This window comes from Ranitomeya variabilis, chromosome 3, assembly GCF_051348905.1.
Source record: "Ranitomeya variabilis isolate aRanVar5 chromosome 3, aRanVar5.hap1, whole genome shotgun sequence".
Lineage (NCBI taxonomy): Eukaryota > Metazoa > Chordata > Amphibia > Anura > Dendrobatidae > Ranitomeya > Ranitomeya variabilis.
Window position 1 is genome coordinate 125,994,302 of NC_135234.1, and position 72,089 is coordinate 126,066,390.

Genomic DNA, 72,089 nt, shown 5'->3' on the forward strand with positions numbered 1-72,089 from the left:
GAGCGCCATTTGGAATGCAGACTTAGATGGAATGGTCTGCAGGCGTCACATTGCGTTTGCAGAGCCCCTAATGTACCTAAACAGTAGAAACCCCCCACAAGTGACCACATATTGGAAACTAGGGACTTATCTAGATGTGTTGTGAGAACTTTGAACCCCCAAGTGTTTCACTACAGTTTATAACGCAGAGCCGTGAAAATAAAAAAAAATTTCCACAAAAATTATTTTTTAGCCCCCAGTTTTGTATTTTCCCAAGGGTAACAGGAGAAATTGGACCCCAAAAGTTGTTGTCCAATTTGTCCTGAGTACGCTGATACCCAATATGTGGGCGGGAACCACCGTTTGGGCGCATGGCAGAGCTCGGAAGGGAAGGAGCGCCATTTGGAATGCAGACTTAGATGGAATGGTCTGCAGGCGTCACGTTGCATTTGCAGAGCCCCTCATGTAACTAAACAGTAGAAACCCCCCACAAGTGACCCCATATTGGAAATTAGACCCCCTAAGGAACTTATCTAGATGTGTTGTGAGAACTTTGAACACCCAAGTGTTTCACTACAGTTTATAACCCAGAGCTGTGAAAATAAAATATCTTTTTTTTCCACAAAAATTATTTTTAGCCCCCCAAATTTTTATTTTCCAAGGATAACAAGGGAACTTGGAACCCAAAAGTTGTTGTCCAATTTGTCCCAAGTACGCTGATGCCCCATATGTTGGGGTAAACCCCTGTTTGGGCACACGGGAGAGCTCGGAAGGGAAGGAGCACTGTTTTACTTTTTCAACGCAGAATTGTCTGGAATTGAGATCGGACGCCATGTCGCGTTTGGAGAGCCCCTGATGTGCCTGAACAGTGGAAACTCCCCAATTCTACCTGAAACTCTAATCCAAACAGACCCCTAATCCTAATCCCATCTGTAACCCTAACCACACCCCTAACCCTGACATACCCCTAATTCTAATCCCAACCCTAATCCCAACCGTAAATGTAATCCAAACCCTAACCCTAACTTTAGCCCCAACCCTAACCCTAACTTTAGCCCCAACCCTAACCCTAACTTTAGCCCCAACCCTAACTTTAACTTTAGCCCCAACCCTATCCCTAACTTTAGCCCCAACCCTAACTTTAGCTCCAACCCTAACCCTAGCCATAACCCTAGCCCTAACCCTAACCCTAGCCCTAACCCTAGCCCTAATGGGAAAATGGAAATAAATACATTTTTTTAATTTTATTATTTTTCCCTAACCAAGGCTTTTTATAGCAAAAAAGTTTTTGGCGTCTCCACATTTTGAGACCTATAATTTTTCCGTATTTTGGTCCACAGAGTCATGTGAGGTCTTGTTTTTTGCGGGACGAGTTGATGTTTTTATTGGTAACATTTTCGGACATGTGACAGTTTTTGATAACTTTTTATTCCGATTTTTGTGAGGCAGAATGACCAAAAACTAGCTATTCGTGAATTTCTTTTGGGGGAGGCGTTTATACCGTTCCACATTTGGTAAAATTGATAAAGCAGTTTTATTCGTCGGGTCAGTATGATTACAGTGATATCTCATTTATATCATTTTTTTATGTTTTGGCGCTTTTATACGATAAAAGCTATTTTATAGAAAAAATAATTATTTTGGCATCACTTTATTCTGAGGACTATAACTTTTTTATCTTTTTGCTTATGATGCTGTATCGTAGCTCATTTTTTGCAGGACAAGATGACGTTTTCAGCGGTACCATGGTTATTTATATCCGTTTTTTTGATCGCGTGTTATTCCACTTTTTGTTCGGCGGTATGCTAATAAAGCGTTGTTTTTTTGGCTCGTTTTTTTTTTTTTTCTTACGGTGTTCACTGAAGGGGTTAACTAGTGGGACAGTTTTATAGATTGGATCGTTACGAACGCGGTGATACTAAATATGTGCACTTTTATTGTTTTGTTTGTTTTTTTAGATAAAGAAATGTAGTTACGGGAATTTTATTTTTTTTTTTTATTATTTATTTAGGAATTTTTTATTTTTTTTTACACATGTGACATTTTTTTTTTTTACTTTTTTACTTTGTCCCAGGGGGGGACATCACAGATCGCCGATCTGATAGTTTGCATAGCACTCTATCAGATCGGCTATCATACTTTCATCGCTCTGCAGCCTGCTCCAACCCGGAAATACTCCCTGCAGGACCCGGATGCAGCCCCGCGGCCATTTTGGATCTGGGGCCTGCAGGGAGAAGACGCTCGGTACAAGGTGAGTACATCGCCTTGTACCGATCGTCTCAGGGAAGCACGCAGGGAGCCCCCTCCCTGCGCGATGCTTCCCTGTACCGCCGGTATACCGTGATCATGTTTGATCGCGGTGTGCCGGGGGTTAATGTGCCGGGGGCGGTCCGTGACCACTCCTGGCACATAGTGCCGGATGTCAGCTGCGATAGGCAGCTGACACCCAGCCGCGATCGGCCGCGCTCCCCCGTGAGCGCGGCCGATCGGCTATGACGTACTATCCTGTCACTGGGAATTAAGTCCCAGGTCACCTTGACGGGATAGTACGCCATATGGGATTAAGGGGTTAAAGTAAGCAGTTGGAGCATTTTTCAGGAGATTTCTGCGTGCACTTGGTTTGCGTGTTTTTCCTTATACACTCCCATTTGGTTTGTGTCTCCTATTTCTCCCGTTTCCAACTCTGTTGTTTTGTGAGTGTATTTTTACCCCTCTGTCAGGTTAGAGTTTTGCAATTCACTATGAGACACTGGCTTCTCCAGCATCTGGGGTAATCCGGGGGACAGGGATAACACAGGGTGCCCCTAGTTCGAGGGATCGGGTAGGTGCCCACAGTCCATTGTCACTATGTGACATGGTTATTCCAAGAGTGAAAGGGTATCTTTCATCTCATGTACTGGGGATAGCTTTCTGATTACTGGGAACCAAACCACTGAGACTGCCTTCAATACAGAGATCTTGGCTCAAAATCCTGGGAACTCGTCTTGACTGGAGCACAGTTGCGCATGATTGATCTCCACTCTATTCATTGTCTATAGGACTGCCAGAGAAAGCTAAGTACAGCACTCAGCTGTTTCCCATGTATGGGAAATATTTTATCCTAGAGCGATGCTTCTAAGGGAGAATCCTTACATTTTATGCACTGGCTGACATAGATAGAAAAGGGCCCTGTGCAAGAACAGTATGTTGGGCCCTTTGCAGCTAAACAGCTCATCATAATGCATAGCTCCACTTGCTTTGGAGAAATGAATGGGTCATCTTACTTCTTGAGCTCCTGTGTGGCTGGAGCGCCCCCAGACGCAAGGCCGCGGGGTACTCGGTACTGGGTTTCTCTGTCTCGGTTCTGGGGATGTCACGGTGGCCCGACCCGGTCCGTAGCCCTGCTAAGGGACGTCCAATTAAAGGTGTAGGTAGAAGTTTGTCAAGTGTTCGTGACACCACCTGTGGTATTCGGTCAGAGTGACCGACGCTGCTAGGGGTCCGCTGGGGTGATGGAATGGCAGCTAGATGGTATACCTTCCCACAGGTGAAGTATGTCCTCAGGGCTTCCCTTGAGGTGTAGATGGTAATGGTGTAGGTCGCAGTAAATAACGAGGACACAGGGTTGCAGTCTCTTTACCTTTTACTGTAGACTTCGGCATCCACATTCCAGAGCACTGCTAACAGGGCTGGCTGAGACCGGCCGGTCCGAAGGCACATCCAGAGTTCCCTTTGCAGGTGGAAATCAGTAGCCTTCCTACTAGTGCCTGGGTGTTGTAGTACTTCCCTGCTGAGCACCACGGGATAGTCCTCACAACTCTTGGATCTGTTTCTGATGTTCTCTCTCCGTCCCCCAGATGGTATGGCTAGCACGCACCCGTATGACGGGGTAGGCCTGGAGTTATTTTATAGGGACCCTAGAGACGCCCCTCTCTCACAATTGCCTCTGTTGTCTGCTTAGGTGGAAAGGTGAGACAGCCAACCTAGAGTTAATTGCCCTGCCGTGGTTCAGAGTAATGCGTAGAGCCTATTACTCCCTCGGTGTTCCGGTCACCGGCTACGCGCCTCAGAAGGATGTTGCCACGATCTTGGGGCACGACTCCTCCCGGTATTATCCCCTTAGTGCTGTGATCTCGTTTCTCACTTCTCCACAATATCCTTCGCTTCTTGTCCTTTCTTAGGATGCCGCCGCAATGAAGTGCAGGCGCGGCTCCATAACAATCTGTCTCTTGCTAGGCCACTGTCAGGATCCCACCCCTGACAGGGACCCCCCTAGGTCTTCCCAAGCAACACTCTCCTCTCACTAGATGTCACCTGGGCGAAACCCAGTCAGCTTCTCCCTAACTTCCTATCCAACCCCCAGTTTTACCAAAGTGTGAGGAGTGGCCTAATACATAGAACCCTTTGCTCCCCCTGGTGGCCGGAGTGTGAAGTGTAATGTGTGACTGTGATACCTGGTCAGGTGAACTCCTTTTAGTGCAATCAGACGTACCATCACTCCCCTTAGTGGCAGAGCGGCATTACTGCAACAACCAGGACTCTGGGGCGCTGCACGGCCACATAGGTTGCACCAATGATATGTCCACCCCAGGTTTTATGTCAGCTGATGGAGGATGTCTTTCTTTTCCAAACTGAATTTTCTAACATACACAGTAACTTTCAGTGCGATTCTATGGATGATTGATTGCTGATCCACAGAAAACAGCTGTAAGACATCTGTGTTCATTAGGCAGGGGTATAACTGTAGTTTTTAAGGGGGTTGCAGTCACTTAGGGGCTCTTTTACCCATATGAGACTTTTTACCTAGTCATTAATAGTAACATACTGTGCAGTAGAACAGGGTGCAGTAACAAAGGGTTATCTCAAAATATTATGTCATCATTACTAACTGCTGGGGGTCCGACCTCTGTGACTCCCAATGGTCCTAAGAGCAGAGCTTTGGAACCCATGAACCTTAGGCTTCCAGAGCCTTGTCTTGTCTATCAGATTTCTGGAAATAGCTAAGTTCTGTGTTCAGTTTTCTGTATTTTTGTATTATCTGTTTTTAAATAATTTATTATTTTATTTATAGCTTGTTAATGCTTCTTCACACCCAAACATTTATATATTTTTTTTATTTTTTGATATCTAGACCTGATTTATCAGCTTTTGCTTTATAATGAATGTATTGATAAATTGTTTCCGTTGTGGTTTTTGTCATCTTTATTCCTGGGATTCTCATATTCACAGCAAAGCAGCAGCAGCTTTTATGGAGCAGTTTTGGAACAATTTTTAATATCACAGACGACAGACACAAAAAACCGTTCGTGTGAATACAGCCTAAAGCTTTTCAGTGGTTCAATCATTAAATGACAATAATATATCCAATGTTTTGATGACCCTCAATAACATGTTAAGAAGGACGGGATTAGTGCTTAATGAGGGACAGATTAGGTTAATCTCGCTTCCATGCAGTACTTTTCACCACAAAGATCCCAGAGGGTGAGAGCAATGCATTTCCACAGAGGAACTTCGCTATTCTTCTTTTTGTTTTGGCTGGAAGGTAAGGAATATTCCTGCTGAAAGTGCACAGTAATTCATGAATCTTTATAGCTAATACTATGAACACCAAAGCTACCGTAATTAGCCATGTAAGAAATAGCTTGGTAACTTCCTTTTAGATTCTGCATAGAATGCTGTGACATGTAGAGGTCGATTCATTAAAACTGGCATTGACCGCAATATTCCTAATGAAGGGCTGTGGTGGAGTACGATAACTTCAAGCATTCAGGATATGTGCACACGTTCAGGAATTTTCGCATTTTTTGTGCATTTTTTCGCTATAATAACGCTATAAAAATGCATAAAAAACGCATACATATGAATCCTATCATTTAGAATGCATTGCACATTTTTTGTGTACATGATGCGCTTTTTTCTGCAAAAAAACACATTGCGAGAAAAGAAGCATCATGTTCATTATTTTTGCTGATTTTATGCGGATTTCCCATTATATTATGGCATTTGGAGTGTCCGGAAAAAAACGCTAAAAATCCACAAAAAAACGCACAAAATCTGCACAAAAAACGCGAAAAATACGCATGCAGAATTCCTGCGGAAAATCTCAGGTTTATCTCAGGAAAATTCTGCATGCATTCCGGATGTGTGCACATACCCTCAAAGATGCCACTTAGTGAATTCATTGCATCTCCATAGCGGCGTGCACCTCCATGCCCCATGTCAGAATTGCTACTGCACTCAGCGGATAGGTGAAACAATTCTGGCATAAATTATGCCACCAAAGTGGTGACACTTGTGATGAATTAGGCAGGTGGGCATCGCTTTGCTGGCCAGGATTGGTGTAAAAACACCAAAGTTGCAAAATGTTTGTGTAACTTTGCTTTGCACAATAATTTTTTGACTTTTCAAACTCTTTTACGCCATAAAACACTTTGATGAATCGACCCCATAGTCTGTTTCCTCCTATTTTCTGCATAACCACCAGTATTTTTTTTCAGTATATTCATATGTATCTCAAGGACTATAATAATTAGCAATAAACAAGAATACCATACAGTGTTTGTGTATTTAACGGCATTGTGTTAGTCTTTAATAGTCCCTCGACTCCATTCTACAAGATGACACAAAGTATACATAGTCAGTGACTACTTTGAGAAACTCCGTTTTCTGAACAAACTGTATTTGCATTTGAATTAAAGCAACAAATTAAAAGTTGAATTTCCATGCAGTTATAATAGTAATATTGTAATAGTTGGGCATTAGGTTCATTATTAAAATAGATTCCAGTCGTCTCTTTCTCTCGTTTTTGCAAAAGTCTGAAGCCAGAGGACCTTTATTCACCTGCTACTTCTTCTATTTGTTTACATTCATACTCAATGGGGATGGACAGCCAGGAAAGCTTAAACAGTATCTACACTTCTACTTTTTCCCCCACATAAATCAATAGTCCAAGTAGAGATAAGAAACTTTGCAATATATCTTATTGAAGTAAATGCTTCTTTCCCCACTGTGAGATATGGGAAAATGATATCTAATTGTTATCATTGTGATATCTGATGGAATTCCCTATCAGATACAGTTTGGCCCAAAATACTTGCTCCCAAACTCAGACCCCACCTTTGGCACTCCCCCAGGCCAAAAGGGACATCGAATACACATCAAACAGTGGAACCAGATCATCCAGTGAAGGCACTTCCTTGGACAGGGCAGACCAATGGCTTTTTTAAGTAGCAAAAAGACCCTTGAAACTCTCCCCAGAGGGGTCCGAAAGGCATAGACCCTGTGTCCCCCAGCACCAAGGCCACCAATTGTCAGAGGGGTGTGAACCCTTGTGCACTTACCCTTGTGCTTCCTTTGTTGGACTCAGGCTGACACACTGGCACCACAGATTCCAGGCTCAACAGCATAAGGCTCTGAGATATTGAATCTAGAAAATGACCTATAATAAAAGAATGCAATATCTCTGAACCTAGCTGAGCACATAATTGGAATCTGCATTCCTTTCCCCACAAGCCCATACCATGCAACCACCTCTAGAACTCTGCATTATTGAGTTATAAAGTATAGCTACCAGAAATTAAATATGGTAGCCATATTTGGTCTCCCTGCACAGAAAAAAATCCAGCAGAAACCAGTGGTGCCGCCACCGTCCCATTTAGAGCTCCGGGCAGAAAGTTATGGGCATTCACAGTCTCAGATATGGGAGGAGAGAGACTGCACAGCACAGAGGTTGGTGCAGCATGTGGGAGCGAGCAGCCTAGGGGATAATAGGCAGCTCCTCATTTTGTACTCAGCTTTTCTGCTGGCAGGAGGCCGGTTAGCTAATGCGGCCAGAGAATCACGTAACAAAGATTTGGACCTGTGATTCATCAGTGCCTCCCTGTGGTCACATGCTGCAAAACATGGTAAATTAAATCTATCTGTATCCTACCCTTGTACTACACTCCTGACTGTATACTTGTATATTATTCTTGTACATATATACCTGGATCTTTCTAGTATGCCTTTCTGCAATTAAAAACAAAATTAATCTTAGGCTGCTCTTTTATCTCGATTCCCGAATCCCCACGTCTGCATGCTCGGTTGGTTATTATACGCTACCCGCGGTTGGTTTCTGACTCAATATAAGCCTGTTGTCAGACCGGGCTTATATCTAACGAGGAACTGGTGGCAGCATACTGTACTGTGTTAGTGAATAACTCTGACAGTGACGGCCGGGAGGTTTATATATATATATCCCCATCTTGGACTGGTGATATATATTCCCCCTCGCTGGGAACTCCTCAATAACTTGTACCTATAAGGAAAGCCTCTCCGGTGGCTATTTGCCCTCAGTGCAGTTCCCTGACTGACATGAGGTAAGTGGTGGTGCCAGAGAGTTGATCCCTGCTTGGTAATTCTCTCCTCTTCCCAGAGTGAAGTCGACCCACCCCTTCCCCTGTGGGATCCGTCACACCCACTCATAAGTTACGTTTTTCCCCTTGAGTCATAATTCACTTTCAAAATCTGCTCAAATTTGTCTACAGATCTATCTTGAGTGAGTATAAAAATAAACACCAGTTACTCATAAAAGTCTAAGCCGAGTGGAGGGAGCTGTGGAGAAACAGAAGAGGAAAGGTAAAAAAAATAGAAAGAAAATGTTGCGGCTCCTAATGAAAATGGAAAATACTGGTGACAATGCCAGGTACAAGTCATGTAAATTCCACAATATACACACAGGAATACAAAAAAAAAGAAAATCAGGGATACAAGGGCGGTATTGTTATTGTAGGCAGCATGTAAAATTAAGTGATTACTTGGTGCACTATACAACCCAGCATAGTAATGTGAAAACTGCGGAGACTGCTGCCGGCTCCTATGTGCATCACCTGCTGGGTCGGCAGACAGGTAAATGGAAGTCCACTTGCGCTTATTCAAACTATTTTTATTGCTGATGTGCAGAAACCAGGATAAAATTGGGATAAATTACAAAAACAATACAAAATAAAACATTTTAATATAAGTTAGATTAATGCATTTTCGGTCCAGTCCTAAAATCTTCATCAGTTCCAAAATTACACCTTTACAAAATTATGGAAAAACAGCTTTGTTTCAATAATGCAATGCTTGTTCAAACTCACCTGTGGCATGTAACTAGCGTAGGCAATATGAAAATCACACCTTAAACCAGTTAAAAAGGGGAGAAGTTGACTCAATATTTGCTTTGTGTGTCTGTGTGTTCCACACCAAGCATGGAGAACAGAAAGAGAAGAGAATTCTCTGAGGACTTGAGAACCAAAATTGTTGAAAAGTATCTACAATCTCATGGTTACAAGATCATCTCCAGAGATCTTGATGTTCCTTTGTCCATGATGAGCAACATAATCAAGAAGTTGTAACCTATGGCACTGTAGCTAATCTCTCCCACTGCTGAGACAGAGACAAAAAAATAGACTGCAGTCTGCCAAAATGTACATAAGCCAAAAGCCTTCTGGGAAAACATCTTGAGGACAGATGAGACTTTGGTAAAGCACATAATTCTATTGTTTACCAAAGCCTGCAAAGAAAAGAATACAGTACCTACAGTCAAATATGGTGGAGGTTCAAAGATGTTTGATGCTTGTTTTGGTGCCTCTGGCACTGAGTGCCATGACTGTGTGCAAGGCATCCTTAAATCTGAAGATTACCAAAGGATTTTGGGTCTCAATGTAGTGCCCAGTGTCAGAAAGCTGGGTTTATGTCCTAGGTCATGGGTCTTCCAGTAGGATAATGACCCAAAACATACTTCACGAAGCACCCAGAAATGGATGGGATCCAAGTGCTGGAGAGTTCTGAAGTGGCCAACAATGAGTCCAGATCCAAATCCCATTGGACACCTATGGCGAGATCTTAAAATTGCTGTTGGGAGAAGGCAAAATGCAAATATGAGAGACCTGGAGCAGTTAGCAAAAGGCGAGTGGTCCAAAATTCCAGTTGAGAGGTGTAAGAAGCTTGTTTATGATTATAGGAAACAATTGATTGCAGTTATTTCTTCCAAAGGGTGTGCAACCAAATTTTACGTTAAGGGTGCCAACAATTTTGCCTTGCCCATTTTTGGAGTTTTATGTGAAATTATTTGACCTTTTTTTCACTTTTTTTGTGTTGATCCAATACACACAAAGGAAAAAAAACAAGTGTATAATGAAATATGTGCAATTGCAATAATCATCTGGGAGAAATACTTCTTTTTCTGGAACAATTTCAAGGGAGCCAACATTTTCGGCCATGACTGTTTAAATCATCCTCAGACTGGGCAAGAGTTAAAAGAGACAATCTTCTTAAAGTATAAGGAAGCACAGTAGTAAACTAATGAACAGCGGACTGAAACAACCTTATTAACAGGTGGGATCGAGCTCAGGATTTCAGAAACTGACAGACCATAAGATCAATCATAATAATTTGGCCCGTCCTGTTTAGAATTAACTGAGATTTATCTGTTGTTTCCTTATGAATCATTTTAGCAATGTCATCAAAAACCTCACAGGAAAGATTCGTCAGTCATTATGAAAATTTAGGTGATGCTACTTCTCCATACAAACCCTGAGAATATTGCATTCTACCAGTGTCGGACTGGGGTGGAAGGGGCCCACCAGTAAACAACTCCATGGTCCAACTATTCAGCTACATGCAAATGCGACATTATCCTCTATCACAAATTTATATAGCAATAAACTGGTAGATTGTTATATGAATAAGATGCTGCCTTTGCACATAGTGATTCAAGTATATAGTGCCAAGTACTGCTCATATAAGAGGGTGGTGGCCTATTCCTGCACAGCGGCCCACCAGAGGATTCTCCTGTTCTCCTGGGCCAGTCCAAGCCTACAATGGAATCTAAAGGTAGAAAACTCACAATTATAGGCTTAGAGCGTGCATGTTTTTGTGGTTGTCATCTGAACAGTCCTGTTGATTAACATTCTTTAGTGTCCTGTCCATGTTGGGTCAATTTTTTTTCATAGACAGCACTTGGACTGAAAATACAGTCATGTGAACAAATCCTTATGCGATGCTAAATTTTTGTATCAGTGACCTACTGCATGCTATAGAGTCATGTAATATTATTGTGGCCATCATGACATTGCAAATAAGTACTGACCTGAACTTCAATTCAGGGCAAATATGGAAATTATCCACTCCCATTCTCTTGTGAATTGTCCGTGGCCTTTTCATAGGTCTTATTTTCCGGTTCTAATAATGATACACAGCTTGGATCCATATTGCTTCTCATTTATCTTTCCGAACATTATTTTAATGGCAATTTGAGCTGCCAAGATATGCAAAATTATTATCATCAAACCAACTTGTCTAAGGTGACTACCTCTGTGGAGAGATGATTAGCGTAGTCTATAGAAAATGCCGACTGTCCACTGTATGATGAATAAGCTTCATTATATGGCTGCTGGAGAGGACATTACCCTGTATGTAATGAACAATAATGCTAGGGTATGTCAGACGCTTCATCAAAGATTCATGTTGTGCTGAGCTCCACGAGGCTGCAGATCTCCGCATGACGTCCTATCAGCATGTCTGCAGCTCTACCTTGAACCCCTGGACATTTTATTGCTGACGCTATAATGTTAGAGAGTTCAACAAGTACTAATAGATGAGTTTGTCTAATTACGCCCAGGCCGTAGACATCATATAGAGCACATGTATAACTGGAAGCTGTAGAAATCTCTTTCTGTTTTTATTACTTAACGTCGTACGTGTAATATATGAGTTAACGATTTCCTTCATCCTGCAGTTGCCCAAGGAACTAAATCTTGGCACGATGATTTACAAGCTGATGGTGAGAATGACACATCAACAAAAGGTCTGGTCTGGTGTTATCATGGGTGCTTTACTATATCCATTTTTATGCAGGAACAGTCAAATAATTGCTTTCCAAATTAAAGTGAACCTGTCACGTTATAAATGCAAACCAATCCATGGACAGCAGGGTATAGAAAAGGAGAAGCAGAGCAGAATGGTATATGGCTTTGTTGGAAAATATTCAGCATAATTAGCATTTTTATTTGTATGCATGTGAGTCCAGTGGGTGGTAGTACTGAGTGACTGACAGCTATCTCTATATGCACAGTCATACAGGGAAGACTGTCAATCACTGCATAGGACTGCCCACTGGTCTCATATACATACAAACACCAGAGATTTCAAAGAGTAAAATGCAAATTACTTTGACACTTTTTCTACAAAAATGTATATCAATCAGACCATAGAAATTATAAAGACTCGTAGCAGACATCTTATAATGGCCCCCATATAGCCCTCCAAATAGTATACTGGCCTCCACATAGCTCTTCAAACAGTGTAATGACCAGCACAAAACCCTCCGAACAGTATAGTGGCCCCCACATAGTCCTGCAAACACTATAATGACCCCATATAGCCCTCCAAACAGTATAAAGACACCCACATAGCAATCCAAACTGTATAATGACTCCCATTATAGCCTTCCAAACAGTATAATGGCCCCCACATAGTCCTGCAAACACTATAATGACCCCCATATAGCCCTCCAAACAGTATAATGACACACACATAGCAATCTAATCTGTATAATGGCTCTCATGTAGCCTTCCAGACAGTATAATTGTCCCCACACAGCCCTCCAAACAGTATAATGGCCACCACACAGTATGATCAAGCTAAGAGTACAATGTACTCATCATTTGAAAAAAAAAAAAAAAAAACTACTCACCTCTCCTTGTTCTCCTGCTGCTTCAGTCTCTGCAGTGTGTTTTCTGAAGCTCTGCACAGCTGTGTGCGGACACGTCAGAGCTCAGAAGCACAGTGAGAAAAACGAGGAGGGAGCTCATGGCTTCATATTCCATCATTACCTTTTATCTGCACTAAGAATACAGGACTGACAGGCTCCATAGTAGCCGTGTGGTCTGCTGCTATTAGTGGTACGCCACTGAATCAGTTTAGCCCCTTCTGCTCTACAACATCCTACCTGCATATCAGATACCATTTTCAACATGACAGGTACCTGTTAAATGCTTGCTCTTAAACAGCGCCTTCAGCCTGTTTAACCCTCTCAATCAATAGGCAAAATGTTTCAAATACACTTTCTGGATATCCTTAATTGTGGGAGTAAGTGTATTTTCATGACTCCCGTATGTGAGGCTAAGGGCTGTAACGTTTTATATTATGTACATCCCTAATACAGAGCTGCAAAGGCTGGAGAGAAAGTAGCGCATATAGGGTCTCATCCGACAAACAATTAAAATTATTTTCAGATTATGCTAATTTAATGCATATAATTATACTTTTTGAAACGTTGTTCAGCTGCTGCCTATCCATGGGTTGTCAAACCAATGAAATAAAGATTTGGGGAATTTGTGGCTTCTTTCTGAGCTGCCGATTATTGAAGATATCAATAACCAAGAATTATTAAACATGCAATTTTTTTTTGCCGTGTTTCGAACTGCCACACACTTCTTCAGTTTACAACCATATAGTTCGTATGTGGTTGTTTCCTGAAGAAGTGTGTGGCACTTCGAAACGCAATGAATAAAACCACGTTTAATAATTCTTGGTAATTGATGTCTTCAATTATCGGCAGTGCGGAAAGGCTCCACAAATTCTCCATACCTTTCTTCCATAACAACTAACACTTGTTTAGTGTTGTGACCTCTCAGTTTTCCTTATGGTGGTCCACTGACCTAGTGAACTGCAGAAGGCTCCATTCACTTGCAGTTTCTCCTGTAGCCGGTGGCTGGAACCACTACTGTGCAGAGAAACCAGAGCTGAACCCTCTTTATTTGTAAGACAAGCCAGGGTCTCAGGAGTCAGGATTGCATCAATTAGAAAGTAAGAGCATATCCTAGCGAAACGCTAACACTAATGTGCTGCTAAGAACACTTTAAAGGAAATCCATAGAAAACACTGTTGTCTAACCTTCACTTTTATTAACAAAAATCACATCGGTTGTTCAATACAAGAGCATTTATAAGAAAATTGACCTCCTCTTTACAGTAAATTGATACTTTTTAGACCATTTTTTTTGTTCCGAGATTGAAATGATCTTCGTAGTGGTCAAGTCCACCTTGTTAGTTTTTTTTTATTGAGAACTCCTCTATCAGATTAGTAGTAATGAGTCAGAAACAGAGTGCACTGTCAGGGTGTGTTGCAGGAGGTGTGAGTATTTATTTCAATCAATAAGAACATTGTGGGGGCCATTATACTGTTTAGAGTGCTGTGGGGGTGTATTATATTATATGGAAGGCTATGTGGGGCTCATTATACTGTATGAAGGACTATATGGAGCCCATTATACTGTATGGAGCACTCTGTGTGACTCACTGTACTATATGGAAGACAATGTGGGGCCAATTTTACTGTATGAAAGGCTATGTGGGGCCATTACTCTGTATGGAAGGCAATGTGGCACCCTTTATACTATATGGAGTGCTATGTAGGTTCCATTATACTGTATGGGGGAATATATGGGAGCCATTATACTGTATGGAAGGCAATGCGGGGCCCATTATACTATATGGAAGGCTGTGTGGTGCCCATTCTACTATATGGAAGGCAATGTGGGCCCATTATACTATATGGAAGCAATGTGAGGTCCATTATACTATAGTGAAGGCAATGTGCCGCTCATTATACTATATGGAGGGCTACGTGGGTCCCACTATACTGTATGGAAGGCAATGTCAGGCCCATTATACTGTATGCATTGCAATGTGGGGTCCATTATACTATGTTGAAGGCTGTGTGGTGCCCATTCTACTATATGGAAGGCAATGTGGGCCCATTATACTATATGGGAGCAATGTGAGGCCCATTATACTATAGTGAAGGTAATGTGGGGTCCATTATACTATATGGAACGCAATATGGGGACCATTATACTCAGGGCCGGCATCAGCACCTGGGCAAGTGCCGGGGCCCTGAGCAGGCAGGGGGCCCAGTTGCCGTCGGGGACCCTGGTGTGCTATAGTGCCAGCCCCCGCTAGTGGACCCCCCGCCTGCTCCGGGCCCCGGCACTTGCGATACTTACCTCTCCCGATTCCAGCGCTGCAGCGTATTCTATCCTCTGACTGTGACGTTCAGGTCAGAGGGTGCGATGACGTCACCAGTGCGCGCCCTCTGCCTGAGCAGTCGCAGGCGCACAGAGAGCAGGAAGACGCCGACGGTGAGGAGTCCAGAGCAGAGCAGCGTCAAGCAACGAGATTTGAGTATTTAATTTTTTTATTTTTTTTTAATATTTGGAGCAATATATGGGGACCATCAGAAGGGGCCCATATATGGAGCATTATATGGGACTAATACTATATGGATTATCTTATGGGGCTAATAATATAGGGAGTATCTTATGAAGCCAATTCTATAGGGAGCATTATATGGGGCCAATTTAATATGGAGCCAATTTAATATGGAGCATCCTTTGGGGACAATTCAATATGGAGCAGTATATGGGGCCAATTACATATGGAGCAGTATATGGGGCCAATAATATATGAAGCATCTCATGGGACTAATTATATATGGAGCATTTTATATGGCCAATTATATATGGAGCATTATATGGGGCCCATTATACATGGAGCATCTTATGGGGCCAATTATTTTTGGAGCATTATATGGGGCCCATTCTGTAAGGAGTATTATATGGGGCCCATTCTGTATGGAGCATCATATGGGGCCCAATCTGTATGGAGCAATATATGGGACTCAGTATACTGTATGGGGCCGATCATATACTGTATGGAGCATTATATGAGGCCCATTATATATGGAGCAATAGATGGGGCCCATCATATACTGTATGGAGAATTGTATATCTCCTCTCTCATCTCTGTCTATCGCCCTACACGTGCCCTCTGTTCTACAAATGACCTAAGATTAACATCTCCCGTAATCCAAACCTCGCACCTCCGTCTCCAAGACTTCTCTCGTGCTGCGCCAGCTCTCTGGAATGCACTTCCCCAGACGATCAGACTGATACCTAGCCCCGACCTATTCAAGCGCGCTTTGAAAACCCATCTCTTCAAACAAGCCTACCACATCAACTACTCAGTAAACTAACTTTGTCCTGTTCCCCCCTTCCAAATATTATTCTAAATCTGAATCTGCACCCTACTATCTGTCCCCACACCCTCCATGCACATGATAACTGCACTTGATACTTGACTATTGCACATAAACACACGGGCTGATGACCGGATCATGCAGCTTTGTATGAAAATCCTTATTTATTATAATTGCCAGACCTGAAATAACAAGCACTTTTCACCTATTGTGTCCCCCCATTTCCTTGTAGATTGTAAGCTTGCGAGCAGAGACCTCACCGCTAATGTCACTGTCTAAATTGTCTTAACTTGTACTGAATTTATTGTCTGTACATGTCCCCGCTTAATTGCAAAGTGCTGTGGAATATGTTGGCGCTATATAAATAAAAATTATTATTATATTATATGTGGCTCACTATACTGTATGGAGCATTATATGGGGTCAATTCCGTATGGAGCACTCTGTGGTGCCCATTATACTGTATGGAGCATTATATGAGGCTCATTATTCTGTATGGAGCATAATATTGGGCTCATTATTCTGTTTGGAGCAATATATGGGGCTCATTATTCTGTATAGAGGACTATGTGGTGCCAATTATACTGTATGGAGCACTATATGGGGCCATTATACTGTATGGGGCAATATATGGGGCTCATTATTATGTTTGGAGCAATATATGGGGCTCATTATTCTGTATAGAGGACTATACTGTCCGGTTTCTGAGCTAATGTAGAATGTACAATAGATATCACTCATGTAATCTAAGAAGTAAGTGAAAACTTTGGCATTGTTCTATACCTATATTTCTCTGCCGTATCGGTGCATTATGAATTGTGGTGTTGTGAATTTACCTTTTGGCTCCCTCTAGTGGTTACTAGTGATTTGACTCTGGGAATGTCTGCCATCCCTTGTATGCTCACCTGGGTCGTTAGGTCAGGGGTGTTGCTATATAAGCTCCCTGGACCTTCAGTTCAATGCCTGGCAACGTTGTAATCAGAGCTAATCTGTTGTGCTCTTGTCTACTGATCCTGGTTCCTGCTAGATTAAGCTAAGTCTGCTTTCTTGCTTTTTGCTATTTGTTTTTGTTTGCATTTTTGTCCAGCTTGTACATAATCTGTATCCTATCCTTGCTGGAAGCTCTAGGGAGGCTGGAGTTCTCCCCCCGGGCCGTTAGACGGTTCGGGGGTTCTTGAATTTCCAGTGTGGATTTTTGATAGGGTTTTTGTTGACCATATAAGTTATCTTACTACATTCTGCTATTAGTAAGTGGGCCTCTCTTTGCTAAACCTAGTTCATCTCTGTGTTTGTCATTTCCTCTTACCTCACCGTTATTATTTGTGGGGGGCTTGTATCCAACTTTTGGGGTCTATTCTCTGGAGGCAAGAGAGGTCTTTGTTTTCCTCTTCTAGGGGTAGTTAGTCCTCCGGCTGGCGCGAGACATCTAGCGACCAACGTAGGCATGTTCCCCGGCTACTTCTAGTGTTGGCGTTAGGATTAGATATATGGTCAACCCAGTTACCACTGCCCTATGAGCTGGATTTTTGTACTTCGCAGACTTACTTGTTCCTCTGAGACCCTCGCCATTGGGGTCATAACATTGTGGTATGTGCTAAAGGGGCCCACCGGGACTCTTTAGCCCAGGGCCCATGAAAACCTGGAGCCGACCCTGATTATACTATATGGAGGGCTATGTGGTTGGCTATTATATTATATTGAAGTAAATATGAGGCCCATTATACTATACGAAGGGTTATGTGGGGCCATTTATACTATATGGAGAGCTCTTTTTTCATGTTAAATAATATTCTAAATAAACTTTGATACTTTTTTATTATTTGGCACTATTTGTGCTCTATTTTTTTTATTGTGTTTTCATTAATTATGGGAGTGCCCCATGCTATTGTAGCCCCCTTGACCACTAGGTATAGGGTTTGACGGACTATGACTATGATTTATGTTCTAAAGGTTTTGCTTATATGAATGGCTATGTAAGGTCCATTATACCATATGAAAGGCGATGTGGGGCCCATTATATTACTTGGAGGGCTATGTGTGGGCCATTATACTATTTGGGTATTTATATGGGGCCATTATGCTATATGGAATGCTACGTGAGATTTATTATACTATTTGGTGGGATATGTGGGGGTCATTATAATGTATGAAGGGTTGTGTGGGGTTTATTATACTTTTTGCATGGCTATGTGTAGGGGCCAATGAACTGTATAAGAGCAATTATAGACTGTGAAGGTTTGTGTATGGTCCATCATATTGTGTGCAGGGCTGTATGGGGGGAATTATTCTGTTTGGAGGGCTATGTGGGGCCCATTATACTGTTTGGAGGGCTAGTGGGGGTCATTATACAGTATGGAGAGTTGTGTTGGGGACAGCATACTGTGTGGAGGGTTATGTGGGACAATATACTGTATTTAGGGCTGTGTGCGGCATCATACTGTGTTGGGGTCATCATACTTTGACAGAGGGGTTGAGGGGGGAGTGTACAGTAGGGTCATCATACTGTGCTTGATGAGGATACTGTGGAGGAATTCACTGTGGGGTTATTGTACTGTGTTTGGAGGAGCACTTTTGCATCATACTTTATGGGGGAAATTAAAGGGGAATCAGGGCATTCAAAAGGAGGAACATCATTTTATAAGGGCTGCAAAGTTGTGAGATATGCTCTTCTGTGACCCTGCCTAATATTAATCTTTTTTGGGGGGAGGGGTGGAGCCCAATTAGAACTTTTGTTATGGGGCCCCATAATTTCTCTATACACCCCTGACCTGGCGTGCAAAGACCAGCGCCGCCCCTGCAAGTGATACTTGTGTCACCTGGCCACTAATAATGCTTCATTTGGGCATTTCAGCGTGAATTGGTATTCTCAAACAAAGCATTATCAAAAAGAAAGTTGCAAAAAAAAAGGAAAACAGTTAGATAGTGTAGTTAAGGAAGGATAGCGATTTTTTTTATTAAAGTACATTATTATTATATTATTTGTTTAAATTATTGCTGAAGATTTTGAACAGGAAAACTGTATGTAGCAGAAATGCTGACTTTCTATGAGTGCCAACCACCGGGTGGCGCTCATAGCAATCCGGCAGTGACAACCATAGAGGTCTGCTGGAGACCTCTGGTTGTCGTGCCAACCCATCGGTGACCCGCGATCATGTGATACGGGCGCCGATTGGCGGGTTTTCTGGCGCACTAGCTGGAAACGCGTGTTAAATGTCGCTATTAGAGTTTGACAGCGGCATTTATCAGGTTAACATTTGGGGGAGGATTGCGATCCTCCCGCGACTGTTAGCGGCACATGTCATCTGTTCAAAACAGCTGACATGTGCCAGAAAAGATGTGGGCTTACCGCCCCACATCAAAGGGAGGGTGTCCGATATACTATTACGCCCGATGCTGGAAAGAGGTTAAATATTATTACCAATTACTTTGTTCTAGATCAGGTTCTCATAAAATATTTTAAATATAATATACTATATTTTATAATATATTATAATATATCTTATAACGGCTATGTTTTAATATAATAAGTGTTTTTATAATAACCTTTTTTCATTTTTTATGTCTTCAGCCTCAGTTAATATAGTTAATAATGAGGTAAGAGATGCTTTCTAATTTATACTGTTCTGTTTCTTTTTCTATTAAAAGCCTAGACATGCATGCGCATGTAATGTATAATATATTATGTTAATAAGGCTGATTGTATATGGCATTAGCAACATGACTATTAATGTGAATCCGTCACGGAGATTTTGCTACCTCATCTGAGAGCACCATGTTGTAGGGACAGAGACCATGATTCCACCAATGTGTCACTTATTGGACTTCTTGCTGTAGTTTTGATAAAATCACAGTTTTCTCTGCTGCAGATGTGGCAGTTCTCTTGAATGCTGAGCTCTGTATGACCCCGCCCCCACCACTGATTGGCAGCTTTCTGAGTACACTATAGGCAAAAAGCTTCCAATCAGTGGTGGAGTTATACAGAGCTCATGAATATGGAGGACTCCCTGGAAGCAGGTCTACTAGTTCTCTAGTGATAATCTCCTGCTGATAAAATAGGCTTCTGCACCTACTTTATATTGCTCTCAGGTTAGGCAACAAAACCTGGTTACAGATTCACTTTAATCATTTCCTTTTCTGGGGGAAATTGAATGAGCAAAAATTCTAAATAGACTGAAAATATCCCGAGCCCTGATGACTGTTTCGGATTACATAGGGCACGCATTACTTGCCCCCTCCATGCTGTTGGATTATACAGATTTAAATATTAAGATGATAAAATGTGACTTATGGTCACATGATAGCAGAACGCTAAGAACAATGTTGAGCAAATAACTGATATTAGTGTCTGACTAGCAAACCAGAATCATTGAAAATGGGATAAAATGTACAACTTGGCCCTAAAAAGGTCGTGTTTAGGCTAAATGCACAATACTTTCACTGAGAGTGTGGTCTGGAGCTTTTCCTGACATTTACATAGCATAACGTTTCCTTAGGCCATCATTGACCAGACTGAAGTGTGCACAGCAGCTCAGTGGTCAGCGCTGTTATTTGCAACTCTGGGTCCTGGGTTCGAATCTCCACTGAAGACATCTGCAAGGAGTTTGTATATTGTGTTTGTGTGGGTTTTCCCTGGCACTATGGTTTCCTTGCACACGCCAAAAAAACATACTTCTTAACTTCAATAAGGATGGAATTGTTAAAGGGAACATGTCATGTGAAAAAATGCTATAAACCTCAGGTTAATAGTGCTCTGAAACGGCCTGGCGCAGACACTTAGAGCCCCGCTGTCAGGAGGCAATTAACTTTATTCCTTCCGGCAGACTTGACTTTCTGTCATAGGGGTGGGCCGCTGTGGCTTCAAGTCAGTGCATAGTGGGCAGCGGCTGTATGTGTTAGCAGCGGGTTAATCAGCGTGATGTCCACAACGAGCAACAGAGAATGTTCATTAAGGCCATGTTCACACAGTGCGTTTTTTACCGCGGAACCGCAGCGGTTTTGCCGCTGCTGTTCCGCAGCTTTTTTCCATGCAGGGTACAGTACAAAGTACCCTATGGAAAACAGGAACCACTGTGCACATGATCCTGAATTTAAAAAAAAAAGCCGCGCTGAATAGCTGCGGGAAAAAAGAAGGAGCATGTCACTTCTTTGTCCGAAACAGCAGCGGTTCTGCCCCCATAGACCTCCATTGTGAGGTCAAACCCGCAGTAAAACCCGCAGATCAAAAATATATCTGCGGGTTTTATTGCGGTTTGTGGTGCAGAACCGCTGCAGCAGGAAGTGCGGGGAAGCGACCGGAAGTGCATGGGTGGAAGTGCTTGGGCGGAGAGACATGGAGGCATACAGTCGCATGGGGATCGTGTCGGCCGTTTGATTGATTTGGTATGTGTGTGTGTGTGTGTGTGTGTGTGTCCCCATGCGACGCTAGTGCCACCATTGTGCTAAGTCGCCGTATGGGACTACTACTCCCATCCGGTATTAGGATGGGAGAGTTGTCCCTGTGTCCGGCGACTTAGCACAGTTGTAAAGTTACACAAAACACACACAATACACATACATGACACACAGTACATACAACATATAACACAGAGTATATACTCACCGCAGCACACTGGTAGGCGAAGCCCTCGATCCCCTAGAAAAAAATCCCAAAATAAAAAATCAAATTCATACTCCCTGTCCGCAGAATCCATAAAACGAGTGTCCCACGCCGATCCCCTGCTCTCCGGCGATACACTGCCAGGAGCGAAGCTCCTAGCAGTGTATCGCGTACTGTTCCGGAGTTCAATGGCTCCGGCTTCTCGGTTAACGGCAGTACAGCTGCGTTGAACTTTCCCACGCAGCACTGCCGTTAAGCGAGAGTGCCGGGGTCAATGACCGCCGGTAAACTCGCTCGAGCATGCGCAGTGACACACCGACAGGAACTATGGCTCCTGTCAGTGTGTTATACGTTATACGTTATATATATGTGTGATACGTGGCACTGAAATACGTGATACGTGGCACTTAAATACGTGATACGTGGCACTTAAATACGTGGCACTTAAATACGTGATACGTGGCACTGAAATACGTGATACGTGGCACTTAAATACGTGATACGTGGCACTGAAATACGTGATACGTGGCACTTAAATACGTGATACGTGGCACTTAAATACGTGATACGTGGCACTTAAATACGTGGCACTTAAATACGTGGCACTTAAATACGTGGCACTTAAATACGTGATACGTGGCACTTAAATACGTGGCACTTAAATACGTGGCACTTAAATACGTGGCACTTAAATACGTGGCACTGAAATACGTGGCACTGCAATACGTGATACGTGGCACTTAAATACGTGGCACTTAAATACGTGGCACTGAAATACGTGGCACTGAAATACGTGGCACTGAAATACGTGATACGTGGCACTTAAATACGTGGCACTTAAATACGTGATACGTGGCACTGAAATACGTGATACGTGGCACTTAAATACGTGATACGTGGCACTTAAATACGTGATACGTGGCACTTAAATACGTGGCACTTAAATACGTGGCACTTAAATACGTGATACGTGGCACTTAAATACGTGGCACTTAAATACGTGGCACTTAAATACGTGGCACTTAAATACGTGGCACTGAAATACGTGGCACTGAAATACGTGATACGTGGCACTTAAATACGTGGCACTTAAATACGTGATACGTGGCACTGAAATACGTGGCAGTTACATACGTGGCACTTAAATACGTGGCACTGAAATACGTGGCACTGAAATACGTGATACGTGGCACTTAAATACGTGGCAGTTAAATACGTGATACGTGGCACTTAAATACGTGGCACTTAAATACGTGGCAGTTAAATACGTGATACGTGGCACTTAAATACGTGGCACTGAAATACGTGGCACTTAGGCTATGTTCACATTTGCGTTGTGCGCCGCAGCGTCGGCGCCGCAACACACAACGCAAACAAAAACTCAGCAAAACGCATGCACAACGCTGCGTTTTGCGCCGCATGCGTCCTTTTTTTGATTGATTTTGGACGCAGCAAAAATGCAACTTGCTGCGTCCTCTGCGCCCGGATGCGTGCGCTGCAGTGACGCATGTGGCGCAAAACGCAAGTGCGACGCATGTCCATGCGCCCCCATGTTAAATATAGGGGCGCATGACGCATGCGGCGACGCTGCGGCGCCCGACGCTGCGGCGCAGACCGCAAATGTGAACGTAGACTTAAATAGCTGGATAGAGCTGGATCCGCGGGCTGTGATCTGGCCTACGCTCAGCACTCTGCGGAGCACTGTCATTCAAAACACGTCCACTCATTTTGGTGTTTAGTCCCAAAATGGAGGATGGAAGAAGAAAAGGGTTGGACAAGGAAAGGACATCATTTCTTTTTTTTTTTTTCCCCCACTGCAGTTAAAGCTTTATTTGTGTCAAACACAGACAATCTGCAGAGAAAACTGCATAAAAAACCGCACTAAAAACCGCATCAAAAAACGCACCAAAAACCGCACCAAAAACGCACCAAAAACCGCACCTGCGTTTTCTGCCAAGAGCTGCGGTTTTTAGTCCTGAAAAAAAGGAGGGAAATCAGGAACGTGTGAACATACCCTTATTAAGAACTAAGAACATTCAGCATACAACATGAGAACAGGATCAATCTGGTTTCTGAGAGAGAGATATGCTGTTACTTTCAGTTTCAATTCCACACACAAGAAATGTGCTCACAGGGAAGGAGGAGGAACATCCTGTCTGTACGTGAGGACTCCTTTTTTTTTTTCTTTTAAACTTTGTTAACAGATGAACAATATGCATGCAGACATAAAAATCACATCATATTAAACAAACAATAGTTGTTGCAATACATACAGATCAATATGCATTAGGCCAACAGTATGACTGAATGCCGAGGCTGCCAGAAGGAATAAAGTTCACTTCCCACAAGCAGCGGGGCTCTCAGTGCGGGCTCCAGGCAGCTTCAGAATGTTGTTAACCTGCAGATTACCCCCATAGCTAGAGGATAATAGGATTTTTTTACATGACAAGTTCCTTTTAACATTATGGTCCCCATTAACGCTTACAAGTATGTTTTTTCGTAGCGTGGGTGGAAAACTGTAGTACCCGGAGGAAACCCATGCTAACACGGAGAGAACATACAAACCCATTACAGATGTTGTCCTTGGCGGAGATTTGAACCCAGGAACTCAGCGCTGTTAAGGCAAACGTTCAAGATTTATTAGGTCTCTTCATAAGACATGGTATTAACTGATTATTTTTAGAAACACATAGTCATGGCCCAAAAAGTTGGCAACCTTGAAGTTGTTCCAGAAAATGCAATGTTTTGTTATACACATGTTTATTTCCTTTGTGTGTATTGGAACAACACAAAAAACTGAAAAAAAAGGCAAATTGGACATTGGCTTCACACAAAACTCTAAAAATGGTCTGGAAAAAATTATTGGCACCTATGGGTGAACAGTTTTATTTCAACCATGTGATGCTCATTCAAACTCACCTGTGGCAAGTAACAGGTGCGGGCAATATGATTGTCACATCTGAAACCAGATAAAAAGGAGAGAAGTTGACTCAATATTTGCATTGTGTGTCTGTGTGTGCCAGACTAAGCATGAAGAACAGAAAGGGAAGAAGAGAACTGACTGAGGACTTGAGAACCAAAATTGTTGAAATATATCAACAATCTCAAGGTTACAAGTCCATCTCCAGAGATCTTGATGTTCCTTTGTCCATGGTGCGCAACATAATTAAGAAGGTGACAACCGTTTGCACTGTAGCTAATCTCTCTGGACGTGGACAGAAGGGAAAAATTGAGCAAAGGTTGCAACGCAGGATAGTATGGATCGTGGATAAGTAGCTCCAATTAAGTTCCAAAGAAATTCAAGCTGTCCTGCAGGCTCAGGGTCCATCATTGTAAGCACAAACAATCCATAGACATTTGAATTAAATTCAACGCTACAGCAGGAGAATCAGGAGGACTCCATTGCTGACACAGACATAAAAAAGTTTGCCAAAATGTATGTGAGTAAGCCAAAATCCTTCTGGGAAAGTGTCTTGTGGGCAGATGAGACCAAGATAGAGATTTTTGGTAAAATACATCATTCCACTCTTTTTTCCAAAAATGGAATGATACCTACAAAGAAAGGAACAAAGTACCTAAAGTCAAATATGCAAATATGCTGCCTCTTTTGCTGCCTCTTGCACTGGGTGCCATGACTGTGTGCAAGGCATCCTGAAATCTGAAGACGGCCAACAGATCTTGGGTCGCAATGTAGTGCCCAGTGTCAGAAAGCTGGGTTTGCTGGTTGTTCCAGCAGGACAATGACCACAACCATACTTCAAGAAGCACCCAGAAATGGATGGAAACAAAGTTCTGGAGGGTTCTGAAGTGGCCAGCAATAAATCCCATTGAAAACCTGTGATCTTAAAATTGCTGTTGGGAGAAGGCACAATGCAAATATGAGAGTCCTGGAGCAGTTTGCAAAAGACAAGTAGTCCAAAATTCTAATTGAGAGGTGAAAGAAGCTTGTTGATGGTTATAGGAAGCGATTGATTGCAGTTTTTTATTCCAAAGGGTATGCAACCAAATATTAAGATGAGGGTGCCAATCCATTTTAGAGGTTTTGTGTGAAATTATGTCCAATTTGCCTTTTTTTTAATCTTTTTTTTTGTGTTTTTCCAAAACACACAAAGGAAATAAACATGTGTCACAAAAGATGTGTAATTGCAATAATTTTCTGGGAGAAATACCTAATTTTCTGGAACAATTTCAAGGGTGCCAACACTTTTGGCAATGACAGTATATATAGAAAAAGAGCTGAGACTTGGTGTAAAAAATTACATTAAAAAACCTACGTTTCATTGTCCCAAAATTAATGTTTTTGATTTTTTTTAAATGTCCTTTAATTATTCCATATCTCTGCACTTTTGTGTGTACGTGGGTGTGTGTGTATGTATATATATATATCTACTATATAATTGTCTAAGGGTACTTCCGTCTGTCCTTCTGTCTGTCACCGTTATTCGTTCGCAGTTTGGTCTCGGCAGCTGCCTGTCATGGCTGCCGCGACCAATCAGCGACGCGCACTATATACACAGTGCAGACCAAAAGTTTGGACACACCTTCTCATTTGCAAATGAGTGTGCAAAGCAGTCATCAAAGCAAAAGGTGGCTACTTTGGAAAACCTAGAATATAAGACATATTTTCAGTTGTTTCACACTTTTTTGCTAAGTATATAATTCCACATGTGTTAATTCATATTTTTGATGCCTTCAGAGTGAATGTACAACTTTCATAGTCATGAAAATACAGAAAAACCTTTAAATGAGAAGGTGTCTCCAAACTTTTGGTCTGTACTGTACATGTATATATATTATATACAGTGTATATATATATATATATATATATATATATATATATATATATATATATATACAGGTCCTTCTCAAAAAATTAGCATATAGTGTTAAATTTCATTATTTACCATAATGTAATGATTACAATTAAACTTTCATATATTATAGATTCATTATCCACCAACTGAAATTTGTCAGGTCTTTTATTGTTTTAATACTGATGATTTTGGCATACAACTCCTGATAACCCAAAAAACCTGTCTCAATAAATTAGCATATCAAGAAAAGGTTCTCTAAACGACCTATTACCCTAATCTTCTGAATCAACTAATTAACTCTAAACACATGCAAAAGATACCTGAGGCTTTTAAAAACTCCCTGCCTGGTTCATTACTCAAAACCCCCATCATGGGTAAGACTAGCGACCTGACAGATGTCAAGAAGGCCATCATTGACACCCTCAAGCAAGAGGGTAAGACCCAGAAAGAAATTTCTCAACAAATAGGCTGTTCCCAGAGTGCTGTATCAAGGCACCTCAATGGTAAGTCTGTTGGAAGGAAACAATGTGGCAGAAAACGCTGTACAACGAGAAGAGGTGACCGGACCCTGAGGAAGATTGTGGAGAAGGACCGATTCCAGACCTTGGGGAACCTGAGGAAGCAGTGGACTGAGTCTGGTGTGGAGGAAATGGGCTACAGGTGCCGCATTCCCCAGGTAAAGCCACTTTTGAACCATAAACAGCGGCAGAAGCGCCTGACCTGGGCTACAGAGAAGCAGCACTGGACTGTTGCTAAGTGGTCCCAAGTACTTTTTTCTGATGAAAGCAAATTTTGCATGTCATTCGGAAATCAAGGTGCCAGAGTCTGTAGGAAGACTGGGGAGAAGGAAATGCCAAAATGCCTGAAGTCCAGTGTCAAGTACCCACAGTCAGTGATGGTGTGGGGTGCCATGTCAGCTGCTGGTGTTGGTCCACTGTGTTTCATCAAGGGCAGGGTCAATGCAGCTAGCTATCAGGAGATTTTGGAGCACTTCATGCTTCCATCGGCAGAAAAGCTTTATGGAGATGAAGATTTCATTTTTCAGCACGACCTGGCACCTGCTCACAGTGCCAAAACCACTGGTAAATGGTTTACTGACCATGGTATTACTGTGCTCAATTGGCCTGCCAACTCTCCTGACCTGAACCCCATAGAGAATCTGTGGGATATTGTGAAGAGAAAGTTGAGAGATGCAAGACCCAACACTCTGGATGAGCTTAAGGCCGCTATTGAAGCATCCTGGGCCTCCATAACATCTCAGCAGTGTCACAGGCTGATTGCCTCCATGCCACGCCGCATTGAAGCAGTCATTTCTGCCAAAGGATTCCCGACCAAGTATTGAGTGCATAACTGAACATTATTATTTGATGGTTTTTTTGTTTGTTATTAAAAAACACTTTTATTTGATTGGACGGGTGAAATATGCTAATTTATTGAGACAGGTTTTTTGGGTTATCAGGAGTTGTATGCCAAAATCATCAGTATTAAAACAATAAAAGACCTGACAAATTTCAGTTGGTGGATAATGAATCTATAATATATGAAAGTTTAATTGTAATCATTACATTATGGTAAATAATGAAATTTAACACTATATGCTAATTTTTTGAGAAGGACCTGTATATATATATATCTTCAGATATTCAGTTATACCATGACTGATGAAGAGGCCTAAGTAGCTTCAAGTTTCTCTTACTGAGGCAAAATCACCTTTTTTCAACTGGCTAATATGGTACCTTTTTTCTTTTGGCAAAATAACTTGACACTACTTAAATATTCATCTGCATACTTTTTGTTTAACAATAAAGGAAAGTACATCCCACTGCAGGGATTCAGTAAAAAATGTATATACCATGCGATGTATGCTTTTATTAGAAAAAATGGCTACAATGTGAAGTGGTTAGACATGGGGTATTAACTGATACTTTGGCGAAAATATGCACGCTTCAGAAAATCTTGGTTGGCTTAAAGTATAATTATATTATTATAATTATAAAAATAATATACCGCATACTTGTATAATGATATGACAGTGAAACAGTTATATTATCATGTGTGAGAAGTGGAGAATTTCTTCAAAAAATGTAATAATTCAAATACGTTGATTGAGAGTTAATTTTATACTTTATTGTAATCATAGTATTAAAGGGAATCTGTCACCAGGTTATGCTAACTCATCTGAGAGAAGCATGATGTAGGCAAAAAGACCCTGAATCCAATGATGTATCAATTAGTTTACTGGGTGCAGGGGTTCTGACACAATAAGAGTTCTTAGATTTAGCCATACAGCAAAGCTGAGAAAGCTAACCCTGCCCACACCAGTCTATAGACAATAGGCTGCTTATCAAAGAAGGGGGCGGAGATTGAATAGCATGCACGCGTTGCTGTAGCTGTTGTAGCCTGGACAATGATAGTCTCCAGGTGATAAAACCTTCAGAATAAGTAAACAACAGCACAAGGACTGACATGTGACACATCCTTGAATTCATTGTTTTAATAGCTACCTCATGCTGTCCTGAAATTACATAGCAAAAACCTTCTGATAGATTTCCTTTAAGAATTATATAAATAAGTAATATATACAACCATGAAGAATCATTTAATCTATATTTGATTTCCACAGTCGGTTTCTAGAGCCTGTAAGTGTGACTGCCAGGGAGGAAGTGGATCAACATTATCCTCCAGAATTGCTGCAATGGATTGTATGCCAGGTAATAATTATGGGCTGTCAACTGCTCGGAAATGAAGTCCTGTCCTGAGCTGGCAGCTCTGTGATGGGTTGTCAGTGGACAGTGCAACCATTAAAGGGGTTTTGTAGCTTATAAAGCAAAGTGTGCAGTCACTCTATATGACTGCGATGTGTACACTTCTCGATTCCCTTGTATGACCCTTGCGAGTGGGTAGGCTAGCTGTGGATTCCCCATCTGTGTGCCAGGGGTGCTGGTACCAATCGCCCTGACATTTGCATTCTGATATAATGCCATTGGCCTAATACAGTTATATCCAGTGTTGCCTTCTGCGTACTCAATGTATATTCTTCATGTGTCTTTTTTTCAGAATGTCCTTATCATAAGCCTATGGGATTTGAATCAGGAGCTGTCACAATCGATCAAATCAGTTGCTCCAACCATGATCAATACACAGGATGGTATTCATCCTGGACTGCAAACAAGGCACGGCTTAATGGCCAAGGATTTGGGTAAGCAAGTCACGTTCTGAAGTATGATATGCACCGAACCATAAGAGACCCTAGGAGGATCATCTCTGGATGTTGGCGGAATAGTGTAGCAATGCATTTCAGTACCCGGTTTAGACCTTTTGAAGAGGTGTGATTGCTATAAAACTGGTACCGTAGTAAGAAAATTTGGATTTAGTATATGTGAGAGCTGATTCAGATGTCACTTAGTTTTCCCGTACGCAAAAAAACGAGTTTCATCAGATTTTTTGTCCAATTTTTATCAGAGTTTGTTCAACTTGTAAGTTTTTGCCATCTGTTGTTCATTAGTTTTTCTGGAATGCAAAGCGAAAACAGAAGGAACTCCCATCAAAGCTTTTATCCTCTTAATATTTCCAGTCATCACATTATACAGCACTGTGTACTTACAATTGCTCATTTTGCATTTCTACCCAGCAAATTCTTCTCTTTTCCCTAGTCTATGAAGACACAGGAAGTCTCCTGTCCCTGCATTTATCATTCCCCTCTTCAACTCCTGACCCAGCTGCTCACTACTCACCCTGCCAGGGACTCTTGCAGGGACTCATGACTCGTACACTAAAAATAAACTTCCTGTTTGTACATAGAGCTCAGAAGGATTCAGCTAGTCCGTTTTTAATCATGTTATGTTATAGACCTAATGGAAAAGAGAAGAATTTACTGGGTAGAAAGGCGCAAAATGAGTAATTGGAAGTACACAGTGCTGTATACGCTAAAATGATTGCAATATATTAAGAGGATACAAATTTTGCACTTAAAGAGTGTTTCTTTAAATGTCTGCTATCAGTCAGTGAAAAATGGACAGCACATGAAGCAGAGCGATGCCTGAATTTTTCACGGACTCATAGACTTCCATTGGCGAGTTTGATCCATGACGCAAATCAAAATTTGACATGTCGTTGTTTTTTGTGCGGACTACTCGGTACTATAATAGGTACGAGTTCAAGGTACGACAGATAAAACTTGTAGGTGCAAAACTGACATCTGAATGAGACCTTATTGCTCTTTTTTGTGCTAAACATAAAAATAATGGGTCAAAATATCAACATTGTGTTAAGGTTTTTTTAAAAACCATGCACCTCTAAAAGTATTTGGAATATTATACTCCAACTTACTTTGGCTTAAGACTGATGTCAGAAAAGTCGGTGCTAATAAATCTCCCTGTTTATGTTTTAGCTATTTTCCATTACGATTTTGTTGTGAATAAATGGTTGCCATCCGGTGGATAAACCGTGCACAGATCTAATACTTGTCATAGATGAGATTTAGAGCTGCCATGTGATGTAATGTGCACTCAGTGATTCCAGAGAGTAACTCTCTATTGGAGAAAGCTCACTGTATATGCTGTGAATAGATGGCGCTCCCCATTCTGTGCAGGCAAGCAGTGGTACTACGCTCTCTTCTCTTTCCTTACATAAAGGTGTGCATGGTTATCCAAATTCCAAGATAATGGACAGTGGCTTCAGATTGATCTGAAAGAATTAAGAGTTGTTTCTGGGATTATGACACAAGGAAGATGTGATACAGATGAATGGATGACGAAATACAGTGTCCAGTACAAAATTGATGATAGCTTGAATTGGGTATACTACAAAGATCAAACTGGAAACAACCGAGTGAGTTCTCGCTACCGTTAATAGGTGTACTATTGCTGTTTAATCTTATATATAATGGTGGATGCGTCCTTCTGTGCCAAACTGCAGTGGACGATGACTGCGCAGTGTGGTGCCGGAGTCAGCCAGTGCTTATAGCGTCTGAGTCAGCGCATGCGCATATTGCAATACGGCGCCATTTTATTGAAGACACTATGTGTGCAAATTCGAAGACCCAGTGTCTTCAACAAAATAGCACCGGATATTGCGGAATGTGCATGTGTTGACTCCAGCACCATTTTATTGAAGAATTGTACTATAACGTCAACATAGCAATGCACACGCTCCGTCCGTCGTCATTATACCTGTGGCCAGTGCGTGTGCACTGCTATGTTGACTGCGCAGTGTGGCGCCAAAGTCAGCGTGTGCGCATAACGTGCTACGGAGCCATTCTATTGAAGACACTGTGTTTATGAATTCGCAGACAGTGTCTTCAACAAAATGAAGCCGGATATTGCGGGATGCGCATCCATTGACTTCCGAACCATTTTTTGAAGAATTCTACTACAACGTCAACCTAGCAGTCCGTATGGCTGGCGCATGCGCACAGCTATGTGGATGTTGTAGTACATTATTTCAATAACATGGTGCCGGAGTCAGCGCGTGCATGTACTGTGATCTACAGCACCATTTTTTTTAAGACACTGTATAAATATACCAATAAAAATGCTCATCACCCGGGGCGTAGAACAGGTTCAATAGCTAGTAGAAATATACAATAGTGGTACAGGCAAATGTATTGAGGAAAAAATAGACAAAAAGTCTGATGCTGCAGGACTCTAACATTAGAACCCTTGCCCCTCTCAACCTATAAACTATGCCAAGAGAGCTCACTGCATCCGCTCACATTGTGCTGCACAATTGACCAATTAAGTGCATAATTGGTGGCAGAGTACAGGGTGGGCCATTTATATGGATACACCTAAATAAAATGGAAATGGTTGGTGATATCATCTTCCTGTTTGTGGCACATTATTATATGGGTGGAGGAAAACTTTTCAAGATGGGTGGTGACCATGGTGGCCATTTTGAAGTCGGCCATTTTGGATCCAACTTCATTTTTTTCAATCGGAAGAGGGTCATGTGACACATCAAACTTATTGATAACCCGCTTCTCCAAGTAACCAACTCTTACTTGTTAAATCACCTGCCATGCCAGTGTGCCGCTCTGGTGCTCTCCACCAATCATGAAGGCCCAGCATCACATGTCTACCTTACCGAACTGGAAGGGAACACCCGAACAGCAGTAAAAGATTTAATGGGGAAGTACTGTTTATTTTTTGTTAAGTTTATTTTATTCTTCTTCTTTCTCTTTGGCAACTTTAAAAAAAAAAAACCCGGGCAGCCCTTTATATATTTTAGATGTATTTTTTTAGGTGCATTTTTTTAATGCTCAACTTGAAACAGAAAGTGATTTTGATGTTTGACTTTTTTTGTGTAAACATAGCTACAGTATATAGAATCTAATTCTCTTTTTTGCCAGGTTTTTTATGGAAACTCAGATCGAACCTCTACAGTACAGAATTTCTTGAGGCCACCAATCATATCGCGTTATATCAGGATCATCCCGTTGGGTTGGCATGTCCGCATAGCTATACGAATGGAGCTGCTGGAGTGCATGAGCAAATGCGGCTAAACTGACGATGCCGTCCTATATAAATCATATCACAAATCAGATTACTGAAATGTAGATAATGTCGGAGCAACTCGTTGCATTTTAGTTACAACTACAGCACTTGGAACAGTTCAGTATGAAGAAAGGTTAACGGAAACATGGAAATGTGAAAAACATGGATGGAGCTAATTTGATCTTGTCTTGCATTTTTAGTGGAATATTAGAATAAAGGTGAACCCTGTCAGTAAATCCCTGCACTGCAATATGGTAATTTTTCTCATGTTTCATGATCTTTCCAGCAGAGCAGGATTGGGAAGGAAACAACTAGACATCAGTGGGGAACATATCCATACTATCAAGTCCACCCATACTGTATACATATCACTCTCCGATAATAAATTACTTGCCATCTACACAGCAGAAGATATATCTTTATGTGCACATCGCCTTACTATATATTTAATGATTTATATACCGTACCTAATTTATCACATTTTCCATATAAATGGCATTCTTGCACCCTTTACTTGCCGGGCCGGGAAGTGTCACAATAGTGCCATACAGCACTCACAAATTTTTTATATGCAAAAATAATAGTGTCATATAGTATTCTAATAAGTCAGCAAAAGTCCAGTTATTATGGTAAAACCACCGCTGTTGGAAGGTAAGAATGGCACAAGGTAAGAAGTGTCAGTTCTCCTGATATGTCTGTTTTAGTAAGTTCTAGAGTTGAGCAAAGAGATTCACCCTGCCCTGGTCTGGCATGCAATTTGGTTTTCTGTGGTAACTGTACCAGGGCAATCTTCACATCTGTGCATGCCTGTTGTGAACTCTGTTTCCGGGCTCCCTCCTGTGGTCGTGAGTGGTACTGTGTGAGTTCTCTCTTTGGGCTCCCCCTGGTGGCTCTTTTTGTTATTTTGCAGGTTTCTGGCAGGATCAGCTGTCTCGTCATCTGCTAGTTAGGTTTCCTATTTAATCCACCTGGTCCTTCATTCCTTGCCTGTTGTCGTTGTATTCAGTGCTATTCTGATTGCTCCTGTCTACATCCGTTATCAGTCTCTCCAAGAGAAGCTAAGTTTGGTTTGCTTATTTTTGCTCATCTGTGTTCAAGATGTTTCCTAGTATATGATGAGTTTTGTCCAGCTTGCTAATATGTGATTTCCCTGCTTGCTGGTGCTCTGGGGTGCTGAGTTGCTCCCCCCACATCGTTAGTTGGTGTGGGGGTTCTCGCATTCTCTGCGTGGATATTTTTGCATAGGGTTTTTTACTGACCGCACAGATCCCTTGCTATTTTCTGCTATCTAGCGTTAGCGGGCCTCATTTGCTTAACCTGTTTCATCTCTGTGTTTGTCTTTTCCTCTTAACTCACCGTTATTATTTGTGGGGGGCTTCTATATCTCTGGGGTTATTTCTCTGAGGCAAGTGAGGTATTTACCTTCTCTTTAGGGGTAGTCAGTTTCTCAGGCCGTGAAGAGACGTCTAGGATTTCAGGAAACGTTCCACGGCTGCCTATAGTGTGTGCGGTTAGGATCAGGTTTGCGGTTAGTCCAGTTACCACATCCCCAGAGCTCGTCCTATTATCTTCTACTTAGCTGGTTAGATTTGTGATCCTAAGCCACTAGGATCATAACACATGCCACCCTTGGCCCAGCATCCTTAGTTCCTCTAGTGTCATGAAATCGAGTCAGGCCTAATCATTAGGTTTCAAATGTGTCTCACCGGATGCCGAAGTGAAGATTGCAGAAGTGAAGACGTCATGGCTGCGATGGAGGACCAGACTGAATACCGGCTCAGGGCAGCGCAAATCCTATTTCTCAATTGGGAGTCAATTTAGACTGCAGGGTTATCATGAAACATGGGTACTTCTGAACACTTGTCCATGATAATCTTGCAGTGTAAATGCATCTTTATCTGCATAGAAATTATGAGTAGATTGACAACCAGATGTTACTATTTGCCTTGCAAAATGGGCAAATTACAACAAACTCTGACACTGAGGATTACAGTATAGATGGCCAAAGGGAAATTCAGATAAATAATTAGGTAGAGCAGCAAACGCTATTTTCAATGCGCAGATATTGGTATTTCAGTGTCAAACACTGGCAACTCTGCTGGTATTGAAACCCTCTATCAAGCCTGAAATGCTACGAGCTGGGAGCAGGGACCAGGGTCCTCAATGATTGGGCAGTGTTACAGTGTGTAGGAACAAGTCCTTGGAAAAATGGTCCATTGTAATTCGAGAGTGGTACCAGTGCTTCTATATACAGTATACATCATACCTAGACAGAAGAAAAGTACTGCAGTACACATCGGAGCTGGATTATTGTTATTATTATTATTGCTTAGGTGGGCGACGCCATGGTCTGTTGTCCATGGGGGGGTTGCAGCAGTGGTGTGGCGATGACAGAGGTGCAGCATGGCGTGCGCAGGGTCCCTTCCACCGGTGAGGTGACGCAGCGGCCCGGAATGCAATGTGAGCAGCAGCGCCGGGTTGAATATCGGTGGAGGCGGCCATCTTCCCGAGGCCGCGCATGCGCAGATGGAGTGCTCTGCTTCACGGGGCTTCAGGAAAATGGCCGCGGGAGGCCGCGTGTGCGCAGATGGAGATCGCGGCGGCCATTTTCCTGAAGCCGAGATCTAAATCTGGAAAATCGGCTTCAGGAAAATGGCCACCGCGATCTCCATCTGCGCATGTGCGGCCTCCCGCGGCCATTTTCCTGAAGCCCTGTGAAGCAGAGCACTCCATCTGCGCACGCGCGGCCTCGGGAAGATGGCTGCCGCCACCGATATTCAACCTGGCTCTGCTGCTCACATTGTACAGGGCCGATGCGTATCAGCTCAGGGCCTTCACTCCAGCGGTGCCGGGGGCGGCTGTCAGTAGTGACAGCTAGCTGGCGGGCCGTTTAAAATCATCAGGCGGGCCGGATGCGACCCGCGGGCCGCATCTTGCCCAGGTCTGGATTACACTGTTCGGCAGGGCCGGTTTTAGACAAAGTGGGGCCCTAGGCAAAAATTTAAACTGGGGCCCCAAATGCTAACATTGTGAAATCACACAAACATTTAGGTTACATTACATGAGCAGGATGCGGATACAGTTGGTGGAGGGGCCTGGAGCCAGTGCTCACACTGTGGCCCCCATATTTAGGGGCCTTATATCGGCCAACAGGTCTGCCACTATTAGCTGTATGCAGGGGCGTTGCTACGGTCAGAAAAGAGTGGGGGCCCAAGCCCCAAGACAAAGAGTTGCCCCAACCCCCTCTTAATTTTTTTTTAACACCACAGATAATACAGTGATAACTCTCTGAGTACAGATAATTTAGTAGATGTCACCTGCAGTCCCATGTAACACCACAGACAGACATAGCGTTTCAGAGTAAGACTGTGTTCACATGCAGCATTTTTTTAGTAGCCAAAACCTTTTCTATTAGCAGTAAAAATGTTGCGTTCAAAACACCTGTTTTTCAGCTTGTTTTGTGGTGTTCTTCACACTTTTTTCAGCTTTTTTGGAGTTTGCTTTGTCTACAGTATGTTTAAGACCACATTCATACGATCAGTATTTGGTCAGTATTGTACATCAGTATGTGTAAGCCAAAACCAGGAGGGTGAGAAATACAGAAGTGGTGACGTGTTTCTCAGGCTATGTGCACACGCTGCGGATTTTGCTGTGGATCTGCAGCAGTTTTCCATGCGTTGTACAGTACCATGTAAACGTATGGAAAACAAAATCAACCATACACATGCAGACGTCTAGGATTTCAGGAAACGTTCCACGGCTGCCTATAGTGTGTGCGGTTAGGATCAGGTTTGCGGTTAGTCCAGTTACCACATCCCCAGAGCTCGTCCTATTATCTTCTACTTAGCTGGTTAGATTTGTGGTCCTAAGCCACTAGGATCATAACACATGCCACCCTTGGCCCAGCATCCTTAGTTCCTCTAGTGTCATGAAATCGAGTCAGGCCTAATCATTAGGTTTCAAATGTGTCTCACCGGATGCCGAAGTGAAGATTGCAGAAGTGAAGACGTCATGGCTGCGATGGAGGACCAGACTGAATACCGGCTCAGGGCAGCGCAAATCCTATTTCTCAATTGGGAGTCAATTTAGACTGCAGGGTTATCATGAAACATGGGTACTTCTGAACACTTGTCCATGATAATCTTGCAGTGTAAATGCATCTTTATCTGCATGGAAATTATGAGTAGATTGACAACCAGATGTTACTATTTGCCTTGCAAAATGGGCAAATTACAACAAACTCTGACACTGAGGATTACAGTATAGATGGCCAAAGGGAAATTCAGATAAATAATTAGGTAGAGCAGCAAACGCTATTTTCAATGCGCAGATATTGGTATTTCAGTGTCAAACACTGGCAACTCTGCTGGTATTGAAACCCTCTATCAAGCCTGAAATGCTACGAGCTGGGAGCAGGGACCAGGGTCCTCAATGATTGGGCAGTGTTACAGTGTGTAGGAACAAGTCCTTGGAAAAATGGTCCATTGTAATTCGAGAGTGGTACCAGTGCTTCTATATACAGTATACATCATACCTAGACAGAAGAAAAGTACTGCAGTACACATCGGAGCTGGATTATTGTTATTATTATTATTGCTTAAGTGGGCGACGCCATGGTCTGTTGTCCATGGGGGGGTTGCAGCAGTGGTGTGGCGATGACAGAGGTGCAGCATGGCGTGCGCAGGGTCCCTTCCATCGGTGAGGTGACGCAGCGGCCCGGAATGCAATGTGAGCAGCAGCGCCGGGTTGAATATCGGTGGAGGCGGCCATCTTCCCGAGGCCGCGCATGCGCAGATGGAGTGCTCTGCTTCACGGGGCTTCAGGAAAATGGCCGCGGGAGGCCGCGTGTGCGCAGATGGAGATCGCGGCGGCCATTTTCCTGAAGCCGAGATCTAAATCTGGAAAATCGGCTTCAGGAAAATGGCCACCGCGATCTCCATCTGCGCATGTGCGGCCTCCCGCGGCCATTTTCCTGAAGCCCTGTGAAGCAGAGCACTCCATCTGCGCACGCGCGGCCTCGGGAAGATGGCTGCCGCCACCGATATTCAACCTGGCTCTGCTGCTCACATTGTACAGGGCCGATGCGTATCAGCTCAGGGCCTTCACTCCAGCGGTGCCGGGGGCAGCTGTCAGTAGTGACAGCTAGCTGGCGGGCCGTTTAAAATCATCAGGCGGGCCGGATGCGACCCGCGGGCCGCATCTTGCCCAGGTCTGGATTACACTGTTCGGCAGGGCCGGTTTTAGACAAAGTGGGGCCCTAGGCAAAAATTTAAACTGGGGCCCCAAATGCTAACATTGTGAAATCACACAAACATTTAGGTTACATTACATGAGCAGGATGCGGATACAGTTGGTGGAGGGGCCTGGAGCCAGTGCTCACACTGTGGCCCCCATATTTAGGGGCCTTATATCGGCCAACAGGTCTGCCACTATTAGCTGTATGCTGGGGCATTGCTACGGTCAGAAAAGAGTGGGGGCCCAAGCCCCAAGACAAAGAGTTGCCCCAACCCCCTCTTAATTTTTTTTTAACACCACAGATAATACAGTGATAACTCTCTGAGTACAGATAATTTAGTAGATGTCACCTGCAGTCCCATGTAACACCACAGACAGACATAGCGTTTCAGAGTAAGACTGTGTTCACATGCAGCATTTTTTTAGTAGCCAAAACCTTTTCTATTAGCAGTAAAAATGTTGCGTTCAAAACACCTGTTTTTCAGCTTGTTTTGTGGTGTTCTTCACACTTTTTTCAGCTTTTTTGGAGTTTGCTTTGTCTACAGTATGTTTAAGACCACATTCATACGATCAGTATTTGGTCAGTATTGTACATCAGTATGTGTAAGCCAAAACCAGGAGGGTGAGAAATACAGAAGTGGTGACGTGTTTCTCAGGCTATGTGCACACGCTGCGGATTTTGCTGTGGATCTGCAGCAGTTTTCCATGCGTTGTACAGTACCATGTAAACGTATGGAAAACAAAATCAACCATACACATGCTGCGGAAAATACCATGCAGAAACGCTGAGCTGTATTTGCAGCGCCCCAGAGTCCTGATCGTTGCAGTACTGTGGCTCCGCCACTATGGGGAGCTATGGTACGTCTGATTGCACTAAAGGAGTTTCTCTGACCAGGTAACACCTCACTACACTTCACACTCCGGCCACCAGGGGGGGTGGTCCTATCTAGTAGGCCACTCCTCACACTCTGGTAAAACTGGGGGTTGGACAGGAAGACAGAGAGAAGTAGCTGGGAAGAGCTAGTGAGAGGACCTGTCAGGGATGGGATCCTGGCAGACTCTTAGAAACAGAACTAACCAGTGCACAACGGGAATACAGTAAAGTGGAATTAGGACCAGAAGGAGTCGTGCTGTTAGACCGAGGCAACATCCTTCTGAGGCGCAAACAGTCGGTGGCCGGAACGCCGAGCAAGTAAGAGACTTTAAGTACTACTGCAAACCACGGCAGGACAGCCAATTATAGGTTGGCTGTCTCACTTAACACCTAAGCAGACAACGGAGGCAGCTGTGGGAGAGGGGCGACTCTAGGGTCCCGGAAGAACTCCAGGCCTACCCCGTCATACGGGTGCATCCTACCATATCATCAGGGGGATGGAGAGAACGAACATCAGAGACAGACAGAAACAGTTGTGAGGACTATCCCGGGAGCTCAGCAGGGAAGAACTACAACACCCAGCGCTAGAAGGTAGACACTGATTCCCACCTGTAAAGAGAACTCCTGATGTGCCTTTGGACCGGCCGGTCTCAGACAGCCCTGTTGACAGCGCTCTGGACTGAGGACTCTAAAACCTTCAGTAAAGAGGTAAAGAGACTGCAACCTGGTGTCCTCGTTATTTACTGCACTGCACCACTATGGCACCATCATCCATCCACACATCGTATCTGGCATTTACTGTGCGCCCCACGGCAGGGTCACGGACCGGGGCCTAGCCACCGTGACAACCCCAGAGCAGAGACTCACAGGCCCGGTACCGGGTACCCCTCGGCCCTGCGGCGGTGGGGGCGCTACAAATTTGGCATCACGAACAGGATCTACTTAAGCCTGAAGAATCAGGTCATGTGTGCCTTGGAACTGTGATTTATTGTGCTTGGACTGTGTATTGCCATTCACCACCAAGATTCGCCATTGCCGCGCTCGGAGGGAGGAGCCTTCGCTTCGTGGGCGGAACCAGCCAAAAGAAGCGCGGAACGGAAAGCGCGGTAAGGCGCCAATCCCGGAAGAGGAACTCCGACCTCCAGCAGGTTAGTGGGAGGAAGGGACAGCCATGTCTGAGTCGGGAGGAGAGGAGGTGGCGGCCGCAGCCACAGACGCAGGGGCAGCTCCGGTCCCCGCAGCGAGCGAAGCCGCGGCCCTAATACCACCACCGGTTGCCGCAGAACCCGCTGTTCCCCTCAGCCAGTCGGACACTGCCGCTAACACAAAAGCCATAATGCCCTTCTCTATGCCGTACCTGCCCGGAGCGGCCTGGCTCCCACGATACTCTGGGGAGTCGCATACATTCACTGACTTTAAGGAAGGGCTCTGCAGCCTGCTCGAGTTCTATCCCCTGACAGAGCCTCAGAAGGTTCATATGATAACCGGCTAACTCTTTGGGGCGGCTCTGAGAGAATTGAAGTCCTGGCCCGCCGAGGATAAGGGAACTGCACAACAGATTTTTGCAAAGCTTAAAGCCACCTTCGATACTCGCACTGCTACAGAAATTAAACTGACTTTCTATGGATGCAAACAGAGACCACAGGATAGCTTACGGGACTATGCCCTTAATCTCCAGGAGGCGATGCGGGCCATTAAGCAGAGTGACCCCGGCAGCATGCAGGATGAGGATAAACTTCTGAAGGAGCGGTTCATTGAGGGGCTCCTGTGCAGTCACCAGCGGGGCCAATTGCACTTCCTGGCCATGCAAAATCCAGACTTGACTTTTGCGCAATTCAAAGATAAAGCTATCCAGGCATTGCAGGAGCGACAGCCCAGCCGCGCAATACCACCCAGGCGCCCCGCTCTCACGTACCACCAGGAGGTGGCATCGGATACCCCAGTTGCCGCGGAGGCCGACGCCCAGAGCTTCGAGGACGACTCCCCTGCAGGACTCCGTCTTCAGATGCAGGAGCTGACTAAGAGCGTTGCTGCCCTAGCCCGGACGGTGCAGTCCCTACAGGAGGCCCCCAAAGAAAAGATCCAGCTAGCCTCCAGACCAGAAGATGTCCCCTGGACGCGACAGAAGAGGACCCCACCGACCAGAGGCCGGGACAGCGATCGCTTCCATCAGGACGGACGACCCATCTGCCGCCGCTGTCACCAGGTGGGCCACCTTGCAAGGTACTGTCCTTTAAACGAGCAACCCCTGGGGCAAAGGGCCAACCCCCAGGAGTAGGACGGTCAGGCCCACAGCATTGGAGAACCAAGTATATTGGAGGACGACCAGTTCTTCCTGTAGTGATTGATGGAATCCCCTTGAACGCTTTGCTGGACACCGGTTCTCAGGTGACGACTATACCTTACGTGCTTTATAAACGGTATTGGGAGGACACTGATATTACTCGTGGCCCTGACGATGATTTCACCATAATAGCCAGTAATGGTCAGCCGTTGCCACAAGTGGGGTATAAGGAGGTCACCATCAAGGTGGGGCGGGTGGAATTGAAAGCCCAAGGGATTGTGATTGTTGATATTGATCGTCGAGAATGTAATCCCATGATGACTCTTGGTACTAATGTTATAGAAAATTGTCTTGCAGAAGTTATTGTTTTGTTGCAACAGGTGGCAGAAACCGCTGGCCACAGTGAGCAACGTGCCCTGCAGAAGGAAATCAGAGCTCTGATGCAGAGACAGCAGGTACAGCTGACTGGTGGTGAGATTGGTCGTGTCACTGTGAGTGATTCAAACCCCATCGCGATACCCCCCAGGAGTGAAATGTTAATATGGTGTCGGGCAGCCATAGGCCTCAGGGGTAAGGACTACCAGGCCTTGGTAGAACCCGTATATTCAGACAATAGGCCTACTGTTCTGACAGCCCGGGGGGTGGTCGACGTCCGCCAGGGGAGAGTGCCCGTACGTGTCCTCAATTGTGGGGAGGAAGAGGTCCACCTCACCAAGTATACCACGCTCGCCAAACTGTTCACTGTCAATAATAGTGTGATACAGACACCTGAACCCTTGGTCCCGTCAAACGTGGCGGAGAACAAAGGTTCTGCAGAGCACTCGAAAGACTGGTGTCGGGAATTGCATGTGGGCACTGACTCTACCCCATCCCATCGAAAACAGGGGGCTTACAGGGTGGTACACGAGTACGAGCAGGTATTCAGCAAACACCCCTTAGATTTTGGGCAGGTGAAAGGGATCCAACATCACATCCCCACGGGAGATCACCGACCCATAAAAGAGAGATATCGCCCTGTACCCCCAGCTCATTACCAGTGTGCCAAGGACATGTTGCGGGAAATGAAGGAGGCTGGGGTGGTGAGAGACAGCTGTAGCCCCTGGGCAGCTCCGTTAGTCCTTGTTAAAAAGAAAGATGGTACAATGAGGATGTGTGTTGATTACAGGCAGTTGAATCGCATTACACATAAGGACGCATACCCACTGCCCAGGATAGAGGAGTCTCTGGCTGCCTTAAAATCTGCTAACTACTTCTCTACCTTAAATCTCACCAGTGGGTACTGGCAGGTTCCTGTAGCGGAGGCGGACAAAGAGAAGACGGCCTTCACGACACCAATGGGTCTCTGCGAGTTCAACTACATGCCCTTCGGATTGTGCAATGCTCCCGGGACGTTCCAGAGGATGATGGAGTGCTGCCTGGGACACATGAACTTTGAAACTGTACTGCTGTATTTGGATGATGTCATTGTCTTCTCTAAGACCTACGAAGACCATCTGAAGCACCTGGCCGAGGTGTTTGAAGCCTTGTCCAACTTCGGCTTAAAGGTGAAACCGTCCAAGTGTCACCTGCTGAAACCTAAAGTGCAGTACCTGGGCCATGTGGTGAGCGCTGAAGGAGTGGCCCCAGACCCCGACAAGGTCACAGTGATCAAGGACTGGCCAAAGCCCAGTGACCTCCACGAAGTCCGGCAGTTCCTCGGGCTGGTAGGCTATTACCGGAGGTTCGTTAAGGACTTCACCAAGAAGGCCGCACCCTTGCAAAACCTGTTGGTGGGCCAACCAAAGAAGACCAAGGGGAGGAACACCCCCTTTGATTGGAACGAGGAGCTGGAGGAATCCTTCACCTGTTTGAAGTCGGCACTGACGGGAGAAGAGGTACTGGCTTACCCCGAATACGACCAACCGTTTGTGCTGTACACAGATGCCAGCAATGTGGGATTAGGAGCCGTGCTGTCTCAGGTCCAGAAAGGCAAAGAAAGAGTGATTGCTTACGCCAGCAGGAAACTCCGTCCCACGGAAAGGAACCCTGACAACTACAGTTCCTTCAAGCTGGAATTCCTTGCCCTTGTCTGGGCAGTGACAGAGAGGTTCAAACACTACCTGGCCTCCGCGAAATTCACCGTCTTCACGGACAACAATCCGCTAACGCATCTGGATACTGCCAAACTCGGGGCCTTGGAACAGCGGTGGATGGCCCGGCTGTCCAACTACGATTTCACCATCAAGTACCGGGCAGGACACCAGAATGCCAATGCCGATGCCTTGTCCCGAATGCCCAATTTGCCAGAAGCGGGAGAAGACCCGGAGGCACTTGAAGAGGTGGAGCTGCCAGCATTCCATCGCCCCAAAGCCACTCAGAACTCTCATCATGTGAAGAACAGGCACAAGAACCAACCGGATGCCACGCTGAATCCCCTGCCCCATCACGGATGGGCGGAAACCCAGGATGGTGACCCCGCGGTCCGTCGGGTGAAAGAGCTCTTGACGCAGGCAGGGTTGCACCCTGGCCCAGATGATCCACAAGAAACCCAACAGCTGTGGAAGGGGAGAAGCAAACTGTTTATCCATGATGGCAAGCTGTGCAGGAGGAGCATCGACCCACGTACTCATGAATTGGTGTGGCAGATAGTGGTGCCAAGGCGAGATGCGCCCATGGTTCTGGGAGCCTACCATGATGGAGCTGGACACTTCGGATGGAGGAAGCTAGAAAGGCTACTCCGAGGGAGGTTCTATTGGATTGGCATGAAGAGAACCATTGAGAAGTGGTGTCGGGAGTGTGGTCCATGTAGTCTGCGCAGGAAGGACCGTGACAGTCAACGGGCTCCCCTGCGGCCTATCATCACCAAACGGCCGCTCGAACTGGTCGCGCTGGATCATGTGAAGCTGACACCTAGCCGGTCGGGCTATATCTACGCCCTTACCATCGTGGACCACTACTCCAGGTTTTTGGTGGTTGTGCCTGTCAAGGATCTAACGGCCAAGACTGCCGCCAGGGCCTTCCAGCAGCACTTTTGTAGGCCCCATGGCTACCCAGAGAAGGTACTGACTGATCAGGGACCTGCATTCGAAGCGGAAGTGTTCCAAGAATTCTGCCAACTGTACGGGTGTAAGAAGATCAGAACCACACCGTACCATCCTCAAACCAACGGGATGTGTGAGAAGATGAACCAAGTGGTAATCGATTTATTGAAGACCTTGCCTGTGGAGGAACGGAACCTGTGGCCGATAAAGTTGCCTGACTTGGTGGATATGTACAATCACATCCCAGTAAGTTCCACCAACTGTACTCCAGCGTACCTGATGCGAGGAAGATCTAGTCGGTTACCCGTTGATCTGGACATGGGGGTCCTAGTACCCGAAGATACCTCGCCGGATGCCGATTGGGATGCAGAAAGGCAGCGAAGGTACCGTGAGGTACAGGAGTGTGTAGAAAGAAGTCTCGCCCAGGCTAGGCAGAAACAAGAAAGGGACTACAACCAACACGCTCCTGCGATTCCCCTGTCACCTGGTGAGCAAGTACTTAAACGAAAGAGGAGATTACACAAGCTCGATGACCAATGGGAAGCGGAACCGTATACCATCTTGCCATCCGACTTCGATAACACGAAGGTCTGTCTCATCAGCAAGGACAGAGGGGAGACCTCGACAGCGGTATCCAGGGATCACCTTAAGGTCTGCCCCGATAAGTTGAGAGAGAGGGACACGGCCCCAGAAATCTCCCCGCTGGTGGAAAAGGAGAAGATGATCCATACCGTCCTTGGTGACTTTCCCCAGTCCTGGACTCAGATAAATCAAGCCATCGTGGTACCTGTTCTAATGTTTCAACTGCCGGACCCACCAGAAACAATGGTGGTACCAGATCATCCGGTCCCGCAACCTCAACAAGCCTTACCTGAAGATGCCATGCCAACCGTTGAACCGGCAAATCCTCCCTCTGCTGTCGGTGAACCTGCTGTACCCACTGTTGTGAATTCTGTTTGTGGGCTCCCCCGGTGGTGTTTTATGGTAGTGCCACTTATTTGCCTTCTTCTATCCTTGATCACCTGTTGACACCCATTAGGGGAGTTTCCTATTTAAGGCTGCTTGGCTGCTGGTCTGATGCCGGCCAACAATGTATCAGTAGCATTCTGTTGCATTCTCCTGCCTCAAGATCCTGTTCAGCTAAGTTGAATTTTGTTTCTAGTTTATGCTATTTTTGTCCAGCTATTTGCTATGTGACTCTCTGTAGCTGGAAGCTCTCGTGGACTGAAATTGCCACTCCAGTGGCATGAGTTGTCACTGGAGTTTTAAAGTAATTTCAGGATGGTGTTTTTGAGTAGTGTTTTGAAGTTGACCGTGAAGTGACTCTTTCCTGTACTTCTGCTATCTAGTAAGCGGACCTCACTGTGCTAAATCTGCTGTTCATCCTACGTATGTCTTTTCCTCTTGACTCACCGTCAATATCTGTGTGGGGCTGCTATCTCCTTTTGGGGTTCATCTCTGGAGGTAAGGCAGGCCTGTATATTCCTCTGATAGGGGTAGTTAGATCTCCGGCTGGCGCGTGGTGTCTAGGGCATCGTAGGAAACACTCCCCGGCTACTTCCAGTGTTGTGTCAGGTTCAGGTCACGGTCACTTTAGTTTCCATCACCCGAGAGCTAGTCCATTGTTATTTTGATTTCCCTGCCTGTTATGACCCCAATGGCGAGGGTCTCAGAGGAACGTGGAAGTCTGCAGAATACAAAAATCCAGCTCATAGGGCAGTGGTAACTGGGTTGACCATATATCTACTCCTAACGCCAACACTAGAAGTAGCCGGGGATCATTCCTACGTTGATTCTAGATGACACGCGCCAGCCGGAGAATCTAGCTACCCCTAGTAGAGGAAAACAAAGACCTTTCTTGCCTCCAGAGAAGGGGACCCCAAAGCTGGATAGAAGCCCCCCACAAATAATGACGGTGAGGTAAGAGGAAATGACAAACACAGAAATGAACCAGGTTTAGCACAGAGAGGCCCGCTTACTGATAGCAGAATAAAGAAAGGTAACTTATATGGTCAACAAAAACCCTATCAAAATCCACACTGGAAATTCAAGAACCCCCGAACCGTCTAACGGTCCGGGGGGAGAACACCAGCCCCCTAGAGCTTCCAGCAAAGGTCAGGATATAGATTTGGAACAAGCTGGACAAAAATACAAAACCAAAACAAATAGCAAAAAGCAAAAGGCAGACTTAGCTGATATAACTGGAACCAGGAACAGTAGACAAGAGCACAGCAGACTAGCTCTGATAACTACGTTGCCAGGCATTGAACTGAAGGTCCAGGGAGCTTATATAGCAACACCCCTAACTAACGACCCAGGTGCGGATAAAAGGAATGACAGAAAAACCAGAGTCAAAAAACTAGTAACCACTAGAGGGAGCAAAAAGCAAATTCACAACAGTACCCCCCCCTTAGTGAGGGGTCACCGAACCCTCACCACGACCACCAGGGCGATCAGGATGAGCGGCATGAAAGGCACGAACTAAATCGGCCGCATGAACATCAGAGGCGACCACCCAGGAATTATCCTCCTGACCATAGCCCTTCCACTTGACCAGGTACTGAAGCCTCCGCCTGGAGAGGCGAGAATCCAAGATCTTCTCCACCACGTACTCCAACTCGCCCTCAACCAACACCGGAGCAGGAGGCTCAGCAGAAGGAACTACAGGCACAATGTACCGCCGCAACAAGGACCTATGAAATACATTGTGAATAGCAAACGACACAGGAAGATCCAAACGAAAAGATACAGGATTAAGGATTTCCAATATCTTGTAAGGCCCAATAAAACGAGGTTTAAATTTGGGAGAGGAGACCTTCATAGGAACAAAGCGGGAAGAAAGCCATACCAAATCCCCAACGCGTAGTCGGGGACCCACACCGCGGCGGCGGTTGGCAAAGCGCTGAGCCTTCTCCTGTGACAACTTCAAGTTGTCCACCACATGATTCCAGATCTGCTGCAACCTATCCACCACAGAATCCACCCCAGGACAGTCAGAAGGCTCCACATGACCCGAAGAAAAGCGAGGATGGAAACCAGAGTTGCAGAAAAAAGGCGAAACCAAGGTGGCGGAACTAGCCCGATTATTAAGGGCAAACTCAGCCAACGGCAAGAATGTCACCCAATCGTCCTGATCAGCAGAGACAAAACACCTCAAATAAGCCTCCAAAGTCTGATTGGTTCGCTCCGTCTGTCCATTAGTCTGAGGATGGAAAGCAGACGAAAACGACAAATCAATGCCCATCCTACTACAAAAGGATCGCCAGAACCTGGAAACGAACTGGGATCCTCTGTCTGACACAATATTCTCAGGGATGCCGTGCAAACGAACCACGTTCTGGAAAAACACAGGAACCAGATCGGAAGAGGAAGGCAGCTTAGGCAAGGGAACCAAATGGACCATCTTGGAGAAGCGATCACATATCACCCAGATAACGGACATGCCCTGAGATAGCGGAAGATCAGAAATGAAATCCATGGAGATATGTGTCCAAGGTCTCTTCGGGACAGGCAAGGGCAAGAGCAAACCGCTGGCACGAGAACAGCAAGGCTTAGCTCGAGCACAAGTCCCACAGGACTGCACAAATGACCGCACATCCCTTGACAAGGAAGGCCACCAAAAGGACCTGGCCACCAGATCTCTGGTGCCAAAAATTCCCGGGTGACCTGCCAACACCGAGGAATGAACCTCGGAAATGACTCTGCTGGTCCACTTATCCGGAACAAACAGTCTGTCAGGTGGACAAGACTCAGGCCTATCAGCCTGAAATCTCTGCAACACACGTCGCAGATCCGGAGAAATAGCTGACAAGATAACTCCATCTTTAAGAATACCAACAGGATCAGCGACTCCAGGAGCATCAGGCACAAAGCTCCTAGAAAGAGCATCGGCCTTCACATTCTTTGAACCTGGTAAATACGAGACAACAAAATCAAAGCGGGAGAAAAACAATGACCAGCGGGCCTGTCTCGGATTAAGGCGTTTAGCAGACTCGAGATACATCAGATTTTTGTGATCAGTCAAGACCACCACACGATGCTTAGCACCCTCGAGCCAATGACGCCACTCCTCAAATGCCCATTTCATGGCCAACAACTCCCGATTGCCCACATCATAATTTCGCTCGGCAGGCGAAAACTTCCTAGAGAAAAAGGCACAAGGTTTCATAACAGAGCAACCAGGGCCTCTCTGCGACAAAACGGCCCCTGCCCCAATCTCCGAAGCATCCACCTCAACCTGAAAGGGAAGTGAGACGTCAGGCTGGCACAAAACAGGCGCCGAAGTAAACCGGCGTTTCAACTCCTGGAAAGCCTCCACGGCAGCAGGAGCCCAGTTAGCTACATCGGAGCCCTTCTTGGTCATATCCGTCAAAGGTTTCACAATGCTAGAAAAATTAGCGATAAAACGACGGTAGAAGTTAGCGAAGCCCAAGAACTTCTGAAGACTCTTAACTGACGAGGGCTGAGTCCAATCAAGAATAGCTCGGACCTTGACTGGGTCCATCTCCACAGCAGAAGGGGAAAAAATGAACCCCAAAAAGGGAACCTTCTGCACACCAAAGAGACACTTTGAGCCCTTGACAAACAAAGAATTTTCACGCAAAATTTTAAAGACCAACCTGACCTGCTCCACATGCGAATCCCAATTATCAGAAAAAACCAAAATATCATCCAGATAAACAATCAAAAATTTATCCAGATACTTCCGGAAAATGTCATGCATAAAGGACTGAAAAACTGAAGGCGCATTGGAGAGCCCAAAAGGCATCACCAAGTACTCAAAATGACCTTCGGGCGTATTGAATGCGGTTTTCCATTCATCACCTTGCTTAATGCGCACAAGGTTGTACGCACCACGAAGGTCTATCTTGGTGAACCACTTGGCACCCTTAATCCGGGCAAACAAGTCAGACAACAGCGGTAAAGGATACTGAAATTTGACAGTGATCTTATTTAAAAGCCGATAATCAATACAAGGTCTCAAAGATCCGTCCTTTTTTGCCACAAAAAAGAATCCCGCACCAAGAGGGGAAGAAGACGGACGAATATGTCCCTTCTCCAGAGACTCCTTGATATATGAACGCATAGCGGTATGTTCAGGTACCGACAGATTAAACAGTCTTCCCTTAGGAAATTTACTGCCTGGGATCAAATCTATAGCACAGTCACAGTCCCTATGAGGAGGCAGTGCACTGGACTCAGACTCACTGAAGACATCCTGATAATCAGACAAATACTCCGGAACTTCCGAAGGCGTAGAAGAAGCAATAGACACAGGCAGGGAATCCCCATGAATACCACGACAGCCCCAACTTGAGACTGACATAGCCTTCCAGTCCAGGACTGGATTATGGGTCTGTAACCATGGCAGCCCTAAAACAACCAAATCATGCATTTTATGTAAAACCAGGAAACGTATCACCTCGCGGTGTTCAGGAGTCATGCACATGGTAACCTGTGTCCAATACTGCGGTTTATTTGCTGCCAATGGTGTAGCATCAATACCCCTAAGAGGAATAGGATTTTCTAATGGTTCAAGAGTAAAACCACAGCGCTTAGCAAATGAGAGATCCATGAGACTCAGGGCAGCACCTGAATCTACAAACGCCATGACAGGATAAGATGACAGTGAGCAAATCAAAGTTACAGACAGAATAAATTTAGGTTGCAAATTACCAACGGTGACAGGACTAACAACCTTAGCTATACGTTTAGAGCATGCTGAGATAACATGTGTAGAATCACCACAGTAGTAGCACAAGCCATTCCGGCGTCTATGAATTTTCCGCTCATTTCTAGTCAGGATTCTATCACATTGCATTAAATCAGGTGTCTGTTCAGACAACACCATGAGGGAATTTGCGGTTTTTCTATCACATTGCACCGAATTAGGTGTCTGTTCAGACAACACCATGAGGGAATTTGCGGTTTTGCGCTCCCGCAACCGCCGGTCAATTTGAATAGCCAGTGCCATAGTATCATTCAGACCTGTGGGAATGGGAAAACCCACCATAACATTCTTAATGGCTTCAGAAAGGCCATTTCTAAAATTAGCGGCCAGTGCACACTCGTTCCAATGTGTCAGCACGGACCATTTCCGAAATTTTTGGCAATACACTTCAGCCTCGTCCTGCCCCTGAGACATAGCCAGCAAGGCCTTTTCTGCCTGAATCTCAAGATTGGGTTCCTCATAAAGTAAACCGAGCGCCAGAAAAAACGCATCAAGATCAGCCAATGCCGGATCTCCTGGCGCCAGCGAAAAAGCCCAATCCTGAGGGTCGCCCCGTAAGAACGAAATAACAATTTTTACTTGCTGAGCAGAATCTCCAGATGAACAGGGTCTCAGGGACAAAAACAATTTACAATTATTCACGAAATTCCTAAACTTAAACCTGTCTCCGGAAAACAGTTCAGGAATCGGTATTTTAGGTTCTGACCTAGGATTTCTGATAACATAGTCTTGTATGCCCTGCACACGAGTAGCCAGCTGGTCCACACTTGTAATCAAGGTCTGGACATTCATGTCTGCAGCAAGCATAGCCACTCTGAGGTAAAGGGGAAGAAGAAAAAAAAAAAAAAAAAACTCAGAATCTTCTTTCTTATAATCCCTCTTCTGCAATGCATTAAACATTTAATACTGGCCTGGCAAACTGTTATGACCCCAATGGCGAGGGTCTCATAGGAACGTGGAAGTCTGCAGAATACAAAAATCCAGCTCATAGGGCAGTGGTAACTGGGTTGACCATATATCTACTCCTAACGCCAACACTAGAAGTAGCCGGGGATCATTCCTACGTTGATTCTAGATGACACGCGCCAGCCGGAGAATCTAGCTACCCCTAGTAGAGGAAAACAAAGACCTTTCTTGCCTCCAGAGAAGGGGACCCCAAAGCTGGATAGAAGCCCCCCACAAATAATGACGGTGAGGTAAGAGGAAATGACAAACACAGAAATGAACCAGGTTTAGCACAGAGAGGCCCGCTTACTGATAGCAGAATAAAGAAAGGTAACTTATATGGTCAACAAAAACCCTATCAAAATCCACACTGGAAATTCAAGAACCCCCGAACCGTCTAACGGTCCGGGGGGAGAACACCAGCCCCCTAGAGCTTCCAGCAAAGGTCAGGATATAGATTTGGAACAAGCTGGACAAAAATACAAAACCAAAACAAATAGCAAAAAGCAAAAGGCAGACTTAGCTGATATAACTGGAACCAGGAACAGTAGACAAGAGCACAGCAGACTAGCTCTGATAACTACGTTGCCAGGCATTGAACTGAAGGTCCAGGGAGCTTATATAGCAACACCCCTAACTAACGACCCAGGTGCGGATAAAAGGAATGACAGAAAAACCAGAGTCAAAAAACTAGTAACCACTAGAGGGAGCAAAAAGCAAATTCACAACACCTGCCATTGGGAAAATCATAACAGTTTGGCCGGCCCTCATGTGTTAAAACTATGCACTAAAGCAGGAAAGGATATGAAAAGGTTTTTTTTTTCCTTCTGTGTTTGGAAAGTGCACCTTAGTGCTTATTTGTACTCCTTGCTTAAACTGCAGTCTTCAGCCTTTTTTTTTTTTTTTTCCTCTCCTCTTAATCTCTGAATGGCTTTGGTTACACCTGTTTGAATCATGGATCCACAGAGTTTGGTTGCAGGTCTGAATAACCTGGCTACAAAGGTCCAGAACTTACAAGATTTTGTTATACGTGCTCCAATGTCTGAACCTAAGATCCCTATGCCTGAATTTTTTACCGGAGACAGATCCCGTTTTTTGAATTTCAGAGAGAATTGTAAATTGTTTTTGTCTCTGAAATCTCACTCTGCTGGTGATCCTGCGCAACAGGTTAAAATTGTTATTTCTCTATTGCGGGGTGACCCACAAAGTTGGGCATTTGCATTGTCGCCAGGGGATCCTGCGTTATTAAATGTAGATGCGTTTTTTCTGGCTTTGGGGTTGCTTTATGAAGAACCTAATTTAGAGATTTTGGCTGAGAAAGCCTTGATAGCTCTTTCCCAAGGGCAAGATGAAGCTGAGATATACTGCCAAAAATTTCGTAAATGGTCGGTGCTTACTAAATGGAATGAGTGCGCTCTAGCAGCTAATTTCAGAGAAGGTCTCTCTGATGCCGTGAAGGATGTCATGGTGGGGTTCCCTGTGCCTACAGGTCTGAATGATGCCATTAAATTGGCTATCCAGATTGATCGGCGTTTACGGGAGCGCAAATCTGTGCACCATATGGCGGTATCTTCTGAGCAAAAATCTGTGCACCATATGGCGGTATCTTTTGAGCAAAAACCTGTGCACCATATGGCGGTATCTTCTGAGCAAAAACCTGTGCACCATATGGCGGTATCTTCTGAGCAAAAACCTGTGCATCATTTGGCGGTGACCTCTGAAAAGGCACCAGAGCATATGCAATGCGATAGTGTATTGTCTAGAGGCGAACGACAGAATTACAGGCGCAAAAATGGGTTGTGCTTCTATTGTGGAGATCCAGCTCATGTTATATCAGCATGCTCTAAACACATAAAGAAGGTTGATAAAAAGGTTGATAAATCTTTTTCTATGGGTACCTTGCAGTCTAAATTTCTTTTGTCCGTGACATTGATTTGTACTTTATCATCTGTTACTGTGGATGCTTATGTGGATTCTGGCGCCGCTCTGAGTCTCATGGATTGGTCCTTTGCCAAGCGTTGTGGGTTTGATTTAGAGCCTCTGGAGGTTTCTATTCCCTTAAAGGGTATTGATTCTACACCTTTGGCTAGCAATAAACCACAATATTGGACACAAGTGACTATGCATCTTTCCCCAGACCATCAGGAGATTATTCGTTTCCTTGTGTTATATAATCTACATGACGTATTAGTACTTGGATTACCATGGTTACAAATTCATAATCCAGTCTTGGACTGGAGATCAATGTCTGTGCTGAGCTGGGGATGTCAGGGGATTCATGGGGATGCACCTTTGGTTCCCATTTCTTCATCTACTCCCTCTGAGATCCCAGCATTTCTGTCAGATTTTTATGATGTCTTTCAGGAGCCTAAAACTGATTCTCTCCCCCCTCACAGAGAGTGTGACTGCGCTATTGAGTTGATTCCCGGTAGTAAATTTCCTAAGGGTCGCTTGTTTAATTTGTCTGTACCTGAACATACTGCTATGCGGGAGTATATCAGAGAATCTTTGGAAAAGGGTCATATTCGCCCCTCTTTGTCTCCACTGGGGGCAGGGTTTTTCTTTGTGGGTAAAAAGGATGGTTCATTGAGACCTTGTATCGACTATCGACTTCTGAATAAGATTACAGTTAAATACCAGTACCCGTTACCTTTACTGACTGATCTTTTTGCTCGCATAAAGGGGGCGAAGTGGTTCACTAAGATCGATCTACGTGGTGCGTATAATTTGGTGCGGATTAAGCAGGGGGATGAGTGGAAGACCGCATTTAATACGCCTGAAGGCCATTTTGAGTATTTGGTAATGCCTTTCGGTCTCGCGAATGCCCCTTCCGTTTTTCAGTCCTTTATGCACGATATTTTCCGTGAATATCTGGATAAATTTATGATTGTGTATTTGGATGATATTTTGATTTTTTCGGAGGACTGGGAATCTCATGTTCAACAGGTCAGGAGAGTTTTTCAGGTTTTACGAGCTAATTCTCTATTTGTGAAGGGCTCAAAGTGTATTTTTGGGGTTCAGAGAATTTCCTTTTTGGGATATATTTTTTCCCCTTCATCTATGGAGATGGACCCTGTTAAGGTTCAGGCTATTTGTGATTGGGTACAACCTACTTCTCTAAAGAGTCTTCAGAAATTCTTGGGATTTGCTAATTTCTATCGCCGATTCATAGCGGGTTTTTCTGCCATTGCTAAACCTTTGACTGATTTGACCAAGAAGGGTGCTGATGTTGCTAATTGGTCCTCTGCGGCTGTGGAGGCCTTTCGGGAGCTTAAGCGCCGCTTTTCTTCTGCTCCTGTGTTGCGCCAGCCTGATGTTTCGCTCCCGTTCCAGGTTGAAGTAGATGCTTCCGAGATCGGAGCAGGTGCAGTTTTGTCGCAGAAAGGTCCTGACTGCTCAGTGATGAGACCATGTGAGTTTTTCTCTCGAAAGTTTTCGCCCGCTGAGCGAAATTATGATGTTGGAAATCGGGAGCTCTTGGCCATGAAGTGGGCATTTGAGGAGTGGCGTCATTGGCTTGAGGGTGCTAGACACCAGGTGGTGGTCTTGACTGACCACAAAAATCTAATTTATCTTGAGTCAGCCAGGCGTCTGAATCCTAGACAGGCACGCTGGTCGTTGTTTTTCTCTCGATTTAACTTTGTGGTTTCATATCTGCCTGGGTCTAAGAATGTGAGGGCGGATGCCCTCTCTAGGAGTTTTGAGCCTGACTCGCCTGGTGATTCCGAACCTACTGGCATCCTGAAGGATGGGGTGATATTGTCAGCTGTCTCCCCAGACCTGCGGCGCTCTTTGCAGGAGTTTCAGGTGGATAGGCCTGATCGCTGTCCGCCTGGTAGACTGTTTGTCCCTGATGACTGGACCAGTAGAGTTATTTCGGAGGTTCACTCTTCCGCGTTGGCAGGTCATCCTGGAATTTTTGGCACCAGGGATCTGGTGTCTAGGTCCTTCTGGTGGCCTTCCTTGTCTCGAGATGTACGTATTTTTGTGCAGTCTTGTGATGTTTGTGCTCGGGCTAAGCCCTGCTGTTCCCGGGCCAGCGGGTTGTTGTTGCCCTTGCCTATTCCTAAGAGGCCTTGAACGCACATCTCTATGGACTTTATTTCTGACCTTCCTGTTTCTCGTAGGATGTCCGTCATCTGGGTGGTGTGTGACCGTTTTTCCAAGATGGTTCACTTGGTACCTTTGCCCAAATTGCCCTCCTCCTCTGAGCTGGTCCCTCTATTTTTTCAGAATGTTGTGCGTTTGCATGGTATTCCTGAGAATATAGTGTCTGACAGGGGTACTCAGTTTGTGTCTAGATTTTGGCGGGCGTTCTGTGCCAGGATGGGCATCGACTTGTCTTTTTCGTCTGCATTCCATCCTCAGACTAATGGCCAGACTGAGCGTACTAATCAGACCTTGGAGACTTACTTGAGGTGTTTTGTGTCCGCTGATCAGGACGATTGGCTTGATTTTTTGCCATTGGCAGAGTTTGCCCTTAACAATCGGGCCAGTTCTGCCACTTTGGTTTCTCCATTTTTTTGTAATTCAGGGTTTCACCCTCGCTTTTCGTCCGGTCAATTGGAGTCTTCGGATTGTCCTGGAGTAGATGCTGTGGTTGATAGAATGCATCAGATTTGGGGACAGGTTGTGGACAATCTGAAGTTGTCCCAGGAGAAGACTCAACAGTTCACTAATCGTCATCGGCGTGTCGGTCCTCGTCTTTGTGTTGGGGACCTGGTTTGGTTGTCTTCTCGATTTGTTCCTATGAAGGTCTCGTCTCCTAAGTTTAAGCCTCGGTTTATCGGCCTTTATAGGATTCTGGAGGTTCTCAATCCTGTGTCCTTTCGTTTGGACCTCCCAGCATCTTTTACTATTCATAATGTTTTTCATCGGTCATTGTTGCGGAGGTATGAGGTGCCGGTTGTTCCGTCTGCTGATCCTCCTGCTCCTGTGCTGGTTGAGGGTGAGTTGGAGTATGTGGTGGAAAAGATCTTGGACTCCCGTGTTTCCAGACGGAAACTTCAGTATCTGGTTAAGTGGAAAGGCTATGGTCAGGAGGATAATTCTTGGGTGACAGCATCTGATGTTCATGCTCCTGATTTGGTTCGTGCATTTCATAGTGCTCATCCAGATCGCCCTGGTGGTTCTGGTGAGGGTTCGGTGCCCCCTCCTTAAGGGGGGGGTACTGTTGTGAATTCTGTTTGTGGGCTCCCCCGGTGGTGTTTTATGGTAGTGCCACTTATTTGCCTTCTTCTATCCTTGATCACCTGTTGACACCCATTAGGGGAGTTTCCTATTTAAGGCTGCTTGGCTGCTGGTCTGATGCCGGCCAACAATGTATCAGTAGCATTCTGTTGCATTCTCCTGCCTCAAGATCCTGTTCAGCTAAGTTGAATTTTGTTTCTAGTTTATGCTATTTTTGTCCAGCTATTTGCTATGTGACTCTCTGTAGCTGGAAGCTCTCGTGGACTGAAATTGCCACTCCAGTGGCATGAGTTGTCACTGGAGTTTTAAAGTAATTTCAGGATGGTGTTTTTGAGTAGTGTTTTGAAGTTGACCGTGAAGTGACTCTTTCCTGTACTTCTGCTATCTAGTAAGCGGACCTCACTGTGCTAAATCTGCTGTTCATCCTACGTATGTCTTTTCCTCTTGACTCACCGTCAATATCTGTGGGGGGCTGCTATCTCCTTTTGGGGTTCATCTCTGGAGGTAAGGCAGGCCTGTATATTCCTCTGATAGGGGTAGTTAGATCTCCGGCTGGCGCGTGGTGTCTAGGGCATCGTAGGAAACACTCCCCGGCTACTTCCAGTGTTGTGTCAGGTTCAGGTCACGGTCACTTTAGTTTCCATCACCCGAGAGCTAGTCCATTGTTATTTTGATTTCCCTGCCATTGGGAAAATCATAACAACCCACTGTTGATGGCAGCAGCTCTGAGAGCCCCAACCTGCCAGTGCTACCCAGACTCACTAGAGGTGTAGCTAGAAGACAGTGCACTACACCAGCGGTAGCAAGCATAGCGGGCCCTGTTAGGCCAATAGTAACCCCTGCGCTGCGAAGGTCCACACGCAGCACTCAAAATCAAACTCCCCTCCGCTACAAAACTTGGAGGTATTAATAAGGGCTGCTATTCAGTTGAAGATGTTTGTGTGTATATCTTTTGTTACAGGTTTTAAAATGGACAATAGAGCAATGGACGGTGAATTGCTCAAAAACTTTCAAAAAGGGGGGACCCCTTTGTTTACCCGGGGTCCCCGCTGTTTCAACCACTGAACTGAGAGTCATAAACTGTGCATGACCTAACTTTCGCAACGTTCAAGAGTTCTCACCTCCCATAAAGGGAAGCACTGTTATGTTTAATTGTTTATGCTCTTTCAAAATTTTGTGTGTTTCCTGTTAACATGTATTGTTGTTCTTGTTTTCCCAGTCCGGGAGTACTGGATTTAACCGGGGGGGAGTGCAGCGCCCCAGAGTCCTGGTCGTTGCAGTACTGTGGCTCCGCCACTATGGGGAGCTATGGTACGTCTGATTGCACTAAAGGAGTTTCTCTGACCAGGTAACACCTCACTACACTTCACACTCCGGCCACCAGGGGGGGTGGTCCTATCTAGTAGGCCACTCCTCACACTCTGGTAAAACTGGGGGTTGGACAGGAAGACAGAGAGAAGTAGCTGGGAAGAGCTAGTGAGAGAACCTGTCAGGGATGGGATCCTGGCAGACTCTTAGAAACAGAACTAACCAGTGCACAACGGGAATACAGTAAAGTGGAATTAGGACCAGAAGGAGTCGTGCTGTTAGACCGAGGCAACATCCTTCTGAGGCGCAAACAGTCGGTGGCCGGAACGCCGAGCAAGTAAGAGACTTTAAGTACTACTGCAAACCACGGCAGGACAGCCAATTATAGGTTGGCTGTCTCACTTAACACCTAAGCAGACAACGGAGGCAGCTGTGGGAGAGGGGCGACTCTAGGGTCCCGGAAGAACTCCAGGCCTACCCGTCATACGGGTGCGTCCTACCATATCATCAGGGGGACAGAGAGAATGAACATCAGAGACAGACAGAAACAGTTGTGAGGACTATCCCGGGAGCTCAGCAGGGAAGAACTACAACACCCAGCGCTAGAAGGTAGACACTGATTCCCACCTGTAAAGACAACTCCTGATGTGCCTTTGGACCGGCCGGTCTCAGACAGCCCTGTTGACAGCGCTCTGGACTGAGGACTCTAAAACCTTCAGTAAAGAGGTAAAGAGACTGCAACCTGGTGTCCTCGTTATTTACTGCACCGCACCACTACGGCACCATCATCCATCCACACATCGTATCTGGCATTTACTGTGCGCCCCACGGCAGGGTCACGGACCGGGGCCTAGCCACCGTGACAACCCCAGAGCAGAGACTCACAGGCCCGGTACCGGGTACCCCTCGGCCCTGCGGCGGTGGGGGCGCTAGATATTTTCTGCAGCATGTCAATACTTTGTGCAGATTCCGCAGCGTTTTACACCTGCTCCATAATAGGAATCCGCAGGTGTAAAAACGCTGTTGAAAACAGCACAAAAAAACGCGGTAATTCCGCAGTAAATCTGCAGGTAAAACGCAGGGCATTTTACCTGCAGATTTTTAGGAATCTGCGTGGAAAAATCCACGGCAGATTCCGCAACATGTGCACATGGCCTCATTGTTCCACTGCTGTTTCTGCATTACAAATACTGATGTGAAATACTGAACGTGTGAACGAGACCTAATAGTTTAATTCACCAAAACCACTTACAAAATTGCAATGAAAATGCCATTGCAATATCTGCAGCTTTTTTATTCTTTCATTGCTTTCTACAGGTGAAAACACACTGAAAGAAGTGACACGCTACAGATTTAAAAAGCGCTACAGTTCTGAAATCCAGTCAGAAAACAAACAAGCACATGCAAGAGATTTCGGAAATCTCCTATGTTTTGCTGGAACTTTGAAAAGCAGCTTTTCGCCATGTTCATATGCAGAATTTTTGCAGCTTTTCTTCTGCAAATAAGAAGTTTACAGCATTTTAAGGCACAAGCAAAAACTGAGATTTTCAGAAATCTCCTGCACACCCTTTTATTTTTTCCTGACTGAACTTCACAACTGCAGCCTTTTTTAAATCTGCAGCGTGTCGCTTTCAGCAATTTTTTTCACCCGTAGAAAACAATGAAAAAGTTTAAAAAATGCTGCAAATGTTGCAACATTGTTTTTCACTGCGTTTTTGGTGAATAAAACTAACTTTATTAAACATGTACTGTAGACAAAATGCATACTGTAAAAAACAAACAGCAAAAGCTCTAAGGGTGTGTGCCCACAATCAGTAAACGCTGCAGGTCGGCTGTTGTGTACTTGTGCAGTGTCCAACCCGCAGCGGCCAGATGTTACAGTATACTGGATGAGTTTTCAAGAAATTCCATCTCTACTATGTGTGCACTATCACCTGCACCTCACCTGCGGAGACGGACATGCGGCGCGTCTCTCCACACCCCAGCATGCCAATTTATCTGGCGTAAACGCGAGTCTCCACAAGAGAAATCTCACCCGTGCAATGTATAGGATGCGGTGATTCCACATGGTTCAATGAACACACGCGGAATCACCTGTGTTCAAAACATGGCAGCACTTTGGATGCAGCACATGTCCACTGCATCCAAAGGGCTGCCATTTCCGGATCCTCTGCACATACCCTAAAAAATGGGTGCTTTGAAAGCAGTGTTTTTACTGCCAAGAGAGCAGGTTTTGGCTGCAAAAAAATGCACCAAAAATGCTGATTCCTATGCACTCCTGTACTATATGTGTATGTTTACCCTTATTATTTCACGTGGGAATTCATTTATTTCTATATAATAAATGCCCTGATTCAGCAGACAATATTCCTGTCTTGTGTCATCCAGACAGTAGTGACAGGAGGTCGCCCTGTCAGATTAAAAGTAGTGATTAAGTGACTGTGGTCAGAGCCATGATGATGGCTGCTGTATGTGACTGTGAAACCTGATCCTACAGCAATCAGCACAGAGCTCCGGGAACACAGTGAGTAAATCACTGCACTGAGGGGGTCTCAAGGGGGTTTGGGAGAGACGCTCTGGGACTACAGAGCAATGCACAGCATTATTTACTGCTGAACACCCTCTGGGCACTTCATACAGGGGCTGCAGACGCAGGGGGCCCCCTTTATAGGTGGGAGCCCCAGGCGTCTGCCTGGTCTGCCTGTGCCAAAGTCTGGCCCTGCTGTTCGGTTAACCTGACAGGACACCAAGTGCAGCCGGACTAAAGGAGAAGATAAATATGTTTCTTTAGATGAGAATGAACAATTCAACATCCATCTCAGTCAGCCGGACAATTTTAGCGAGTCTGTCTCATGCTTTCCGCAGTCTGTCCTACTGTGTGTTCTGCCAGTTGCCATATTTAAAATCCTGAGTGCAGTACATAAAGCAGACCTTTCTGCAAAATAAAGATATTTAGAAAACATATTTTATATTTAAATGTGTATTATTTATTTTATTTTTTTACAATTCATGGGGAACTCCTTTAAAGAGGCTTTGACTCCAAAAATTCCTTAATAACCACTTTTACTATAACTGAAACAAATGCAATTTCTTCTCCTCCATCACTTTATCACAGTCTAAGTGATTTATGGGACAATTATATGACCAGTTTCCAAATGCTAATTTTCATATATAATATTATCATACTAGGCTAATTACAATTTAGTGTTCTAGTGTTAAATACTAAAGACCCCAATCTAAATTAGATACAGAAAAAGTTGGCTGAACACATCTAATTTCTATGAGGGCTTTCTAAGGTGAGTTTTTCACCTCAGTATTTGTAATTCAAAATCAGGAGTGGAACAATCAGAGGAAAAGTATAATAGAAACACGTCACTAATTCTGTATTTATCACCCACTCCTGGTTTTGGCTTACAAATACTGAGGTAAAATACTGACCAAATACTCAATGTGTGCATGTGTTCCTATAAGGCCACATACACACGTTCAGTAATTGGTCAGTATTTTACCCCAGTATTTGTAATTACACAAAGGAACCGTCTTATAGTAAGCAGCAATACTTGGCACTTCAAAACACTATAATAACCCAAAAGGTCTAGGCTAAACTTAAACAGCCGACCAAACAAAGAGAACCAAAATAAAGATTAAAATTTCAAATGTATTAATAAGTATTTAAAATGATAAACGACATAGTTCATTATTACACAGAAAATACCCAGAGAGGGGACCAACTAGACCAACCCTATAATAAATATCAACAAATGAATAAAACTCCCAGCAAAATAGGATTTGTAATAACTTAGTGCACAATAATATTAATTAACAACAATATAGTAAGGCTGGATTAGAACTATAAATAGCCAAACAGGATACCAAGAATTAGTGCAGTAAATTAGTGTCTTATAGCATCTTAGAATAATTATCATAAATACAAATAAACCCTGCATGGTAGGCCACAGTTATAATAGTATTGCACACCTGGTATAATTATATTACCTCTGTACAGGAGCCACAGTTACACCGAAAGGTCAAGAACAAAGGTGTGGGTGGTCAGGCTGCTCACCCCCACTCCGACGCACGTTTTGCCCTTAGCTTTTTCCGGGGGCTTGTCAAAAGGGGTCTTCTAAATAAAACAATGGCCAATGAAGTTGTCGAGACAAGCCTCCACCAGTAACTAATGCCCATTAATCCAGTGGCGTATGCGGCCCTAGAATAATAGAAGTAAAGGGCTCTTCCGGAAGCACGCACACTGGACCGCATGCGCAATCTTGGTTTTGGCTTACAAATACGAGGTAAAAGCTCACCAAATACTCAACGTGTACTCATTGGTTTACTCTCCCCTTGAAAGATAGTGTTGGGGGAGAGAAAATATAGGCAATTTAAATTTCAATGCTCAACCATTTCTACACACTGTACATTGAAAACACATAAACGTTTGACCAAGCCGAGAGTGCATGTGTATGGGTAGTTAAGAGAGGTAGATGTCCTATGTGTATGAGTGCTCTTATAGTAAAGACTGCAGAGACTACAACAAACAGAAGTGAGGATGGATCAAACACTAGGCGCACCAATTTCCACATAGCGCTATTTATCAAAAGCAAGGAGTTGCTTCTTCTGGATGGGTTCTCCGCCACATAAGGTTATATATGGCCCCTAATAATCTGGCAGATTAGTGTTGCAAAAGCACTGTAAGATAATGTAAGCCTACAAAGTGGTAATAGGGTTCAATAGCAAAGATTGAAATGGGACTATTCTGGTGCTGGTAAACCTCTTCACATATATGGACACAGAGGGTCCAAGGAGCCGGCTCAAGAGCTGAGTTCACTTCATACAAGGCAGGTGCCAGCTGTATTATACAGCCGACACTCTCCAGTAACTGCAATGGTTGGAACAAGCACTAATCACTTTATCCTACCCCCTTAGATACTGCAATCAATAGTAACCATGAGCTAAGCAGTTAAACAAAGAAGGTGGGCCTCCTCTGCTCCCTCTGGTCCTCCCAGCAGTCCAATGGCAAGAAAGTGATGGGTGGTCATGTCAGCCTAGTCCCTGTGTCTGCAATATTTGTACTACTATGAAACCCTGCTATACTTTTAATATTCCCATTTTTATATGCTAATAGAAAACGATCAAGATTGGGGAAGCCACTTATTAAATATTTATACTGATCCTATCAACGTGGTAAAACAACCATAGTCAAAGGTACTGTCTAACGTATGCCTCAAATAAAGAGGCATGAAAGCACATGAAAATGCGGCACGTGAAGTACGGTATGTTTTTATTCTTATGTTTCTTCACTCCTGGAACTAATTTTTGTAGCGTAAAACAAGGGGAATACAGAATGCAACTAATTTCTCATCAGATAAAATGACTGGGGATTTAAAGAAGGAAACACATCGAACAATGCAGGAAGAAAATTATATTTTTTTTTCCAAAGCCTACATTTCAGAAATAATGTAACTAATTCCAGGCAGAATATATATTTTTTTAAAACAAGTAATTTGACATTGTATCTGAATGAATTTCATTCTATGAATTCATTGTTATGTGATTGTGATATTCTTCCTCCAAGAAGCTTTCATCAAGGTTTATAAGCATATTTTATTGTAGACAAAAATAGATGTCTTACCTCACACTGAGATTAGACAAGAAACAAAGGAAGAAAGGAAGGCTGATTTGCAGGTCAGTAATTGCAATAACTACATATTGTAATTTTGCAATGCCTGCCTTCAATAGACTACAGTAATCCTGAAAAAGAGAATTTCAAGGTAGTCCATTTTAGGAGTGATTTTAACATACAATGGATGATATTGCCGATAAACTGCCACTGTCCAGAAAGAAGCTGGTTGTATTTTTTAAAAATTGTCCATTTGTTGTTAAGCCACAAATGAACTTTCAGTGAAGAATTTACCCAGAAAGATGGCTTGTCCTTCACTGATCATCAATGAAAGGTATGGCAAGTTGAATGACTGTAATGGCCAAACTGTATGTTTGATTGCCCTCCAGATAATTCTTCCTTCAATGGTTGTCCAACCAACAAGCTGCTTCCATCTATTCTGTATGACAACCAAGGACATCGTTTCAAGGATTTTGCATATTCTCACCAGGTTTGTGTGGATTTACTCTTACATTCCAAAGACATACTGAATGTATTTGATTTATTTATTTTTAGGCCGGGGTCACACTTGCGAGTTCAATGCCAGAAACTCGCGCAAGTCTCTCGCATCAAGTCCCGACACTGCCGCTGGCATTCGGGACCAGAGTTTGTGGCTGCATGTATTTCTATGCAGCCGCACGCTATGGTCCCGAGTGCCGGCGGCAGTGCCAGGTATTGATGCGAGAGACCCGCACGAGTTTCTCACATTGAACTCACAAGTGTGACCCCGGCCTAAAAATAAATAAATCAAATACCTTTGTGAAAAATGCTCTGAAGGACGCTTGACTTTTCTTTTAGTCTTGTGGTGTTTGTGGCTGTTTCTTGTCTAAAAATGTTTTTTCATAAATGTAAAAAATGTTTTTTATTTTTGTCTTAAGGCTTTTTGCTTTAAAAAAGAATAAAAATGGTTAATGTTCCAAAATATGGCTCAAAATTTGCACAAAACTGGACAAGAGTACATTTCCTCTAAAATTTTGCAAAGTTTAAAAAATTCACATTTGATGAATCTCAAAAAGCCACATTGACATAAAAATAATTAAAAAGTAAACAACTAAAGGCAACTTTAGAAAACGTGCAAATTTTTTAATGAATTAAAGGGACTCTGTCACCTGAATTTGGCGGGCTATGTAAATGCCCTCTGTCCGGTCCAATGAGCGGTGTTTTCTCTCCTTTCATTCACCCCTTCCTTTCCTGCTGGCCGCAATATTATCTTGAATTTGAGTGTTACCTCCGTAGTTCACGCGTGCGCAATGCAATCTTGCCTTGCGCATGCACAGTATGCTTTGCCCAACTGCGGGCAAAGCCGAAAAGCATTAGTGCGCATGCGCCGCCGCACTATGTCCCGGAACACAGCGAAATACTTCCGGGATATAGTGCGGCGGTGCATGCGCACTAATGCTTTTCGGCTTTGCCCGCAGTTGGGCAAAGCATACTACGCGTGCGCAAGGCAAGATTGCATTGCGCACGCGTGAACTACAGAGGAAACAGACTCAAATTCAAGATAATATTGCGGCCAGCTGGAAAGGAAGGGGTGAATGTAAGGAGAGAAAAGACAGCCCATCGGACCGGACAGAGGGCATTTACATCGCTTGCCAAATTCAGGTGACAGACTTCCTTTAAAAAGTAATTAAAGTTTATGTTCTCAAAATTTGGCAACATAACAGTTTAATTTCCTCTTAATATGGCAACTTGCCATCCAAACTTAGAAGCTTAACTGCTTTCTACCAAAAACAACATCAACAGTTGTAGCGTGATATTGCCACTCATTCTCATTCACTTCCATGGAATTATACAGCAATACCCAACACAACCCATGGTTATGTGCGGTGGTAGATTTGGAAGAAGGTAGCTGTGTGCTTTAATCTTATGCAACACCTTTAATGTTTGTAGATTACATGACATCTGTCCTTGATGTGGTATGGTCAATACTCTACTGTCTTTTGTAAGAGAATGGTCAGCTATAATAGAAATCTTGTGGCCAGCAGCCATCTTGAACAATCAACTAACTTTGCTAAAAGAGCTGAGAATCTCCCCAGAATCGAGGTATAAAATGACCTCAGTGCCATTAGTAAGTATGGATGGAGTCCAACTAGACTAATTGGAAAAGCCGTGGGGACTGGGTGATAGCAAATAAGTGGTATTGTATGGTAGTGAATAGTATATATATTAAATTAAGATAAAACCAGAACGAAGGGCTGTCAATGTGTGAAGAGTTATGTGAGTAGGCTAAAAGCAATGATGTGAGTAATGACATTAGCTAAGAGGAACATTGATTATGGGGTTTGTTGCCATACTCATGTTTGCATTTTTCTAAAATGTATACGCCTTTTTCAGCAGTATGTAGTTTTCTTTGTCTAGCCATGTAAAAAAGCCCCTAAAGGTACCTTCACACGAAGCGACGCTGCAGCGATAGCGACAACTATGCCGATCGCTGCAGCGTCGCTGTTTGATCGCTGGAGAGCTGTCACACAGACCGCTCTCCAGCAACCAACGATGCCGAGGTCCCCAGGTAACCAGTGTAAACATCGGGTTGCTAAGCGCAGGGCCGCGCTTAGTAACCCGATGTTTACCCTGGTTACCAGCGTAAAAGTAAAAAAAACAAACAGTACATGCTCACCTGCGCGTCCCCTGCCGTCTGCTTCCTGACACTGACTGAGCTCCGGCCCTAACAGCAGAGCGGTGACGTCACCGCTGTGCTTTCACTTTCACTTTAGGGCCGGAGCTCAGTCAGTGTCAGGAAGCAGACGGCAGGGGACGCGCAGGTGAGTATGTACTGTTTGTTTTTTTTACTTTTACGCTGGTAACCAGGGTAAACATCGGGTTACTAAGCGCGGCCCTGCGCTTAGCAACCCGATGTTTACCCTGGTTACCAGTGTAAAACATCGCTGGTATCGTTGCTTTTGCTTTCAAACACAACGATACACGGCGATCGGACGACCAAATAAAGTTCTGGACTTTATTCAGCGACCAGCGACATCACAGCAGGATCCTGATCGCTGCTGCGTGTCAAACGAAACGACATCGCTAGCCAGGACGCTGCAACGTCACGGATCGCTAGCGATATCGTTTCGTGTGAAGGTACCTTTACACTATAGTTCAGGGCCGGATCTTCGTCAGACCATTGCCAGATTGCCCATCGTTGTGATACTTGTCTGGACACCTGCTCATGCCCACGTAGATCACTGTCTCCTGTATCTGCGTTGTTACGTTGCTCTAATAAACCTAAGTCTCTGCTTCAAAAAATTATTGCCTACAGTGTCTTCACGGATCTCTCAGCTCTTGTTCTAAATCCTCTACGTTGGCCACTTAAAAGTACAGTGCCTAAAATGCCATGGATGGTTGTGTCATATAAAACTCAAAGGTCATCATTCATAAAAATGTTTTTGCCAGTTTTTTGGAATAAAATATTTTCAAATGATGCAAAAGATTTACGCAACTCAGTTTGGCAAAAAAATTGGCAAAAAGTTTTGCAACATTTGGTGGTTTTATGCCATTTTCAGCCAGCTCTGCCAAAGTAGATGGCACAGGAGTAAGATGTATTGTGGCTTGGCCCGCTCCTCTAGTTCATGAAAATTTTTGCTATTTTTAGTGGTGTAAATTTTACCAGAAATTTAATCCAAAATTAGAAGCTTGACTGCTTTCACCAGAAATGTACTTCAGTAACATTTTTTTGTGGTAGTGAGTACCAGTTGTAAGATGCACATAATTCAATGTGGCGTGTGCCTCTTATTAAGCGTTTCTGTCTCTCTCTACTGGCCCTATCGTACACACCAGCTTTAATGAATCTGGAGTAAAAATATCTATATATTTTATTATCCCAGCTCTTCAGTTGAGGGCTCCTGTTGCCTTTGTGTGCAATGTGTTAGAAGAGTGGTCTCTGCATACATAGGATGTACAAAGAGGAGACCGGTGAATAGCCGAGTGATCCCTTTCTCAGTAGCACAACTGCATCAGATTCTTTACAGGTGCAGAATAGTAGCTGAATGTGTCCAGTACATGCACCGATACAGACAATTACCCTGTCTGCATTTGCGCATAGGATGAACACATCAGCTACGATGGATGCAATTCAAGAGGTCTTATGGGTCAATCACAAAATCTCTGGGCAGCAAGCTGCATTGGGTTTGAAGAGCTGTGGTAAGGAATAAGGAGATTTCTATGGACAAAAATGTATGGCATTATAAATAGTTTACTATTCAGTTGCCAACCTATTGAAAGTCTACAATTTCATAAGATGCGATACATGGATAAAATAACAATATGTTGGGTATTATCCATATTTATAGTGTAGCAGCAAATTCAAGACTGGAGGAATACTTTCTGGTCCTAGGAAAAGTATTTTTATTCTTTATGATATATTGGTAGTATCAGGATACTTACAAACAATACCAAAACACCTGTCACTTTCATGTTCTATAAGTTGATGTGCAGCTTAACACCTGGGGTTTTCTGCTCAAACTAATGCAGAGAAAAAGTGAAAAAATTAGGTAACCTGTTTTATCTCCTAACCCGTTTTTGTAGAAAGATTGCAGCAATCTGACAGGTTAATGTGGCAATACTCTCTTGTATTTGCTGTAAAGTTTCCGCATATCAGAAATACTGTTTAGTATTTGAACAGCGTTGTGGTACATCATGTAGTGCAGTATGGTAACAGTATGGTGCAGTAAATAAACGACAGACACATACATTTTACAAGACATTTTTATTTGGAAATTTAGGTATAATTTTCTGTGTGGACCTATTTCCTAAATATATTTACTAATTATTATCACATAATGCAATTTTTCAGGGTTGGCTGTTATTCAGTAAAATGTTTTATTTCCACCTCCTTTACAAAATGTTTGTGAAGGGCACACCATCCTAAACATGACCTATATGGACTACGCAGGTTTATACATTAATTTGAGACAGAAGATAGCGGCATCTGGTTACAGAACTCTTGCACTGATTAGAACTGCTTCACCATCCTATTAAACAGTGCAGATTTTCCTTGCTCTGTCATTGCAAGGGTTAATCAGTTCAGTTGATCTCCTGGAGCTCTCCATCCTGACTTGTCTCAGATGTTCTGGGTTGGCCACTCCCCTCTGGTTTATATGCTCTCCACTGGCACTTGGGAGTTGCCAGTGATAGTTTTACCACTTCCTGGTTTGGAGTTGAAGGAGAAGTTCAGCATTTGGAGCAGGCAATTGGAGAGTTTTTCAGGAGATTTTTATATGGAGTTGGTTTGCGTGTTTATCCTCATCATCTCAAATGTGGTTTGTGCCTCCTATTCCTCTCCTGTTTCCCACTCTGTTGTTTTGTTAGTGTATTTGTATGATTGTAATTTTTCTTGTGTTCCTCTCTGTCTACCCCTGTCTGTCTGCTTAGTGTTTTCCAATACACTTTGGCCCCATACTTCCCTGGGTGGGGAAGGGAACAGATAAGTGTTAGGATAGGAGTGTAGCAATGTACGGGAACCCAGTGTTTCCACCATCTGGGGTAATTAGAGGGACAGGGATAGCCTAGGGTGCCCTTAGTTCGAGGGATTGGATAAGTGCCCACAGGCCCTAGCCACTAAGTGATACTACTTCTTTTTTTGGTTTTGCTTCTGAGTATTTCAGCAGCCATAATCATTCTTAATTTATCATTTTTATGTACAAGACCTTCTTTTACACAAACAAAATAGGATTTTTTATTCCAGCACTATTTAGATGTGTATATAATTTACTTTATTTTCTTTTTGCATTGTGAATACAGAAAGAAACGTTTTCTGCCTTTTTTTTTACATCATCCATTTGTGCTGGGGGAATCGGTGTAAAGTGGCATCTGATGCCACCTTATGCTATGCATTTCAATTTTAATGGAATCTGTATCCTCAATATACAGATACAGGTGAATACAATAGTGCATGAGGGAACCATTGACTACCTGCTCGACTATTCAGCCTATGCATCTGAGTCTCAGTACAGCAGATGTGATGACGTCACTAGATCGAGCCTGCTGTGCAGAGACTCATTCCAGATGCTATACACAGCTAAGCAGCACATTGAGGGAAGGCGTTAGGTTTTAGGGTTTTTTTTGTCAGGCCATACTTGTGGAATGCACTGTGGGACATCACAATGTTTCTTTATTAAATTTTCGATTACATTTATTATCCCCTTTGCTTTACTTTTTGAAAACCTATATATACAGTACAGACCAAAAGTTTGGACACACCTTCTCATTTAAAGATTTTTCTGTATTTTCATGACTATGAAAATCGTAAATTCACACCGAAGGCATCAAAACTATGAATTAAGACATGTGGAATTATATACTTAGCAAAAAAGTGTGAAACAACTGAAAACATGTCTTATATTCTAGGTTCTTCAAAGTAGCCACCTTTTGCTTTGATGACTGCTTTGCACACTCTTGGCATTCTCTTGATGAGCTTCAAGAGGTAGTCACCGGAAATGGTTTTCACTTCACAGGTTGGCCTGTCAGGTTTAATAAGTGGGATTTCTTGCCTTATAAATGAGGTTGTGACCATCAGTTGTGTTGTGCAGAAGTCTGGTGGATACACAGCTGATAGTCCTACTGAATAGACTGTTAGAATTTGTATTATGGCAAAAAAAGCAGCTAAGAAAAATGAGTGGCCATCACAACTTTAAGAAATGAAGGTCAGTCGGTCCAAAAAATTGGGAAAACTTTGAATGTGTCCCAAGTGCAGTGGCAAAAACCATCAAGCGCTACAAAGAAACTGGCTCACATGAGGACCTCCCCAGGAAAGGAAGACCAAGAGTCACCTCTGCTTCTGAGGATAAGTTCATCAGTCATAAGTTATAAGTCACCAGCCTCAGAAATTGCAGGTTAACAGCAGCTCAGATTAGAGACCAGGTCAATGCCACACAGAGTTCTAGCAGCAGACACATCTCTACAACAACTGTTAAGAGGAGACTTTGCGCAGCAGGCCTTCATGGTAAAATAGCTGCTAGGAAAACCACTAAGGACAGGCAACAAGCAGAATAGACATTAGACCAGTGGAAATCTGTGCTTTGGTCTGATGATTCCAAATTTGAGATCTTTGGTTCCAACCACCGTGTCTTTGTGCGACGCAGAAAAGTTGAACGGATGGACTCTACATGCCTGGTTCCCACCGTGAAGCAGGGAGGAGGAGGTGTGATGTTGTGGGGGTGCTTTGCTGGTGACACTGTTGGGGATTTATTCAAAATTGGAGGCATACTGAACCAGCATGGCTACCACAGCATCTTGCAGGGGCATGCTATTCCATCCGGTTTGCGTTTAGTTGGACCATCATTTACTTTTCAACAGGACAATGACCCAAACACACCTCCAGGCTGTGTAAGGGCTATTTGACCAAGAAGGAGAGTGATGGGGTGCTACGCCAGATGACCTGGCCTCCACAGTCACCAGACCTGAACCCAATCGGGATGGTTTGGGGTGAGCTGGACGGCAGAGTGAAGGCAAAAGGGCCAACAAGTGCTAAGCATCTCTGGAAACTCCTTGGAAGACCATTTCCGGTGACTACCTCTTGAAGCTCATCAAGAGAATGTCAAGAGTGTGCAAAGCAGTCATCAAAGCAAAAGGTGGCTACTTTGAAGAACCTAGAATATAAGACATAATTTCATTTGTTTCACACTTTTTTGTTAAGTATATAATTCCACAAGTGTTAATTCATAGTTTTGATGCCTTCAGTGTGAATTTACAATATTCATAGTCATGAAAATACAGAAAAATCTTTAAATGAGAAGGTGTGTCCAAACTTTTGGTCTGTACTGTACATATAATGTATTTATGTTGATAGGACACAGGTTGCTGTTCTCAGAGTAATGGTTAGTGTGCCCTAACATCAGGGGAAGTAGAAAGGACCTCAGGACTGTCTGTATAAGTCTACATGGCTGAGATCAATCGGTCGACAATCCTGTCACAGGGAAATTCCTTCAGAAGAGAACATCCACATCAGTCATGCCACAATCACTCTTAGGGTGCGTGTCCACTGTCCGGATTTACGGCACATTGGACGGAGCGGAAAACCCGCTCCGCCCAAAGCGCCGGCCCCTTCTGAACGCGCGGTGATTCCGGATGTGTTCATTGCACACATCCGGAATCTTCACACCCCATACATAGGGCCCTATGATTTACCTTGCATACATAGGGCCCTGTGATTTACCTTGCGGCAGCAGAGCGTCGCCGCAAGGTAAACAGACATGCTGCGTTCTAAAAAGACGCGCCACATGTCCGTAAATGCAGGGCCGCCGGATGTGTGTTCGCATGCATAGTGGAGACGGGATTTCATAAAATCCTCTCCACTATGCTGTAACATCTGGATGCTGCAGGTTGAATGCTGCAGTTGTATGCAGCGCTCAATCCGCAGCTAATCCGGATGTAAACCGGCCCGTGGACACATACCCTTGTGGTAACCTAGAGGCTAAAACAAACAGGATTCAAGCAACATTTCTTCTTTCATTAGAAAGCCCAGCTCCTTCTACAGGGTGGCAGGAAATACCCGATCACGTCAGAACAAGACCTAACATAAAAACAAATATGGGAGAATTTGTTAATACGGTTTAGTAAAATTCACTACAACTGCTGTTGCTTTGTCTAATGGAAAATCTCACAGAAAAATAAATAGCCTTATCAACACCAGGTCAGATTACCAATGTACTAGCATGAGGCAGCAGACCCCCACGATAAGGGCGGGAGAAGCACAGGTGCAAAATAATGATGAAAGAACCACTCACAGACCTACCCCCTCCATGGATGATAGACATGCAAGTGGTTATTTCATCAGTATTTTGCACTTGTGCTGCCTCCACCTTTATCATGGGAGTCTGCTGCATCCTGCTAGTGCATTGGTAATGTGACCGGGTGTTGGTAAGGCTACTTTCACACTAGCGTCGTGCACTGCACGTCGCTATACGTCGTTTTGGACAAAAAACGCAT

General features: G+C 44.2%; 1 protein-coding gene across 2 annotated transcripts; it reads left to right on the forward strand.

The window, feature by feature from the left end:
• The first annotated feature begins 5,396 nt into the window (after positions 1 to 5,396).
• RS1 (retinoschisin 1) lies at positions 5,397 to 33,305 on the forward strand. 2 transcript variants are annotated; one of them, XM_077299457.1, is made up of 7 exons: positions 5,397 to 5,500; positions 11,720 to 11,764; positions 19,589 to 19,614; positions 29,054 to 29,141; positions 29,488 to 29,629; positions 31,065 to 31,260; positions 32,780 to 33,305. In XM_077299457.1, exons 1-7 carry the CDS (start codon positions 5,407 to 5,409, stop codon positions 32,930 to 32,932), a joined length of 744 nt encoding a protein of 247 aa, XP_077155572.1. In that variant the 5' UTR covers positions 5,397 to 5,406; the 3' UTR covers positions 32,933 to 33,305. The 2 variants fall into 2 exon arrangements, with proteins under 2 accessions (XP_077155572.1, XP_077155571.1); XM_077299456.1 differs by having other exon boundaries at positions 11,720 to 11,788; positions 32,780 to 33,303.
• Positions 33,306 to 72,089: the final 38,784 nt, after the last annotated feature.

Excerpts from the sequence above, each read along its gene's own strand:
- RS1 (XM_077299456.1), top strand. The coding sequence starts at position 5,407 with ATGCAGTACTTTTCACCACAAAGATCCCAGAGGGTGAGAGCAATGCAT. Across the intron at positions 11,789-19,588 it reads GAATGACACATCAACAAAAG|CCTCAGTTAATATAGTTAAT; the intron begins GTCTGGTCTGGT and ends TTATGTCTTCAG. Across the intron at positions 31,261-32,779 it reads ATCAAACTGGAAACAACCGA|GTTTTTTATGGAAACTCAGA; the intron begins GTGAGTTCTCGC and ends CTTTTTTGCCAG.